This window comes from Panthera pardus, unplaced genomic scaffold (genome assembly GCF_024362965.1).
Source record: "Panthera pardus isolate Hobbes unplaced genomic scaffold, ASM2436296v1 HiC_scaffold_7, whole genome shotgun sequence".
Taxonomy (NCBI): Eukaryota; Metazoa; Chordata; class Mammalia; order Carnivora; family Felidae; genus Panthera; species Panthera pardus.
Window position 1 is genome coordinate 5,719,953 of NW_026527002.1, and position 72,089 is coordinate 5,792,041.

The window sequence follows — 72,089 nt, forward strand, 5'->3', positions numbered from 1 at the left end:
CTGGGTGTTGTATGAAAGGGATGAATCATGGGAATCTACCCCCGAAACCAAGAACGCACCATATACACTGTATGTCAGCTAACTTGACAATAAATTATATTTTAAAAATTAAAATAAATTAAAATAAATTAAAATCCCCCAGCTTGGGGAAGCACCAATTCTGTACCAGCGTCACTGCACACAGAATGCTCAGAAAACCTGAACTTTTCCAACGCTGGAAACTGGAAATTAACTGCCAGCCACTGCCGGGTCTATCTGGTATTTCGAAGGAATACTGGGGGCTATAAATAGAAATTCAAGGAGTAAACTTTTCAAATCCCAAACCTCTGATTGCTTGGTGTTTTTCTCGTCACTTTAAGCAATGAAATATAGGGGTGAAGGTGGGCAGATATCCAAACAAGTACATAATTTTAAAACGTCACAATTAAGAGACGTCCAGGTGGCTCAGTCGGTTAAGCCAACTGTCCAATTTGGGCTCAGGTCGTGATCTCACGGTTCGTTCACTTCTGAGTTCAAGCCCCACGTGAAACTCTCTGATCGGTTTCCCTGTGTCTCTGCCCCTCTTCTGCTCACATGTACATTCATGCTCTCTGTCAGAAATACACTTAACAAATAAACTTAAAAACATAAAATGTCACAATTAAACATGAGCGAGTATCCCCTCTACCAAATCCCGCAAAAAGCAAGTCTGTTACTAGGTATTAATGTAACCTTTGGTAGCTCACTTTATCTAGGGATCTCTGTTGCTCTCTGTGTAAAATGAAGCAAGTAAGCTGATAAAATCCAAGATCTCTTTTAGGTTTGAAATTCTCATCTACCTTTTCTACCTCTACAGGCTGTTCCAGACAGAAAACTCAAATCTAAAGAAGTTCTAAGGTCTTCCAATAATGTTCAACAAAGGTAATTTAAAGACATTAAACCCTTGTAAAAGCACAGCAAACCAATGGCTCTGAGATTTCAAGGTCTAGTTCACTGCTTACTGGAAGAAAATCAGAGCAAAAAATAAAGAAGCGAGGATTATGGCTAAAAACAGAAAAAGAGTGGGTGGCAGAATATATAATTGTATAGAAGTTTGAGAAATATAAAGGCTGGCAAATGAGTTTAATATTAAAATGTCAAAGAAAGAGTCTGGAAGGGATAATTGAAGGTCAAGAGTAAGCCAGAGAACCTTTGGCTGAAGACGCCATAAATATACAGAACAGGAAGAAATACAGGAAATAAAAATCTATTTAAAATGTTTATTTAAACAAATGAAGGCTATAAAGCATGTGCTGACTAAAATAAGGAAGAGGGAAATTAATTCACATTCACCGAATACCTGTTATGTGTCAGGCATTGGGCCAGGTGGTTTACACAGCCTAGTAATTTAAGAGTTCATTGGAGACTTGAAAAAGGAAACCAGGGGAGTCATGAATAATTATTGTTCATTATGCACAAGCCTGGGGGACTCAAAGGAGTCTTGCTTGGTGGTCCTACATTTCGGTAGGACGTCAGCATAGGCTTGTCATCCGTAGTTTGAGGTTTCTCGGGTGAGCGTGATACATAGCCAGGCTTGAAAATCACATCCTTTACCCTGGCAGGTTCACATTCAGTCGGTGAAAACAATACATCACTGTCACTGTGCACAAGAGAGGGGAAGATTGCGGGGCTGTGAGGAGACCGTCCCGAGAGCTGGAAAATGGAAGGGAGAGGGGAGATCAAAGCAGCCCCAGGGGCTGGACCAGACCTGACCTACTGAGGAAGTCTCGCTAAGGTGGTGAGGATTTCAACCAGGATGAGACTAGAGAGGAAGATATTGTCATAATTGACTAATCTTCACTGCTGCTCAGGGTAATATCAGTTCCTGGGAAAGCAGGGCTGGAGAGTGACGAGGTCCTTAGGAGAGTCATTGCCAAGTACAAATCACCATAGACCACAGTTCCCTCCAGGTTTGTATCCAGGATGCTGTGAGGGGTGCGAACAGGTGCCCCAGGCAGGTGACAGTGTTGAGGTCCCACAGCAACTGGGCAGGGCAAGGGCAATTCTTAGATGTGTCACAGGGAGAGGGGATGGAAGTAACACGAATTAAGCAGCTCAACGGGAAGGACCTAAAGTGAGCAAACAGGAAATGAGAGTTTGAACTACAGGGTTTAAAAAGAAGAGAGGATTGAAGTCACACAACAAAGGACAGGTCAAGAGGTCTTGGTGACAGGCTGTGGAGAAGCAAAGGCCCTGTGGAAGCTTCCACAGAGCATTGAAGCCTTGCTGACTGGGGTGTTATGGTAACTGAGCCAGAAATAGGAAGTATTTCTGGAGAGAGGGTTTGGCAAGAAGAAAAGAGTGAGTCAGAAATACTGGGATTTGAAACTACAGAGACGAGTCAAAGCCCCAGGTGGTGTTTGGGGATCCATCCATAAGAGCCGAGAGAGACGCTCAGGTAGGGGGGCAGGGGGACGGAGACGCAGAGAAGCAGCCTTGAGGGGAAGGCCTGCAGGTGGGGGGAGCACACACGGCAAGGAAGAGCAGAATCGGGACTGAGAGGGGGCAGCTCCATGCGGGGAGGGCAGCAGGAACAAAGGAAGGGACAAAAAGCTGTCAGATCAAGCAGCAAGTAGCTAAGTAGGTGAGCGCAGGTGGGTCCTGAGGATGCCCAGGAGCTCATCACCCACATTGACTGCTGGTGGAAGAAACAGCCTCCGTCGGGCCTTAACCTTCCTCTTCAGTGAAAGGGGAGCTACAAAGTGATCTCTTAGGGCCTTTTGTCCTGTGGCATATGCTGTGTGGGACCAGAGTGGTGGGGCAGAAACCAGGCTGTGCAGAATAATAGAGCTCTTTAAATGGAAGGCAGCGGGGGGAACACGGTCTTTTGCAGAATTTTTTTTTTTTATTAAAATTTTTTTTTTTAAGTTTATTTATTTTTGAGACAGAGAGAGACAGAGCATGAACGGGGGAGGGGCAGAGAGAGAGGGAGACACAGAATCGGAAGCAGGCTCCAGGCTCTGAGCCATCAGCCCAGAGCCCGAAGCGGGGCTCGAACTCACGGACCGTGAGATGGTGACCTGAGCCGAAGTCGGACGCTCAACCGACTGAGCCACCCAGGCGCCCCCAGAATTTTTAAGGTGAAAGGAACTTGTACAAGTAGGGTCAAAGGAGGCGGGGGGGGGGGGGGGGGCGGAGGGGGGGGGCAGGGACCACAGGCGCAGAGTACTGACCTGCGTTCCAGGGGGAAAATAGACCATGTGAAAACGGTGGGCACGCTAGAATAAAATCAGCAAAAGAACCCAGCGAGGGGTAGCCTTTCTCCCGGGTAGTCTCTGCGAAGCCTTCTGGTTCTTGCAAATCGAATCGAACCCACTAGAGCCTGGAGAGGCAGGAGAGCCAGGGCCACGGGGGGTCTTGGAAACCGAGAAAGTCCTTTTTGGAGAGGATAAATATGCATTTAAAGATTTCAAGGTTTTGGTTAACTGCTTATGATTTACCATGGACTAGCAAAAACCTACGTGCTCACATCCACATGCTGCATGGACCTCGTACTTTACATAACACTGTTTGCTCCTCACCTCTAATGAAGTCGGCAGGCAGCAGTCTCTCGATATATAAAGTGTGCGTGAGATTTCACGTTCGCAGACCTTAAGGTGAAATGAAGTTTAACTGAGCAATAAAAGCCTAGAATTTCGACGGTGTGCTGGCAGCGACAAAGCTCACAATTTCTTTATTATCGTGCTCTGTTTCACTATAAAATTGTTCAGGGCCAAACGAACCTTAAGTCTATGGGCCCTACAATGCAGCACACATTTAAGGGCAAACAGTGCAGAAAAATCTCAGCAGGTGATCATCCAGATCATTTAATGGGCTGGGGCCTTTAACAACGAACAGTAGATTTCTGCCCCCCCACCCCAAAAAAAGATTTTCTCAGAAAAAGAAGATTGCTTTTTCACAGATGATGATGTCATTAAGAAAATGTTTTGTGTTCAAGAAGGAAAACCTTGGGCTTGACAAAAACTTGTTGAACTGTAGCCCAGAAAATCTGCCTGGATTTGGGTTTAACATTTACTGAGTGTATCTGACATACAGATCAGGACAGATATTGGTAACAGAGCTCAATGCTGTGAGATTCGAGTTTCTGAATTTACTTCTTCCCTTAGGTCACACAGACTTTAGCTGAAGCACAGTTTCCTTCCAAAAGGCAGTAATTGGCCCTTGGCAGGCTCCTTAATTCACTATAAAACAAAGACAATAGGGAGTCTTAATTTTGGAATTCAGGAAAGTTTCTTGGTTGCTAACCCGTGGACAGTTCACAACAACTGGTTTCTGCTTTTTGGATTCTTTTTTTGTTTGTATAGAGCTTGATTGTTTATAAATCATCTCAATATAAAGCATCTCATTATCTCTTTATAATCATCCTGAGATGTAGTCACTATCCTCATTTTCCAGCGCATTTTCTCCGTCACACAACCCCTTGGCTTGTTCGTTCATTAGAGAAGTCTTTGTTTGTTTGTTTGTTTGTTTGTTTTTAGCACCTGCTAAGTACAAGGTGCTTTTCCAGGTTCTAGGGAGAAAATAAAGAGTTTAATTGTTGCTTGTTAACCCTGAAAATATAAATATAAAGTACTTGTGCCACATAAGACTCTTCATTGAACTTATTTGGGCACTTCGATTTTCCATACCTAATATTTGATGTATCCATTAAGGCAGAGTAAGCATATTTAATATTCAAGCCACAATGTTTAACATGTCAGTTCAACAAATACTTGTCACACATATTCCATGGATTCTACACCATGCTAGTCTTTGAGATACATAGATGCGTAAACCTCCTCTCATCATTAAACTCATTGAGACCCAGAGCCCTTAACACCAACCACACCGCAAAATTTCCTGTGGTGCTTTAGAAATACAAGGACCTCTCACTGTATTCCTCCATGTTGATTTTGGAACAGGGCTTGGTATCTATTATTTTTTATGTCTCATGGAAGATTCCAATACCCAGCCAGTGAAAAGGATCGCTAGCCTCACGGAAATTATTTTGCTTACGATCTATTCTTTATTTTTCAAAGCACCATCTACATGAAGCTTCTCATAAAACTAAACCTACACCAGCCCTATCACCCAGCCCTTTTACTCCTTGGGTTACTCAAAACAAATAAATCCACGTGTCCACAAAAGGACATGCACAAGAATGTTTACAACAATTAATAATAGCTCACGTGCCCAAGAAAAGGAAAATGGAAAAAAAAAAACCAACAACCTGATATACTCAAACAATGGAATACCCACTCACGAATACCACTACGGATACACATAACAACATGAATAAAACTCAAAAAACACTACGCTAAATGAAAGAGGGATTACACAAAAACCTGCTACCGAATCATCCTATTTCTCTGAAGTTCTAGAACACGCAAAAGTAATTTATGGTGGAAAATAAAACAGTGATTGCCTTGAAGGGATTGGAAGTTGAGAAAGGCCAAGAAGGACTCTCTAGCATGATAGCAATATTCTATTTATTAACAGAGGTTTGGTTACACTGGGACATGTATTTACCAAAACTCAAAGCATGCTGCCCTTAAGAAAAGGAAAATAAAAACCTCAAAAGAAAAAAATCGTAAACAGATCTTGAGCTCTTAATGGATGTCATGTATGTTGAAGTACCTAGGGGAGGCATGTACTGAAGCAGCTGATAGTGGTGGACGTAAAAATGAGATAGATTGATGGACGGAGATCAGGATGGATAGATTTAATAAAACAAATAGAATAAATTATTAATGTAGAGCCTACGTGATGGATATAAAACTGGCTCAACTTTTTGTACATTTGAAAATTTTTATAATTAAGTATCAGGAAAAATTGTACGTGCATGTCCACAGTGTTTAAGGTGTCTAACATAACTTCGGGCACCTTGTACGTGTTAACCCATGCAATTTGCATAAGTCATGTGACAGAGGCCAGTTGCGCACCGAATCCACTTTGTCATCTCCCTGTTGGTGCAGATCGTTTCCAACCAAGCGTGTGCTTGCCTGTGGTCACATGACTGAGCCTGGCCAATGGACTGGGAGTGGAAGCGATGGCTACCATTAGGAGGCCTGGCCCGTAGGCACCTTTCCCACGTGAGACTGGATGGAAACCTCAGAACCCTGGTGCCTTCTGTTGCAGGTGATGCCCCGACTCACTGAAGGAGCAATGCTGGCCTATCAGAAATATTTGTCTTGGACTTCTTGTGAGCTCAAAATATACTTCTTATTATATGATAGAGATTGGGGTATTAGTACTGCCTTAGTTCGTGCCAATCTAACTTGCGTATCGTTCTACCGCATGGGTACTGATAGTGTCCTTATTTAACACATAAGGACACAGCCCACAGGTAAGACAGCTCAGCGGCCACCCTGGGATTCAAACTCAGGCATTTTGGCTCCAGGGTCTAGACTCCTGAGTATTGCACTAATTCTGCCTCTTCCTTCCTTGGAGTGGAGGTACTGATAAATAAATGTTTCTCCTTCAAGCAAGTGATGTAACTCAGCGACAGAGGATCACCTTTCAAAACACAAATTGGTATTCCCAGAAGCAGACTTGTAATCCTGCTCCTTGTCAGCCGGGCCGGGTGTCCAGTGTCTGGGAGGAAGGTCGAAGAGGGCTCAAACATCAGCAGCGCTGACCTTTGCACATACGCTATTGCCACTGTTGCTCTGAATAATTAGGAAGGGGGAGGGGTCCCCTATCTGTTGTATATAGCTCACTGACATCTTTTTTGACCCGAGCTTCCTCTGGCCCCTAAAAACGCATGTCAAAATCGGGAAGATTGAGCTTCCTCCTTGACCTCCACTTGGTCGTAGCTCATCCGTAGTGATAATAACAGAAAAGAGAGTTGTTCCCCCCAGATCAGTACTTGATATATACCATGTGTATTGATTTACTGAACTCCTGGTAAGGAAGCAGGTGCCCACAGGGCCCAAAATGCAAAATGGGGATGCCAGAAGACAGCCTCTGGTATTTTGCTGGACAGAATTTTGATAGGTTCACCATATTGCATAGAAATAACGATGAAAATACAACACGGATCCTCTCCTATGCACAAAGAGGCAGGACGCGGAAAAAATTTACATATAAACCTATTACATTACTGTGGTGTCTCTGGAACTTGTACTAACCAGCAGCCTCCTAATTACCAGATGCCATGCAGCTTGGAGTTACATTTAGGAAATTGTTGAGGTTGCCAGATTCACATTAAAAAAAAATAACAAGGTACCCAGTCATATCAAATAGCCTTGGGAACCAACACAGAAGCACATGAAATTCAGCCATGCCCTTCCTGTTTTCCTGTTTGTTATGCTTTATCAGGTCACTGAATAGGAAAATAAATCAATGCAGACCTTTACTTTTTTTATGTATAGTCGCAGGCTGCAAGCCAGCAAGCAGTCTGGTGACAGAACTATTGGCGATTGTTTCTGAATATTAGTGGCTAAAAGCCAACAATTTGAAATTTCAAAGTACAATCTTCAAAGATCTCTAGATCTTTCTCAAACTTTACTCCTTCAAGTTAACCTTTAAAAAATTTTCACCGCTGGAGCCTGAGTAAGCCAGTGGCATTTTGTGATGGTGTTGACACAGCTCTCAGTGTCTTCCATTTGTGTTAGATGTCAGGGTTTGCTTTGCAAGCTTTGGTCAGCTGAGTCCTCAGAGACGACCATAATCGCTGACCACAGTCATGGCTCTCAAGGTCTGCTCTCTTGGTCACTGTGACAAAATAGAATTGGATCCTAGACTTTTTGCTCTGCTCTACCACAGAATTCCTGAGGGGTAAATATTTATTTAACCCTCCAACTTCCACATAGTGTCCCCCCAAAACTTCATGTCTACCCACAACACCAGAATACGACCTTATTTGAAAATGGGGCTTTTGCGTCTTCTTCAATTTCTTTCATAAGCTTTCGATAGTTTTCAGCGTATAGATTTTTTTCACTTCTTTGGTTAGATTTATTCCTAGTTATTTTATGGGTTTTGGTGTAATTGTAAATGGGATCGAATCCTTGATTTCTCTTTCTGTTGCTTCATTGTTGGTGTATAGGAAGGCAACCGATTTCTGTGCATTGACTTTATATCCTGCACCTTTGCTGAATTCATGAATCAGTTCTAGCGGTTTTGTGGCAGAATCTTTTGGGTTTTCCATATAGAGTATCATGTCATCTGAGAAGAGTGAAAGTTTGACCCCCTCCTGGCCGATTTGGATGCCTTTTATTTCTTTGTGTTGTCTGATTGCTGAGGCTAAGACTTCCTATATTATGTTGAATAATAGTGGTGAGAGTGGACATCCCTGTCTTGTTCCTGACCTTAGGGGGAAAGCTCTCAGTTTTTCCCCATTGAGGATGATATTAGTGTTGGGTCTTTCATATATGCAGCAACTTCTTACTCAACACATCTCCAGAGGCAAGGGAAACAAAAGCAAAAATGAACTATTGGGACCTCATCAAAATAAAAAGCTTCTGCACAGCGAAGGAAGCAATCAGCAAAACTGAAAGGCAACCGATGGAATGGGAGAAGATATTTGGAAAAGACATGTCAGATAAAGGGTTAGTATCCAAAATCTATAAAGAACTTATCAAACTCAACACCTAAAAAACCAAATAATCCAATGAAGAAATGGCCAAAAGACACGAATAGACACTTCTCCAAAGAAGACATCGAGATGGCCAACGGACACATGAAAAGATGCTCAGCATCACTCATCCTCAGGGAAATACAAATCAAACCCACAATGAGATACTACCTCACACCTGTCAGAATGGCCAACATTAACAACTCAGGCAACAACAGATGTTGGCAAAGATGTGGAGAAAGAGGATCTCTCTTGCACTGCCGGTGGGAATGCAAGCTGGTGCAGCCACTCTGGAAAACAGTATGGAGTTTCCTCAAAAATTAAAAATATAGCTATCCTACAACCCAGCAATTGCACTACTAGGTATTTATTTATGGGTGTGCTGTTTCGAAGGGACACATGCACCCCCATGTTTATAGCAGCACTATCAACAATAGCCAAAGTATGGAAAGAGCCCCAATGTCCATCGATGGATGAATGGAGAAAGAAGAAATGGTATATATATATACAATGGAGTATTACTCAGCAATCAAAAAGAATGAAATCTTGCCATTTGCAACTACGTGGATGGAACTGGAGGGTATTATGCAAAGTGAAATTAGTCAGTCAGAGAAAGACAAAAATCAGGGCTTCACTCATATGAGGACTTTAAGACACAGAACAGATGAACACAAGGGAAGAGAAGCAAAAATAATTTAAAACAGGGAGGGGGACAAAAGATAAGAGACTCTTAAATATGGAGAACAGAGGGTTACTGGAGGGGTTGTGGGAAGGGGGATGGGCTAAATGGGTAAGGAGCACTAAGGAATCTACTGAAATCGTTGTGGCACTAAATGCTAACTAACTTGGATGTAAATTTAAAAAATAAAATTTAAATTAAAAAAAGAAAGAAAATAGGGCTTTTGCAGATGCAGTCAAGATGAGGTGTAAGTGAATTAGAGTAACCCATGAATCCACTGTGCCTGGTGTTTTTACAAGAGGAGAAAACACAGACAAAATGACACACAGGAGGAAGGCCATGTGATTGTCCTCAATTCAAGGAACACCAAGGATCTCCAGCAGCCACCAAAGGCTAGGAAGAGGCAAGGAGGGGGCCTCCCCTAGCGGCTTCTCCAGAGAGAAGCTTTGGCCATTGGTTCTGCCAGTGCCTTGATTTCAAACTTCTTGTCTGCAAACCTGTGAGACAATAGTCTTTGTTGTTTGAAGCTACTCAGTTTGGGCTTCTTTGTTTGCCAGTCCTAGGGTCTCGTACAGAAAACACCTGGTAAAGAGATAACGTTTTCGAAGATTTATTACTAAATATTCGAAACCAAATCCACACAGGTACACGATGGGTTCCTCTTTTTGCTCCCAAGCTACCCTCTAAATGCAAAAAGGAAACGACCGTTTTTGCCGAGGCAATAGCTAGTCGACTGCAGGACATTTGTCGCCCTCCACTGCTGTGTCTTAAGGCATGAAAGCCTTGCCGTGGTAAAGGGTAGGCAGAGAGTATGACCAGGGCCCTGGGACCTCTTCCTCCATGACCAGCAGTGTCTTCTGAGATGGTGCCTGTGACACTGAACCTGAGATCACCCTTGTGGCTTACAATCTTTTTTTTTTTTTAATTTTTAATGTTTATTTATTTTTTGAGAGAGAGAGAGTGAGTGGGAGAGGGGCAGAGAGAGAGGGAGACACAGAATCCGAAGCAGGCTCCAGGCTCTGAGCTGTCAGCACAGAGCCTGATGCGGGGCTCAAATCCACAAGCCGTGAGATCATGACCGGAGCTGAAGTCGGAAGTCAGATGCTTAACCGACTGAGCCACACAGGCGCCCCAGTTTTGTAGCTTTCTGATAGCAGTGACATAAAGGTCATTTGTGCACTATAAGAAGACCTTTTCTTTCACCTACTTGCATTATATACACAGAGCACTCTTGACCTTTAACTGAGCTTAGAGCCAATTTTAAAGGACACAGTCAGTAGAGCGGGCACCAAATTGTCCTCCTACAACACCGGGGATTTGGATTTCCTCCGCATCTGAACCAGGCTCTTGTGAGGCTGGCAGGACATCGCCAGTGCTCAGAAAACTCAAGTATCTTCACTGGCAATTTGATCTGCTCGGGGTGATGTCTCCTTGGGTTCGTCTTGACTGTTGACAGTCGCTCCGACTTTCATGATTCTGGATGATCCTGACAGTTTTGAGGAGGAGTATTCCTTGGGAATTTTCTAGTGTTTCCGGCTCATCACATCATCAAGAGTGCATACTATCAACATGACACATCATTGATTTTGGCCCCAGTCACCCGGCTGAGGTAGTCAGTGTTTGGCACGTTTCTCTACTGCAAAGTTATGCTTTTTCTCCCTTTCCATTCGGTACTTTCTGGAAGGCAGTCACTGTGCCCAGCCTGTACCTAAGGAGTGGAGGCGGGGTTATGTAGTGCCTCCTTGAGGGAAAAATAGCAACATAAATTATGTAGCGTCGGTCTCTTCTCTCCTGCGTATGGATGTAGCATGCGTCCAGTCATGTATTCCAGTATGGAGTCACGGATGTTTGTTCTACCCCTTGAGGTTATAATCTAATACTTTTTTTTTCTTACTCAAACTCTTCCAGCTTTAGTCACGGGAAGACCACCCAGTTAACCATCAGTGTTCTTTTGAGATCCCCTCGGAATTATGGCTTTATATACTCATTTGGAGCGCATCCTCACTTCCCGGCACTTCTCACGTACCAGGCCCTTCTTGTATATTCCCCACCCCGGTCCTAGAATCAGCCTTGGTCACTTGGACTTGAGGATGCTATTAGAAACCGTGGTCTGGGTACGAGGTGTGCTCCTTGCTACCGGGGCTTCCTGTCTTTTGGCCTTTCTCCGTTGCCAGAGTGAGGACATCGATGTCACAGGACAATACAAGTATATCCACATAACGACACTTTTCGATGTGTAACTGTCTCTGTATCTGTATGAACGTAAACATGAGGTTAGACCGCGGTCTCCATCTCATTGCCACATAGGGTATTCTAGCGTCCTCCCCTTGCTTGTCTGTAAGCTCCCACTCCAACTAAAAAAACTGGGCTCACACCATCGGCCCTCCATGCACTTAACTGCTCAACCCCAGTATACATGTGTGGCGCTCTGGGCATTGCTAACTCTTATCCTCTTGGGGAAAAAAACGTTGTCAACCCGAGCGCAGGGCTTACATGCAGTTCCTTTGTCTCCAGTCGTACAGACTCTAGTCATTTCCGACTGGTCAACACCTTTTCCCCCACCCCTTCGGTGAACTTGTTTTTTTTTTTTTTTTTTTTTTGGGACAGAGAGAGACAGAGCATGAACGGGGGAGGGGCAGAGAGAGAGGGAGACACAGAATCTGAAACAGGCTCCAGGCTCCGAGCCATCAGCCCAGAGCCTGACGCGGGGCTCGAACTCACGGACCGCGAGATCGTGACCTGGCTGAAGTCGGACGCTTAACCGACTGCGCCACCCAGGCGCCCCTCAGTGAACTTGTTTTATACGTTTGTCATACAGTTAGAGTCTCTTGTCACGGTTTGCATTCCTTCCTGGGACCCCCCAACCTCCTAAATCATTCTTAAAATTTGTCTGCATTAAGGTTCGCTTGTTGTAACGTAAAGTGCCGAGGGTTTTGACGTATGCGTGTTATCGCACAGCCATCATTACCGTATCAGGGAAATTATTTCACTGCCCTCCAAGTCTCTTGTGCTTTACCCATTTAATCTTCTCTCCTGTCCCTTGAACCCGTAGCAGTTAGCAATCTTCTTATTGCCTCCGTAGTCTTGCCTTTTCCAAAATGTCATATAACTGGAGTCACGTACCGTGCAGCTTTTTAAGAGGGCCTTCTTTAACTTGGAACTATACATTTAAGTTTATCCATATCTTTTTCATGGCTTAATAACTCTTTTTTTATCGCTGAGTATTCCATTATATGTATACACCATAGTTGTTTGTCCATTCACCTGTTGAGGGATACTTTGGTTGCATCTGGTTTTCAAATCACTTGGGTACATATCTAGGACTGCAATTGCTGGCTTGTATGGTAACACCATATTTACCTTCGTAAGAAAGAGGGACTCCTGGCATCAATGTTTTATGATCCTACCAGAAGGTAGCATTAGTTCCATTCTATAGTAACGGTTAATAGTAATAAAATACAAAATATGAATATGGGAATAGTGAACATTAACCAAGGTATACCATATCAGCACCATTCCTCCCCTCCAGAGTATTCCGTGAATTAATACTTTATCTTAACTGGTGTATTTGGGATTAACAACAAATTTACATAGTAAAATACGTGCCGATTGTGACTCCGTCTCAGAGATCGCAAATAAATCAATGTATTTTCATGCTAATAGTCATTAAGAATTCATTTTCTTTTTCAGCGTTTCAAGGAATATTCGTTGGCGCATCTCTGGCATTGAGTGGGATGTGTTTGTGGCAGATATTTCAATGTTGCGCGGTCATGCGACATCAGCCCAGGGGTTTATGCACTGACTTTTAAAACTGATTATAGATAGGGGCACCTGCGTGGTTCAGTCATGATCTCGCTATTCGTGGGTTCAAGCCCCACGTCCGGCTGGCTGCTGTCAGCCTGTCCGTACAGAGCCCACCTTGGACCTTCTGTTCCCCTCTCTCTGCCCCTTCCCCACTTGCGCTCTCTCAAAAGCAAATAAATATTTAAGAACTTGATGAAAGATAACAATATCGTACAATATACCTGAAAGTTGTAGAAGAGTGGATCTTAATTGTTCTCACCGCAGAAAAAGTAACGGTAATTATGCAACATGACGGAGGTGTTAGCTAACCTGGTCATAATGGTGGTAATAATAATATCACAATATAAAAGTGTATCAAATAGACATAGTATATACTTTAAAGCTGTACAATGTTATATGTTAAATATATCTCAATAAAATTGAGAAAGAATTGAGACTTTTGGGGAAAGAAAGCTGGTGATATTTGGAATTTTCTGGAAGTTTTTCTCTCAGCTTGTCTAAAAGGTTTCCAAACTACACTTCAAAGCACCGTGCTAGGCTCTGAGGAAATACAAATTATGTGTACGACTCCAGAGCTGGACTCAAAAGCTTGTAATTGTATGCAGGTGGCTAAGGGAAAGGGATCGGAACACGTTCCAAAGTGTTTCTAGAAGATAGTGTAAGGTAAGTATCATATGAATGAAGCAGAAGAATGCCACAGGAAGAGTAAAGATGAAGAAAGTTCTTCTTGTGGGAGTGATCAATAAGGTTAAGAATCCCACAGTTGAACATTGTAAACAAGTGGCCTTCTATATCTCAAAAAAAGTCACTAAGTGCCAACAGGAATCTTGATCCCATTTGAAAAAGACGCTTCTTAAACCAAGCCTTTGGTTGGTGTAGAGAGGTAACTCTCGGATACCATATGAGTGGCCTGCTATTAAAATTAATTCTTGACAGTGTTTTAACAACTGGACAATGTTACCACTCAGATGATAGTATTTTATGAAATTGTTCTCTGGCTCTCTCATATATCTGTGTATGAATATGTACATATATGGAGAGTTGTTATCGAGAAGTATTTAATAAAAGTCATGTAAATTAATATGAAAATTTACTATCCAATGCAAGATATTTAAAACTATATTTCTGGGAGTCTGGGTGGCTCAGTCGGTTGAGCCTCCCACTCCAGCTCAGGTCATGAGCTCACAGTTCGCAAGTTCGAGCCCCGTGTTGGGCTCTGTGCTAACAGCTCAGAGCCTGGAGCCTGCTTCGGATTCTGTGTCTCTTTCTCTCTCTCTGCCCCTCCCCCGCTCACTTTCTATTTCTCTCTGTCTCTCAAAAATAAATAAATGTTAAAAAAAATTCAAACTATATTTCTTTTTATTTTCTACATAAACAAAACTGTATGTGTGTATGTAGCGTAAAACTGCTTTCCAAATGATGTAAGTTCATGCCATTTCAATCATTTCCAAATCATTTATTGAGTCTTAGAATTTCTTTTCCATGTAGCCCATTATACTGCTGGCTTATCACTGGGTGTCCAGTGTAGACCGAGCTGTAGTGAAGGAATGGCTGGGAGTGAGGGTCCACTCTTGGGTAGCAGTGACTTTCACAGGCCCTGTGTTCCTGCCCACGGTGCCTCCACCAACGCCACCAACCTGCCTCCTCCTTCAGTTCTCCTTCCGGGTTGGCGGTCACCCTCAATGCTTCCGGTACCCTTTCCCCTCTGTGCCTTCACGCCAGCTCATGGCCTCTGCTGGGAATATGCCATCCTTTTAGGCTCTTTGCCAAATGGTATGGAAGAATTTGCAGTTTGTGCCTCTATACCAGGGCCACCGTTTGAGTGTGTGTGTGTGTGTGTGTGTGTGTGTATACAGATAACAGATACCTATGTACGTTGGATAACGAAATAAATGATCTATGCATTTAACTCAGTTACAGTCTTTTGTTTGTGGAGAATAGTGGAAATAGAAGCGTCTGCCCACCCCAACCCCTCTGCCTTATATTTCTGTCTAAACATATATTACAAGTCTTGAATGAAAGTCACTGTAAACTAGAGTCCAAACATTTAGAGTTTTAAAGAGCTGACTATAAGCTCTCCTGGGTTTTCATTCTGTAAAGCTTTAACGAACCTACTCCTATACCTAGTCATGTAATCTAATACCCCACTTGCCACTAATTCAAATAGAATAAACTACAAATAAAATAAATAAATAATGCTGAGAGCACATAATTATGGGCTCTTTGATGCTTTATTTGGCCTATTAAACTTTATATAATTTGCCAAGGGAAATGTAGTCAACATTGTCCCAACAAAGTGCATACATCTATTTGTTTTTTTTAATTTTTAACTCAATGTTAAATTAAAATTATGGGCGCCTGGGTGGCGCAGTCGGTTAAGCGTCCGACTTCAGCCAGGTCACAACCTCGTGGTCCGTGAGTTCGAGCCCCGCGTCAGGCTCTAGGCTGATGGCTCGGAGCCTGGAGCCTGTTTCCGATTCTGTGTCTCCCTCTCTCTCTGCCCCTCCCCCGTTCATGCTCTGTCTCTCTCTGTCCCAAAAATAAATTAAAAAAAACGTTGAAAAAAAAAATTAAAAAAAAAATTAAAATTAAAATTAAAGTAAATCAAAATTAAATTAAAAATTAAATTTTTCAAACAACCTGATTTGATAACGGATTATCAAAGGAGATCTTCTATCTTTCTTTTTTCAGTGCACAGAAAAACCAAGACAAAGAACTGTTAAGTAATGTTCAAAGTCATAAAGTCAGGAAATAAAAGTGATTCCAAAACCACATTTCTCTGGCTCACAAAAACATGACCTTTTAACGTTCACACCATATTGTCGGTAATAACATTTGTATTATTTGGTACAGCATTTAGAAATATGAAATAATATGCAATGATTAATTTAATTTTTATAAACTGTTATGGTGGGGAAACCATCCATACCTAAAAGAAACTTATTTTCTGTTTTCTTATAAAATGTCTACACTCGTTGCTTGTTTGCATCATTAATGAATCCATTACAGTATTATCTCTCAGTATACAGCTGCCTTTTTACTTATGTCCATTTTCTGCTGTTTATGGTCCAGTGGTAGCTGGAGGGAAGGAAATCTAATATGAGTTTCTTAGAAGCCCTGGCATTTATATATTTCTATTCCAGAGGAATAGAATAGAATTGGTGAGTTAACAAGTTTTGGAAGAAAGACGAACTTCTCAGGATGAATCTTTTCATCGTGAAGAGCGGTAGTTTTTTCCCTTCTGCTGTATGGAGAGGTGGGCAGGGAGGTTTTGAGGGGAGGCAGGTAGTGAAATCTGCTTCTGTCCGTGTGTGTTACGGTGATTTTAGAACTAAAGTCCTGCCGAACACAGTGCTGTACAACAATCACCTCGTTATGCTCACTGATTCTGCGGGTGAGGAATCTGGAGACGGGAGGATGGCTCACTCTGCTTCACAAAGACTGGGTTCTCGCCAGGAGTGACTTTACAGCTAGCGACCGGACTCCCAGGGAGGTGTCTTCATTTGTCTGGCAGTTGAAGCCATCCTTTGGCTGGGGCCTCGGCTGGTCTCTTTCACTTATCCATAGCTTCTCCCCGTGGCCTCTCTACAGGGGCTTGTTGGGCTTCCTTATAACATGGCAGCTGGCCCCACGAGCAAGCATCCTGAGAGAGAGGCAGAATTACCTGGGGTTTTATGATTTAATCTCAGAAATCACATGGCGTCGGGGTGCCTTGGGTGGCTCAGTCGGTTAGGCGTCCGACTTCAGCTCAGATCACGATCTCACAGTTCCTGGGTTCGAGCCCCGCATCGGGCTCTGCGATGACAGCTCAGAGCCCGGAGCCCGCTTCGGATTCTGGGTCTCCCTCTCTCTCTGCCCCTCCCCTGCTCGCACTCTGTCTCTGTCTCTTAAAAATGAATAAATGTTAAAAAAATTTTTTTTAAAGAAATTGCATGGCTTCATTTCCACCATATTCTGTGGATTGAGACAGTAACACTGGTTTATTCAGGTTCAAAAGAGGGACACAAACCTCACAGGAGATAAGAAGAATTTCAACATATTCACATTGTATGAAGATTACTTGGAATGAAAGATATACAGCCATGCCATTTTGGAAAATACAGTCTGCCACAATGAGTCAAAGCTTAACATATGCTTTGTTTTATAAGCTGTCTGATTTCCCAACAGTGGAAGTATGACAAGAATCAATGGTCTGGGAGTATTTGCCAGTTAAACTACCCATATCCTGGGCCACTCACTACAGACCAGAAAGTTGATTGTATGCCCATTCTTGATGACTGGATCTTTGCTCCTTCTGTATTCCTATGATCTAGAAAGTGTGGCGTAAGACAGCTAATGCTCATCGACTGCCAATCATTTCCTAACCTGCTCCATGATAGTGGTAAGAAAGGCAGTGACGAAGCCCATTCAAGTGGACGTTGCCTGGAAAACCAGCTGAATCGCAAAAAGGGAAATGCTGAAAATCTTGACCAAAACAATTCAGTAATAAAGACAATGTTGACCTTCAAATTATTTTTTACTATCTGACAAAATATTTGAGGTTGTGTGCACCCACATATGCAGGTGTATTGTTTAAGTCCTTAATTATTGTTGAACTGATAGTTGAATGACATCATCAAGAAAATTTCCACAAGTCAGAAACGAATTTGCCTGTGTATAGATCTCAATGGAAACACCCTCTTTTCCTTAAAAAGCAGGCCTTAGAAACAGACGCTTATGTACTGAGGAACAATTTCAAAATGTAACTTAAAGAAACACAGATTAATTTTTTAATCTGCAAATAAAGTTGGAAGTGCGTCAGTATCCTAGAATAAAGAAAGCATACTGGCAAAGACCCTTGAGAGGGTCATCTTAGTAGTGTGTCCATCTAAGTGGAACTCCAAAATGAAAACAGGCTACAGAAAATATCCAAAAGCTCCGCCCCCCCCCGCCCCGCCAAAAAAAATCTATTCAGTGTTCACCGTGTACTACTCTTCAAATTATTTCAAAACATGAACATTCTCAATTTTCACTGGAATGGAAGTATGCTCGAGCTGGCATACATCACGGTCTTGTGTGGGGTTACAAAGAGGAATGGCATAATTCATAGGTACGGAGACTGAAGATACACTATTCATGTCTTTCCCCCTCATCGCTCCCGGATCATAATCTCTTCCCCATGCCAATGAAATGCCTGTCATCCTCCAAATGATATCTAATTTAGCCCTGAGAGTTCCAGGATACATTTTGGGTATAAATAGCCACCATGTGACCAAGTGTCGCCATTACGCAAGACATAAGGAAGTATAAGATATGGAAGATATGGGGGCGCCTGGGTGGCTCAGTCGGTTAAGCCTCCGACTTCAGCTCAGGTCACGATCTCACGGTCCATGAGTTCGAGCCCCGCATTGGGCTCTGGGCTGATGGCTCAGAGCCTGGAGCCTGCTTCCGATTCTGTGTCTCCCTCTCTCTGACCCTCCCCCGTTCATGCTCTGTCTCTCTCTGTCTCAAAAATGAATAAACGTTAAAAAAAAATTTAAAAAAAAAAGATATGGAAGATATGGAGGGTGTACGAAAACGATGGATTCAGTCATCGTGGTAAGCAATTGTACACTGTGGTTGTTATTAGCCGTGTCATTTTTAGTGTTATTTCTAACATCTGCAAGTACTCCTTTTTTTGCTCACAGATGTCACCTTGTATTATTTATAAAATATTCTCAGTGCTAGAACTCTTCAAAAGTATGACTTAGTCTGTGGCTCGTGCGTTAAATTTTAAGCGTAAGACCATGCGTTACGTTAAATTGCGTTAAATTGTGCGTAAATTTTAAGCGTAAGACCATGTCATGATTCTTAAGATAAAATTAGTAAATTTGAATATTAATTGCTACCCAGAATCAATACTCAAGAATAGAAATGTCTTTAGTGTGGGTTTTCCTCTTGGCTCTACCTCGATCTGGAGGCCCGTTTCCAGAATGGGAGAGAAGTAACACAGCTGTCAGAACTTCATGTCCCCCAACCCTGTGGCAGCCCATGTTCATGACACTACTGTTCTCACTCTCTGCTCATCCCATACTTCCCCTCATTGTCCACCTCCACCCACGAATACCTTTCACATGCACATTCCTTTCAGAGCTGCTGTCCCCAGTTTTCTGTTCTCACCAGATTCTTCCCCCTTTCTTCTTAGGGAGCCACTGAGGAAAGAGCGAAGGTTTGACTGGGTTTCTCTTTCCACAGTTGTGTCTTTACTACCTACTGGATCTCACGTGGCCACAATGTGTCACATGGCTGTGGGAAGCAGCCCACAGGGAATCTCATATAGAGTCGTGCAATTTTCAAATTGGAAGAGACCGTGGGAATAATGGAATCCAGTGTTTCTGCAGTGCGGCCAATTGAGGATAATAGTAATTATATTAACTCACACTTGTTGAGTATGGACTTCAGTTACAGGAGCCCAGTAATTCTATGTGACAGACAGTCTTTTCGTCAATATTTTACAGAGGATACCGTCATGCAGAAAAGATCGCCATCTTGCCCAAGACCGCACAAATCTCAACTGGAACTGGGAGTTAATTCATCCATCTAATTCCCAAGTGTCTGCTAGTGTTCGTCCCCCTGATAGCTTCTTTTGCTCACCAACCTCCCAGAACACCGATCCTAAGAAATTCCATCATCCTGCATGTAATAATCACATTTTCCCCCTTCTTGCCACGTCGTGAGTGGCACTGGCAAACTTGACTTTTCCATCTCATGCAACTAACTTAGAGGCTCATTGAGAGTATGATCTCAGGACATAAAAACACTCAGTATAACAATAAACATGAGGTTTTATAATGATTTGTACTAGCCATAGCAGCACTGTTGTTTTTACATCAAAAGTTAGCTGATACTTTTCTTCAGTAAATAACCCTTAGCCTCGAAAGGCATATTTTAGGTGTGAATTTCCGGTTGAGGTCCATTATGACATTAGAAATACCAAGTTGTATTTGTAACTTCAAGGACATGGAAAATCTACGGCTTCGATGAACTAGAGAGTCATCTGAGACCTCACAGGTGGTCACTAGTCCTTCTTTCCCACATCCGACGTGGAGTTTCTTCCCCTAAATAACAGTTGAGGAAACGTTTCTGATGAAGTTGTAGGCCACCTCCAACAGCAAGGAAAGTATTTCAGTTCTGAAACGTATCCATTTTATGCCCTCCCAAAGCACAGATCTGTATAGATTACAGGTTTATTACACATAATCTAGCCTAGTAGTCTAGTAGTCTGTCCTGCTAAGGTCTCTTCCACCAACCAAAAATTATTTATCAGAGGTCCAGTGGAGGCTATTACGTAGTCACCTGTCTTTGCTCCTGTCCCACCTGTAAAGAGCACGAGGCGAATGAATTGGTTGCAAACCAGCTGTTCTAACTCCTCCCTCGTTCCAATGTCCAGTAGACATTGTTGAAAGTAACTACACTAGACCCTGTAGTTTGGTCTGTGTTTTACATACACCTTTCTGGCACAGCTCATAATTCTCAGTGTCGCATCCTCTGGTATAATTCCAAGACTATATTGTTCCCAAATTATGTGGCTTTCAAAATATAGCCTTCCCTGACTATTTGAAACTCACAAAGTCACTTACAGTATTTACTAGTTGCCATTTTAATGATCTTCAAATACTAGAATACTGCTATTCTAACTATTGTAGTAATTTCAAGTATAACATAGAGACATAGAGAAAATACCTTTAAAAGTATGTCTACGTAAATGGATAGATAAACCTTTTAGAAAAGGTTGCATTCATTGATTTGTGCCCTTGTTGCAATACATTGCAATTATTTCCTTAATGACGTGTTTTCCTTAGACTGTAAGTTATCAAAGGTGTATCTGTTTTGCATACCTATGCAGAATCTGGCATAGTTCCTGACATAAATACAAACATCCTCTCAAGCAACAGCTTTCGCAAAATTTTTTAATATTTGTTTGTTTCGTGTTATCACTAGTTCCCACAAACCTAGCGACTATCCATAGGAATGTATCATGCAGCAAATTAATTACAGAGAGAAGGTATCGTAATGCCTGAAACTTACTGCATACTGAGCTCCAATCCCCAAGGAAATTGAGTTATCAAATCAAAGATAAATACTAGAAAGAAATTGCCTATTTTAAATGAAAGTAGGACTTGCTAGTGTGTTCTCCTCAATTAGCTAGAGGCATACTTTTTTTTTTTTACCTCCCTTTCCCTAAGTGTGTTTCCACTCACACACACACACAAACCTTTGTTTATGCGTGCAAATGCCATGAGGTTTAGAAACAGGTAATTCACGATAGTAGTGCAGCCATACTGTTTTGGAAGCAAGGAAGGAGAGTTTGACTTCTTTTTTTTATTGATGGGACAGTTTCATTCTGAACATTTTCCATAATGAAAAAGCGGTTTTCCATGAGGAAGGCCATGTGTGACACTGATTCTGGAATCTTTTTTTTTTTTTAATTTTTTTTTTAACGTTTATTTATTTTTGAGACAGAGAGAGACAGAGCATGAACAGGGGAGGGGCAGAGAGAGAGAGGGAGACACAGAATCCGAAACAGGCTCCAGGCTCTGAGCTGTCAGCACAGAGCCCGACGCGGGGCTCGAACTCACGGACTGTGAGATCATGACCTGAGCCGAAGTCAGATGCTTAACCGACCAAGCCACCCAGGCGCCCCTGATTCTGGAACCTTGACAGCATTACTGTGGAAAGCCATGAATTCTGAGGGATTGGTAGGATTTGGAATTTAAGATCACGGTTTAGATTCTTACATTCTGTTCCTTTCCATTAAATATCCACGACATTGTCATGGATGGAAAATCAAGGCGATTGTTTTTAGTTTTGAGAAACAGTTAACATTGTTCTGAAGTACAGCATCATCAAAGCCATTAAAGAATAAATGATATATCACAGTAATTGACCACTGTGTTTTGAGCAGGTGCAATTTTTATTTTACCACAAGGCACACAATCTTATATACAATGCATACTTATCACCTTCCAAAATTGCAAGATATAAATAATATACACTGAAGAATATAGGAGTATACTTTTGTTTCAGAGAAGAAAACGGCCTTAAGACAAACAGGTTTATGTCCTTTAGGGGTGGGATTTTCATATTTATGCTGAATCTTCCAAAGAGCTCTTGTTGAGAGAATAAATCTCATTGGATGGACATACAGCCTTGTCATAGTTTTTCCTTTAAAACATCTCATTTAAAGCCAGTGTATTCCTTTTTTTAAAAGTGTATTTATTTTGAGAGAGACAGAGAAAGCACAAGCAGGGGAAGGGCAGAAGGAGAGAGAGAGAATCCTAAGCAGGCTCCTTGCTGTCAGAGCAGAGCCCAACACAGGGCTCAAACCCACAAACCGTGAGATCATGACCTGAGCCAAAATCAAGAATCAGACGCTTCAACGACTGAGCCACCCAAGCGCCCTCCAATGTATTTTTGTCCCAGCCCATTTATCTTATTATGTCCCAATACTAGATGAAACATCTATAAATTTTCTCATAATGGGTCTGCAGACTTAAGAACTTGTATTTCTCGGTAATTCATCACAGAATGGAACAACTTTCTTAGGATTTACGTGAATATTTCCTCATGTTTTTCAAAACTAGCTTTCCAAACTGCTTCTTTTTTAGTATTATGCTTTGAGTTTTGACTTATGTTCTTTGCAAAGGGGAGCCCTTAGATTCTGGAGTATTTCTGAGACATTAATGGTGGTTCCAGTCTCCTTCCAGTTAGAATTCTACGTTTTCACCCTCCTTGCTGCATCCTGCATGGATGTTTCATTTCTATTTTTTTTATGACCCCCTCACTAGATTTGAACTTCCAGAAGTCACCAGGGTGGGAAGATGGAGTTTATGTAGAGTTGACCTCGAGATTAGATACACACAATTCTGGTCTCAAAGAGACACAGCAGACAGCGTGCCCTCCTCGCTGTGATGGGACAGCAGGACACAAACATACATTGTCACACACACACGCATGTGCACACGCACGCACACAAACACACATACACACCAACACACATACACACATGCATACACAAGCACATATACTCACACACACTCACATACACAAACATATATACACATTCACATACATGCACACACACAGGCAGGCATGCAGAGATATACTCACACTTTCACATATGCATGCACACACCGTCAAGCACATGCACACACTTATGCACACAAAGACACACACGCCCATGTAATTCCTCACACACGCATGCACACGTGTACACACATACACACTTCTGACAAGTAAATACTTTTGTGTAAGTGGTATTTTTCCTAATATATATGACTCACTTTTTCATCCTTTAAAGTAGTGCCCTAAAATGACAAGCCACTCTCTCCCTTTTCTAGTTTGCGGAAATTGGTGCCCACAATAATAGAGAAATTTTTACAGCCCTCATGGGCACTTAGAGCTACTTTTTGGGCTGCAAACTTAGACATAAAAACGAGCAGGATAATCTGGCTAAAATTCAGAATCCAATAATGGCCATAGATGCCATAAGGGCACACGGGGTGCTAATTGAAAGAAAACCCATTACTGTAATTTCATTCCATGATTGTGTCTCTATTTTATTTTTGTACCTCTTAAGAATCCTTCAAGAAACCCTCCCGGGTCTTAGTGTTCCATAAAGAGATTTTTATATTTCTCACACCAGTAGGGTTTGTTTCTGGAACTACTCTCTGTATAAATACCCCTCCCATATGATAGCCACGATTTTTAACCATACGGCGAATGCCAATCAATATTTAAGCCCTTCCTACCTACATTTTGTTACAGGAATACAAAGCCACCCGAGAAAATCAAAGAAATTTAAGAAACGCTCAAAGGAGTACTTCGTGTTCATTAGGAACCTTGCCTTTCTGCCTTACGTCATCTATTAGATGCCATGGAAATCTGGAATATACACAAATATCATTGTAGTAAAATTCTGAAGCCATAATATAAAACCCTCAGGGCAAGAATTGTCTCCAAAAGGAGAGAGTATATACACAAGATAGAAAGTACACCATGAACGGAAATGACAGCCGTGATGGTGCCTATGAGCATGTAGGCCGATACATTTGATTTCCCACTAAATTCCAGGGGATGCTGCCCTAGGAACACAGAAGAGATTGGGTGTTATTTCTAACTTATCCATTTCTTCTGCCCAGGCAAATTACAGAAAAAGCCATTACCTCTGAAATCGTAAATTTCAGGGGGAAAGAAAGGAGACTATGTCATCTGGAAGTTTTGGCCAAATTATCCTAAATGTGCTGCCCACGGCATTATCCTCAGCTGGTACACTCTTCACGGAACACAGTGCAAGGTTGTGTCCAAGCACCACGGGGGACATCACGTCCTCGTTCGGCCCACACTTCGGAACGTTTCTACTTCCTGCTGAAGGCCACACGATCCTAGCCCAAGATTAACACGGGCAAAACCCCCTCCCTCCCCGGAGAGAGAGAATTTGGTAGCAGCTATATATTCACGAAGAGACGCTGCATGTAGATTAGATTCTGCCAAGTCAACAACCGGGGAATGAGTACCATATTTCATAATTGATTAATACGTGCGTTGTGAGTACCGTTGAAGGACTAAATGGCACTCACGGGGCTGAAAAAGACGGCACCTGACCAACTCCCAGAAAGAAGCTTATGTTGTCCCCAAATGTCTCAGCATCAGCTCTCACTAACTCAGGGGATTCGTGTTAGTATGCCCTCGGGAGAGTGGCTGGCTGGAAGGCAAGCCCATTTCTTACTCGCATGTATCTACTATTATTTACAGGTGTAGTTATATACATTCTTGGTGGTATTTGAAGACACGCATTGTCATGAAATTATTTAGCTGAATGGCATGCTGAAAAACCGACTGTGGCTTCTAAGAAACTAAACTCGGTTGGAAACCACCTTTGGTCTGTTGAAAGTAACTTCATACGTATCAAGGTAACTTCCCGTTATACGTAAGCAGACACCTCAGGTGTGGGTCTGAGCCCTGCCTCCGCCGGAACCCTCACCGCACAGCAACGTGAAGGGCGTCCACAAAGCATCAAGCGAGCGGGGCACGTGCCCTAGGAACGGTCCTTGTTTGTATTCAGGTGGTCGTCGTCAACGTCAAGCATCTGGATTGGAGGCCCACTGAGCTCTGAAACCGAGGTGTTGTCTTGTCCTGTCTTTTTTCCTCAACAGAGCTTTTGGAACCGCATTGCACGGGAAGGCCGCAGCAGGTGGGGCCCGGACTAAATTTAGGTAACCAGAAGAGAAAAGGCTTATTTCTTTGTTCATCAAAGGAACTCAGAATCAGCCGTGCTTCCCTGCCCTAGAAAGGGGCTGGATTCGCTTACTCAAGTCTTCTCCACCCCATCCCTACAGCCTCGATGCTTCCGCTGACCTGGGTCGCTAACCCAGCCAGCATCGTAGGACTTCAGACCACGAGACTTCTAAAAGTTTGTTAAAGATTCTACCTTTCCATCTCAGACTTCGGTGCTGATCTGAGTTAACCCTAGATCATTAAACTCTTCTCTTCCCGAAGAACTGTAGGAAGACATCTCCACGACTAGTCATACTGGTTTATTTGTCCCATCAACATCCCTCATGTAAGCAGGATCCTGAACGGCGTTTCGGACTCTACTGGTGCTCTGTCGCTCCGTCCTCATGTTAACTGGAAAGCAGAAGTCCCTAAAACACCGCTTGAAGTTTTCATCCAGAAACGCATAGAGAATGGGGTTCAGGCTGCTGTTGGTATAACCCAAGGCGATGCAGAAGTAATAGCTAGAGAGGGCAGCGGTGCTGTGAGAGGCATTCCCCAGGGCCTCCACAAGGATGAAGATGTGAATGGGGGTCCAACAGATGATAAAGACCGCCACCACCACCAGGACCAGCCTGGTGATCCGACGGAGGTTACGATCTTTCTCTCGGGAGCCAGAGAGGAGACGGACGCTCTTCAAGCGCAGGATCATCAGGGTGTAGCAGATGATGATAATGAGGACAGGGATCACGAAGGCGAAGACGAAGACACAGATCTTCATGAAGAGGTCCCACCAGGAGTACTCGTCATCCGGGAACTGCAAGGAGCACTCGATGACATCCACGTCTGGACAAGGTGAACAAAACAAACATAAGCACCAGAAGAACGTCTTTTCTTATGACCGTGGCTGCAGAGTATTCTAAAAGTGAGTGTCAGGGGCGGCTGGGTGGCTCAGTCGGTTGGGCGTCCGACTTCGCTCAGGTCACGATCTCACGGACTGTGAGTTCGAGCCCCACAGGCTCTGTGCTGACAGCTCAGAGCCTGAAGCCCGCTTCCGATTCTGTCTCCCTCTCTCCTTGCCCCTCCCCTGCTCGTGCTCTGTCTCCCCCCCCCTCCCCCACCTCTCTCTCTCTCCTTCAAAACTAAATAAACACTAAAAAAATTTCAAAGTGAGTTTCAATACATTTGGGTGCAAAGGTACAATTATGGTGAGATGATATTACCTGAAGCAGATCACCAAATTGGGAATGAATGCTATATATGTAAACTACCTTATCTTTGTGCTTATTACAATGAAGCCATTTATTGGTGACATCACAATACTATGGAATAAATGAGACAAGCTCGCAATAGGAATTATGCAGTTGTGGAGCCCAGTTTAACGTGGACGACTTTCAGAAGAGCTAAATTGATCATTTATAGCATAAGCCCTTACTTGTATTTCCATTTATTAATAATTCTCCCAGACCCACGGCTCTGGCAATAAAAGCTAGTATCTATTTGTAATAAGTGATGAAATATTTCGAGTCTAGCCATTCAATTTAGCAAAAGTCAACTTGTCTGAAAGCATCAAGTGATTTATAAGAAATCATTATGTGTGTCAGTAAAAATTTATAAAAAAAAAAAATGTGTCCAAAGACGAACCAGGAATTGTGACTTAACGGAATCAATTGATTCAGGGCATTGTTGAAACAAGAGTAAACTTTTGGAAAAGAAAGAGAAGGAGGAAGAAAAGAAAAAGAAAACAGAAGACGGAAGGGGAGAAGAAGGAGGAAGAAAAACCTCATGAACACTGTCATCAAGAAAATGTGTGAGCAAGAAACATTTTTCGTTTTACTAACATTGACTATGTAACAGGTAAAACAAATATTTCAGATGGCCACTTGGAAAATGGAGTTATTTGCTCTGCTTCTCGTGGCTGCACAGCATTCTCTTTGGAATGGCCTTACGATCGGAAAGAGCGGAGACCAGAAAGAACGGAGACCCAGGATAAGCCCTTTGATGATGCTTCCGCGGGGGGCCTGCTCACCCCTCGGGGGCTCCCTTTCTCCCCAAGCGTCAGTGAGTCCACATTTTGTCCTCTTCCGTCTGAGCAGTCATTGAGCACAGAGCAGGCCTTGATCCTTCCTTACCGATGAGTAATCATTAGCAATAAGAGTGTAATTTTCATAATGATAATATTTTCTTCCCACATTGGGCATCTCTACGTCAAAAATGGCAAAAGAATATTTTTAGAGAGGTGAAACAGTTCTATTTATGTTTTCTAAAACGTTTGGATGTGATCTTAATCAAATATCCCTTAGGAAAAACAAAAGGTATCATCTTAGAATTTCAATTGGGCATATTTTAAAATACAAAGAATATAGTTATTTTGGCCAATTATAAAGATGACTTTCTTAGAAATATGTCTTTCATCAACTAGATGCCAGATCAAACCTTTCATTGGTAAATGCAAACTTCCAGAATAACTTGGGATTTTTTGATTCTCTAAAAAAAGTCATTGTTGGGGCGCCTGGGTGGCTCAGTCGGTTAAGCGGCCGACTTCGGCTCAGGTCGTGATCTCGTGGTCCGTGAGTTCAAGCCCCGCGTCGGGCTCTGTGCTGACAGCTCAGAGCCTGGAGCCTGTTTCAGATTCTGTGTCTCCCTCTCTCTGACCCTCCCCCGTTCATGCTCTGTCTCCCTCTGTCTCAAAAATAAACGTTAAAAAAAAAAATTTTTTTTAAAGTCATTGTTTAAACCACTATTACTATGAAGACTATTAGAAAAAAATAAGCATCTCTTTTAATTTTTGCTTTTAGTGTTTATAGGAATACTAACAGTTAAAATCATTTTTTAAAATCATCCCTATTATCATTGAAAAAAGTATTTGTTAAACAACTTTTGACAGGTGACACATTGCAGGTGATTTGTCTATTGAGTCTAGCCTCCTCAAAGGTAGGGAACGTGTCTAATTTTTTGTTTTATTTTTTCCATGCTTAGTTTTTGTGTATTCCAAGATTGTCTCTTTCTTGAGGTTGGCCTCAGCTTAAATGTCACATCAAAGACATTTATACAGAGGCCACAGTCCTCTCCCTTGCAATCTATATTCTGTTTACATATTATACTCACCCTATTTTTAATCATCATATAATGACAGAAGCCAGACAGAAGCCCTCCTGTAATAAATAATATGTTACCTTTCCTGATGTTTTTCTCTCCATCCAGAATGCAAACTACTTTAGGGTAGATACCCAGGGTGTTTTATTCAATATTTAATCCCTGCTAGATAGGGTGGTGAGAACCACAAGATGCTTAAGGAATACAAATTGTTAAATAAGAACATAAAGTGCGGGGTGCCGCAGTGGTTCAGCCGGTTAAGTGACCCACTTGGGCTCGGGTCATGATCTCGCGGTTTGGGAGTTCGATCCCTGCATCGGGCTCTGTGCTGACCGCTCAGAGCCTGGAGCTGCTTCGGATTCTGCGTCTCCCTCTCTCTCTGCCCCTCCCCTGCTCATGTTCTGTCTCTCTCTGTCTCTCAATAACAAATAAACGTTAAAAAAAAATTTTTAAAAGAACATAAGGGGCTGAAGCAGTAAAAATTGTTAAATAAGTGAATAAATGAATATCACGTGGAAACCCTCGAAAATAGGGACTGATTACAGTAGTTATTATGGAAAAGCAATCTGCTAAGACAAGTCAGGCAACATAAGAGCTGATGTTTAATTTGGATACATCTTCTAACTGTGAGTATCAGCTTCCTCTTGAACAAATGATCTTGCACGTAGTAGGAGTTCAATAAATATTTGCCGAATGGGTGAAATAATCAACTACAGCTGCTTTTACAAGACTTTGGGAAATATCCAGTGATAAGAGTTAGAAACATCCTCCGAAAATGTCAATGAATTTAAGTTTATCCCAACAAAGAAAGGAGAATACAGAGGCAATCAACAAGGAAATTCAAGTCCAAGGGCACCATTTTTACAAAATGTTCTCTTTTAGGGAAAAGAATGCATCTTTAGCCTTCATGATGCACATAGGCCAAAAGTGAAGGATACAAAAGTATATTCCATGCAAATGGAAACCAAAAGAGAGCAGAAGTAGCTGTATTTACATCAGACAAAACTGACTTCAACTTAGAAACTGTCTTGAGAGGCAAAGGAAGTCACTATACAATGATACAAGGGCCAAGTCACCAAAGCAGATGCAATAATTGTAAGTATATACGCACCCGACATTGGAGGACCTAAATATATCCACCATCTATTAAGAGAACTGAAGGGAGACATAGATAGTAATAATAGGGGACTTCTATATCCCGCTTTCAACAATAGATAGATCCTCCAGATATAAAATCAAGAAGGAAACAGCAGACCTGAACAGCACTATAAATAAAATGGACTTAACAGACACATACAAAACATTCAAGAGCAACAGAATACACATTAAAATATTAAATATTTAATTAATATTAATATGTAATTATAACATTAATATTATAATACATAATACATTAATATTTAATTAATATTAATTAATTGATATTAATATTTAATTTATTAAAATATTAAATATTTAAATATTAAATATTAATGCACATGAAATATTCTCCAGTATCGATCACACATTATGCCACAAAGCAAGTCTTCACAAATTTAAGAGGACTGAAATCATATTTAGTGTCTTTGCTGACCGTGTCAAAATAGAAATCAAATGGGAGGAAAGCTGGAAAATTAACAAATATGTAGAAACTAAATAACACTCCTGAACCACCAGTGGGTCAAAGAAAAAGTCAAAGTAAAATACAAAACGCTCGAGATGAATGGCAATGCAAATACAACATACCCAAACTAGGGGATGGTGGCAGAGGCAGTTCTTAGAGGAAAGTGCACAGTGATAACCACCCCGCGTGAAGAAAAAAGAAAGATCTCAAATAAACAACCCACCTTTATGTATTAAGGAACTAGAAAAAGAAGAACAGACAAAGCCCAAAGTTGGTGGAAGGAAGGAAATAATGAAGAAAAAAGCAGAAACAAATGCAACAGAGACCAGGAAAACAAAAGACAATACACAGAAACAGACTACAAACAGAAAACGACGAACAAAATCTTTTCGAAAAGATAAACAAAATCAAAGCCTTAGTTAGACTCAGAAAGAGACTAGGCGAAAGGAAAGACATTATAACTGGTAGCACAGAAATACAAGGGATCGTAAGAGACTACTATGAACCATTACGTGTCAACAAATTGGAGAATCTAGAAGAAATGGATACATTTCTAGAAACATACAACCTACCAGGCTGAATCATAAAGAAATAGAAAGTCTGACAGATCAGTAACAAGTAGATTGAGACTACATCAAAAACCTCCTAACAAAGAAAAGCCAAGCGCCAGATGGTTTCACTGGTTACCTTCTACCAAGCATTTAAAAAGGGTACCAATCCAGGGGCTCCTGGGTGGCTCAGTCGGTTAGGCATCTGACCTCAGCTCAGGTCATGATCTCACGGTTCATGAGTTCCAGCCCTGCGTCGGGCACTATGCTGACAGCTCAGGGCCTGGAGCCTGTCTTCGGATTCTGTGTCTCCCTCTCTCTGCCCCTCCTCCACTCGCACTCTTTCTCTCTCTCTCTCTCTCTCTCTCTCAAAAATAAGTAAACATTAAAAAAAAATTTTAAAAAGGATCCCAATCCATTTCAAACTCTTTCAGAAGTTGGAGAGGAGGGCCCACTTTCCAAACTCATTTTACAAGGCCACCACGAACCTGATACCAAAGCCAGACAAGGACACCAAAGACAAAGACACCACAATATCTCTGATGAACAGAAATGCAAACATCCTATAAAACACTAGCAAACCAAAATCTACAGCACATGAAAAAAATCATATGCCAATATCAGGATTTATGCCTGCGATGGAAGCAGGATTTATCCCTGTGAGGATTCCCCAAATCCAACAATGTGACACCACATCAATAGAATGATAGATACAAATCACGATCATGTCGATAGATGCAGAAAAATATCTGACAGAAATTCAACATCCATTCATGATTAAAACTCTCAACATATTAAGTATGGAAGGAACGTAGCTCAACATAATAAAGACCGTGTATGGCAAGCCCACAGCTAACATCAAATACAATGGTGAAGGATTTGAACGCTTTTCCTGTAAGATCAGGAACAAGGCAAAGACGCTCACTCTCACCACTTTTATTCAACATAGTATTGACAGTCCTAGCCAGGGCATTTAGGCAAGAAAGGAAATAAAAGGCATCCAAATCAGAAAGAAAGAAGTAAAATTGTTTGGGGAGGACACAATCTTACGTGGAGAAAACCCTAAAGACTCGATTAAACCACTTTCGGTAAAGTTGCAGAATTCAAAAATCAACATACGAGAAAAATCAGCTGCATTTCGATACACTAACAATAAGCTATCTGAAAAGTAAATACAACAATCCCATTTACGTTACCATCAAAAAAGAATAAAGTACTCACAAATAAATTTGTAAATAAGCCTAAAAGATCTGTATACTGATTACTATAAAACACTGATGAAAGAAATTGAAGACACAAATAAATGCAAAGATATCTTATGTGCGTGAATCGGAAGAACTAACATTGTTAAAATGTCTACACTACAGAAAACAATCTCTGAATTCAGTGCAACCTTTATCAAAACCCAATGGCATTTTTCACAGCCTTAGCCAAAATAATCCTCAAATGCCTACGGAACTACAAAGGACCCTGAATAGTCAAAGCAATCTTGAGCAAGAACAAAGCTGGAGGTATCACGCTGCCTGATGATGAATTATATTACAAAGCCACAGTAATCAAAATAGTCTGGTACTGGCATAAAAAACAGACACATATTCCACTGGAATGGATTAGAGAGCCCCGAAATAAACCCACGCCTATACAGTCAAGTAATCTCCCAATAAGGGTGCCAAAAATAGAAAATGGGGAAAGAATGGGCTCTTCAATAAATGGTGCTGGGAAAATGGGGTATCCCCGTGCAAAAGAATGCACTTGGGGCCTTATACCATACACAAAAATCAACTCAAAGTGGATTAAAGACTTAACTGTAAATAAAACCATAAAACTTTTACAAAAAACGTAGGGGAAAAGCTTCTTGATAGTGGTCTTGGCAATGATTTTTTTTTGGATGCGACACCAAAGCACAAGCAACAGAACCAAAAATCAACAAGCAAGATTGCATCAAACTAATCCAACCTAGAAAAAAAGAAGAAAAAAAAAACCCTCTTCTGCACAGCCAAGGACACAATCAACAAATTGAAAAGGCAGCCTGCGGAATGGAAGAAAATATCTGCAAATCATGTATCTGATAAGGGGCTAATATCTAAAATATATAGGAGATCATACAACTCAATAGTGGAAAAGCAAATAATCTGATTTAAAAATGGGCAAAGAACCTGAATAGACGTCTCCCCCAAAAAAGACATACAAATTGCCCACAGGTATATAAAAAGGTGCTCAACAGCACTAATCAACAGGGCAATGCAAATCAAAATCACCTCAAACCTGTTAGGGTGGCTATTATTTAAAAAAAAAAAAAAGATGTGTCAGCAAAGATGTGCAGAAAAGGGATCCTGTTGGTGGGAATGCAAACTGGTGATACACACACACACACACACACACACACACACACAGCAGAATATTATTCAGTCTTTTAAAAGAAAGAAATCTTGCCAATCGTGGCGACATGGATAGACCCGGTAAACACTGTGCTAAGTGAAATAAGCCAGACAAAGAAATACAAATCCTATATGCTCTCCCTTATATATGGAATCTAAAATAATTAAATTCACAGAAGCAGAGACAAGAATTGTGCTTTCCAAGAGCTTGGGGCAGGAGGAACAGGGGAGACAGTAAGTCAAAGGAAGGGTACAAAGTTTCAGTCATGCAAGTAAGTAAGTTCTGGGAATCTACTATGTAGCACAGGTTCTGTAACTGACAATGTTGAACTACATACCTGACATTTGCTAGGAGGGAGGAGACCTTCGGCTAAATTTTCTTATCACACAAGAAACATAATAAACAAGGCAAGAAGAAACTTCGGGAGGTGACAAAGGTCTGCGGTCTTGAGGGGATAACGGTTTCACAGGTATACAGCTATCTCCAAATGCACTGGGTTGTTTACATTAAATACGTACAGCTCTTTGCACGTCAACCGTAATAAAGTGATTTTTCTACAAAATAGTCTTTCTTTTGCTTTTAGATTTATATTAGAGGGCCGCGGCTTTCTTTTTTGGTATGGGTTCCAACGTCTCCAGGCTGTCGTAATTATAGAGTTAGTTCTAGTATCTAAACTAAAGCTTTTGTGGTGTTTGTTAAGAATATTTTTGTTTCTGCTTGTAGCCATTACAACAACTTGGTTATTTAGTCGTTATATTAGGCAGACTATGATTCCCAAAAGACATGGTTTGCACATGTATGCTATGTAAAATGTTATATTTAACATCTTATGCCCAGCAAGTGAAAATTTTGCTGTACACAAGAGCCTTCGATATTGAATGAATACCCTGTCGGATGTTGGTAAACATAGCAGGGAGGCAGGACCTGTTAAAATCATTACGTCAGGTCAGATGCTAGCTACCATTGATCAAGTGCTTCCCAGACGCAGGCACTGCTTTCCAGCTTTCCATGCACGGACTGGATGGATCTGGAAAACACTCTAATAGGGAGACACTGTTATCTACCCCTATTTTGCAAATGAGGACATTGAGGTACAGGAGTCTGAGTAATGTCTCCAAAGTGATACTGTCCATAAATGGGGAAATCAGGATTCGATTCCGGGCAATTTGCTTTCAGAATCTGTGCTCTTAACCAAAAAAGAGGCCAGGAAGAAACCCAGAACATCAGCTGAGATTTCTTGTCCAGATGAGCCTGGTCTCGTGAAACTGACGCCTGATTTCCTTCAGTGAGCATTGTCCGCAAACACAACACTATAAACTACCAATGCCATTCAGCTCTAATTCACGGCATAGAGACTGTGTAAAGCAGTCCTCTTCGTGATCCAAGAGTCCTGACATGGAGTGTCATCCAGCACTCCAAAATGAGTCCAGAGACAATCTTTCATCACATAAAAATCTGCTTTAGAAAAGAGAAGAAACGAAGAAAGAACGGAGCCCTCCGACGAGACTACGTTAATTTTCTCCCATTTTCTCCTCTATTTCCTGCACGAGTTAATCTTCTCCCGACACTGGTTGGTCCCTTCTTCCACCACATCTGCACACACTCATCCACAGCAGCTCCTTCCTGGAAAACCTACATCTACCTTCATTTTTCTCTTTCAAAAGCCAAACTGAAATCCATTGCTTCTAGGACGTCATTTTCTGACAGTGATTAGAGGAGTGTAGTGGTTAAGTCTGCAAGCATGTCATGAAATATCAAAATCAGTTCTTTATTTGCCATGGGGAAAATCAGCATCTTCTTTGACTATCTAGCCCATTCTTCTAGTCCTGGTGGTGTCTACATGGCCTCCCTTCTTGAATCCAATTATTATGTATCAACACCCTAGGCTCAGAACGGTTTCCTGCAGCTTTATTTCCATTTGGTGTATGCAGGAAGAAACAAAACCCTGTGTGTAATTAATCATATTTTATAATGCTTCTCTGATGAAGTTTGACAGGTCTTAAAATTTACCCAAGTATTATAGCTTAACATCCACCATGACGAAGTTGGAAATTCATTTTATTGTTTAAGAGGGAAAAGATTGTATTTCATCAAAAATGTGGACTGTGCCAGGAGCGCCTGGGGGGCTCGGTCAGTTGAATGTCTGACTTTGGCTCAGGTCATGATCTCACGGTTCGTGAGTTCAAGCCCCACGACAGGCTCTGTGCTGACAGCTCAGAGCCTGGAACGTGCTTTGGATTCTGTGTCTCCCTCTCTCTCTCTCTGCCCCTCCCCCACTCATGCTCTTTCTCTCTCTGTCTCTCAAAAAATAAACATTCAAAAAAAATTTTTTTTAATGTGGACTATGCCACGTAAGCTAGGATTTTAGCACCTGCCCTCTCTTTGATCTGGCAAGCCCCCCACTACACGTATTCAACTATCTGTATTCCCAGGTATCATGAGCCTCTCTAATAAACTAGAACATTTAGAGAACTGCTACAGCAGTAAATAGCATTTATAAAGTCCAAAGTGATGGTTCTGCTCCCTTCTTCCCAAGGAATCTCTAAGCAAAACTTCCCCAGCAGCAATTCTCACCGAGGCTACAGGTCAGAGTCATCTGGGGCCATCAAAAAAATCTTGACCCCCCAGACGGTACCTCAGGTCAATTAACCCAGAGACCCTCCAGAGGTGAGACCCGGGCATGAGTTCAGATGACCCTTGAACAACATGGGTTTGAACTGCACAGGTGCACTTATACACAGATTTTTTTTTTCTAAATACAGTACAGTACTATAATTGTATTTTCTCTACCTTATGATTTTCTTAATAACATTTTCTTTCCTCTAGCTTACTTTATCCTAAGAATATAGCATAGGAACATATACAAAACATGTTAGTTGACTATTTATGTTATCAGTAAGGCTTCTGGGTCAATAGTAGACTATTAGTAGTAGTTAAGTTTTTGGGGAATCAAAAGTCAGACGTAGATTTTTAACTGCATGGGGCTGGTGCCCCCCCAACATGGCTCAAGGATCAACTGTATTTTCTAAAGTACCCAGGTGTTAGAACCACCGTCTTAGAAATACTGGGGAAACATCAAGTATCCTGTTTGCATTGGGTGAGAACTAAAATGTCCAAAATCTAAGTTTTGCTGATGTGTACTATCATCCATCTGTGAACCCGATTTTGAATGGCTTACAGCCAGATGAAGCTATTATGATAGGGACGCGAAGATTAACACCTAAAGAAAAAGAGTAAAGAGCCAGCATAGACGTCTAATGATTTAGGGTCCTCTTTTGGGGAGAAAGACGAGGAGTGAGTAGGTGTATCTTAGAATCGCCAGGATGCAATGTAATTGTATTCTAAAAATCCACATGCCTGTGGCTCCCTGTTTCATCCCCACTCCTCCAGATTCTGATAAGCACTTCCAGAAGAGCAGATAGGCTGGGCATCTGTATCTGGGTAATGTCTTTATCCTATCCTATGTGTAGACACGGACAGCACAAATGGTTGTGTTTCTCATCTTCCGTGGATTTAGGCATAGTATTTCCACTGGCTTTTGGTTTTTCCCCTAGCTGTGTGTCCTACTCACTTGCACATCAGGAGTTTACATCATTAGAAGTGAGGTTTTTGCAAATGAGGTGACAATGATGGTCCTTACCTTCCCTGACTTTGGTCCCTCCAAGGACTATCGCGGATATGCCGACAGATGACGATAAGAGCCAAATACAGATGTTGATGATCTTTGCTTTCATGGGTGTGCGAAAGTCTAAAGCCTTGACGGGGTGGCACACAGCAATGTATCGGTCCACGCTCATCATGGTCAAGGTGAATATGCTGGTAAACATGTTATAGTAGTCAATGGAAATGACAATCTTGCACAGCACGTCCCCAAATGGCCAGGAATTCATCAGATAGACGGTGCTCTGGAAGGGCATGGTTGTAGTAACTAAAGCATCCGCCAACGCCAGGTTAAATATATAAATGTTGGTTGCTGTCTTCATCTTTGTGTATCTAAAAGACAAGAAACAAGGTCATTTCTCTTCATCTCCAGGTCAAATCCATATTAGGCGTCTAATAGGCAAAAGGACTGTTCTAGACATTAGGAGTAGTAGAAGACAATGGGCAAAAGTCTCTGACTTTACCTAGCTTTTATTCTCGTGCTGTGTTCAAAATATAATTAAATTTAAAAAAGGCAAAGGATAGCATACATAAATAGGTGAATACACATATAGATCTTTTGGACAGACTTGTGTATAACACAGGTCTTTATTTTGTGACTGGCAATTCATTTTAACCCTGGAGCTGCTTGGCCTTAAGCATTTTTTACACAATTTATTTCTTCCGTTTCCCTGAATAAAACAAAGATGAAACTTACTCAACTTTTCCTCAGGGTCATTTTGAGAAACCCGTCATTGTGATTATGTCTCTTGAAAATCCAAAATGGTCTTCTTTTTTAAATTTAATTTTAGTTTATTTAAATTTTAGTTAACATACAATACAATAGTGGTTTCGGTTGTAGAATTCAGTGATTCATCACTTACATACAACACCCAGTGCTCATCCCAAGTGCCCTCCCCTCACCCATCTAGCCCATCTCCCACCCACCTCCCTCTGTCAACCCATAGTTTGCTGTCTATCGTTAAGAGTCTCTTGTGGTTTGTTTCCTTCTCTTCCCTTTTTCCCCCTTCCCATGTATGTTTTGTCTCTTAAATTCCACATATGAGTGAAATATATGGTGTCTGTCTTCCTCTGATTGACTTATTTCGTCTAGCATAATACATTCTAGCTCCATCCACATCACTGCAAATGGCAAGATTTCATTCTTTTTGATGGCTGAGTAATATTCTATTATGTATATTATATAGTCTATTTTATATATATATTCTATTTTATATAAATATAAATAAAAATTTATATATATAGTTACATATATTCTATTTTATGTATATATGTATATATATATACATGTATATGTACGTATATATGTACATATGTACATATGTATATATATATACATATACATGTATATATACGTACATATACATGTATATATATGTATACACACACACACACACACACACACACACACACACACACATATACCACATCTTCTTTATCCATTCATCAGTCGATGGACACTTGGGCTCTTTCCATAGTTTGGTTGCTGTTGATAATGTTGCTATAAACATTGGGGTGCACGTACTCCTTCAAATCTGTATTTCTGTATCCTTTGGGTAGATACTGAATTATGCAATTGCTGGATCGTAGGATAGTTCTAGTTTTAGTTTCTTGAGGAACCTCCACACTGTTTTCCAGAGTAGCTGCACCAGTGTGCGTTCCCACCAACAGTACCCTCTTATCCAGTTTTCACTTTGAAAATAACATTCAATTTTGGGATGAGCACTGAGTTATACGTAAGTGATGAATCACTAAATTCTATTCCTGAAATCATTATTACACTATATATTAACTAACTTGGATTTAAATCATAAATAAATGAATAAATAAATAAATAAATAAATAAATAAATTACTTTCCATCTTAATGGAAAACACAACTAAGTCTGTTGATTTTGTTTGCCAGTGTGCCACTAGTTTTTTTGTCTTAAATGCATTGTGTACATAAAGCAGACTGAGTTCTTCTTTATACACATCATGGCACTCAATGTAATCTAGCACAGTAGGTGAGAAATAACTCAGTTTTTCTTTACTCTCATCTTGAGAGATGTTTAAAGCACATCAGTGGCTTCCTCTTCCAACTGAGGGGATGGTAATTTTCAAAGCAGGTCAAGAACGATTGCCTTTAAGCCCAAATGATTCTTTCCATCATAACATGAAGTTTAGAACAATTCCATTTTCAACTGAAACGGAATTAAAAGGATTGTTTTACGTAGAGAACACTCCCTCAGGGATCTACGGGGCAGGAAATGTTCCAAATGCTATCGGCAGGTTTTCAGAGGCCAAATGCTAAGATACGTAGGGGAAATCCATGTTAATTACTTTCCACACACCTCTGATTTGCAGACCTTATCGTAAGTAATTCAGCCATGCCCCGTGTCCTTTCTTAATGTTATGGCTTTGGCTTTCATTGAAGGGCATTTGTAAGGACATGTCTTATGGAGAACTACTGCTTTGGCTACAAAATCAAGCTCGGTGGTTATTATTGATCACTGCCAGGGTGTCTCTCAATACATAAATATCCACATAAGAAATGTCTTTTAACGTGTAGTGACAGAACAGCCGGGGCTCTCCTGGGAGGCAGAGTGGTCTTCTGTGAAGTCAGATCATCCTGCGTCTGGGCTCAATGTAAAACTTTCCTGAGTTTCAGTTCCTGTTACACAAAGATAATAAAATCAAATGGCCATAAAGGCAGTAGATGACCTGGCTCAAAATGTGTGACACACAGGATCATACTTCATTCTCATCGTCCCACCCCCCCTCTCCCCCCCCAATCCTCCCCTGGTCTCTCCTCTTCTTGCTAGGAAATGGCCTGTCAGTGCTTGGATGAAGGCACGGTCAAGACGGCCACAGAGTCAGGAGCGGTTGGTTTCCATTTTCATGCTCTGCCATCTAAGCAGTGCTTTAATCTGGAGAACGAGGAGTTTACTTTAAAATATGTCATATTTTCCCTTTGCAGTTTTCACTCAAATATTACTAAGTGGCCTGTAAGTTCTAGAAAGTGATTAAATGTGTATGACCAATGCTCAGGGCTTAGGTTTTATAAAGGCACAGGTAACTAGGGAAGGTCCACTTGCTGAGACAGAACAAACGTTTCGAGGGAGCAAGACGGAAATAGTATCTGTTCAAATACTGTCTTCTTTAAGATGCGGTTTTATGTTTGAAAAGCGCATCTTACAGGCCGACCTCCTATTCTTTCCATTTTCTCCCCCACAAATCCCTGATATCAACAAAGATTTTAGCAAGCAGTGCCTTTAACTTCTGCTCTCGGATTTGGTGACCTTGATATTCTCCTCTTACTTTATGAAGTTAGACGGACGTCCCCTGCCTTACACAGTTGGGTCGACCTGGGTTCTGGTCCTTATGTTTCCCTCCAACTGTTAGATTTTGGACATGTCACTAAAAACTGGGCTTTGGATTCTCAACTCTAAAATGAGAAATATAATGCTTATCTTAAAGAGCTCCTGAGATAACTACGGAATGCCCCTGCTCCGGAGAATATGTCTAATTTACTCCATGGTCTTCATCTCCTCTCCCTCCTTTACGTATGTGGAAGCCATCAGTTACGACCAGAAGAGAGGAACCTAGTTTTTCGTCAGAGCCATGGTTTAGCTTGAATACAAAAGATAATAGTAAAAATGATGCCTGGGAGCTTATATGCTGGAAGAATATGAATGGAATAAAAAAGGAGTTATGATAAAATATAACATGTCCTTATCAGTAACCGCCAAATTATGGAAAGGACCCAAATGTCCACTGACTGATGAGTGGATAAAGGAGTGGAACACACGATGGAATATTACTCAGCCATCAAAAAGAACGAAACCCTGCCATTTGCACTGACATGGATGGAACCAGGATGCATTATGCTAAGTGAGATAAGTCAGAGAAAGACAGACGCCATATGATTCCACTCATATGTGGAATTTAAGAAACAAAACAGATGAATACAGGCGGAGGAAAAAAACGAGAGGGGGGCAAACCATAAGAGACTCGTAACTATAGAGAACAAACTGAGGGCTGCTGGAGGCGAGGTGGGTGGGGGTTGGGCTAGACGGGTGGTGGGTATTAAAGAGGGCACTTGTTGTGATGAGCAATGAGTGATGTACATAAGCGATGAATCACTAAATGCTGCTCCTGAAACTAACATTATACTATATGCTAACTACCTAGAATGTAAATAAAAAGCTGACACATAAAATATAATGTGCACCTTTAAGCAATCATAAAATGATGAGTGATTTGCTCTTAAGCCTTCCAAAAAGACTTTCAACGAGTAAATGTATGAAATTGCTTAAGCCTTGAGCTTATAAAGAATTCAGATCTGGTCATCAGATCTTAGAAGAAGAGAGATGAGCACCTGTAACAGAAATGCCTACAAATTACACAAAATTTTAACTAGACTCGTCCAAGCAAAAGTCCTTGCTCCCTGAGAAACAAGCTTTTCTCAGACCATTCACGTGGGAGCTACCACTGTCACCCCCGGGGGCCGGAGACACCTACCAGAGACCTAGAGATGGTCCTGTGCCCTCCTGCCATGGACAACCCCGTATCTGCCAGCATGCTGATGTCACCGCATCACTCTGGTTTCCAACTGGTTCATGTTAACGATGACAGTCTCGATACCCACTTATTTCAAACACTCCCTGCATCAGACTCTGCTGTACGTCCCACAGATGCACCCCACTCAGTCCTCACCCCAGCTCCACATGGCAGGTATCAGTATCCCTATTCTACAGCTAAAGCCACTGAGAATCACCAGACTTCCGTGCATTTCTCAAGGTCATATGGTTGTAAAAGGGATTGCAAGGGGCGCCTGGGTGGCTCAGCTGGTTGAGCTGTAGGACTCTTGATGTTGGCTCAGGTCATGATCTCATTTACCACACCGAAAGGGAGAACTGACAGGTATAATTCTGAGTAGTGAATACACTACGAGTTCAATGAGGATTTGCTGACGGTCCTTCAGGCACGTTACCCGACTGGATCCTGTGACAGCACGATAAGACCCTCCTGGTCAAAGGCGGTCTGGTTGAGGACTCGGGGATTGTTTGTATTTCATCAAATGGAGAGAGTAGTTAGTCCTTTCAATCAGATGTCCCTGGGCGGGGCGGGGCGGGGCGGGGGGCGGGTGGAGTAAGCTTTCTTACTATGAGAAGATATGAAATTATGTTCCATTTCCTCCACACTGCTTTACAAAAATTTGCGAGTATTTCAAGTAAAATGGCACCATCTGGGTGGGAAGGTTTTGGCTCGTCTGGAGAAGCTGGAGGGGGGCTGGCAGTGAGTGGTTGCACTTTTTAGCTTACGCCCCACAGGAGCATATGGCACGAAAAGAGCAAAGTCTGTGGGCTGTCCCTGCGACACTTGCCAATGTTACAAACCTGGAGATGACGATAAGGGACACGGGTCGGGCCATGAAGAAAGCCATCGCCTGGCAAAGCGGCACAACGTGTCTCCGGGAGTGAGAAATGCTCCCCAGCACACATTAACTCAAGACCTTCCTACCGTAGTTCCCTACAGAGAATTGAGAGGGGAGGTGCTCTTAGATTGGCAGTCATACACGAACAGGGTTTTTGCTGAGCCGTCAGGAACCAGCGTCACCAGGCGGGGGTTCTGGGAGAGCGGGGCACCTGCCGTGAGAAAAATGAGGCACGAGCGGGAGGAACACTGACCTTGCAACTCAGCAGTCGCAAGACGGTTCCTCGTCCTTCCCATGCGCCTCCTGTGCTCTAACAATATACAGGTAGAAGAGCCCATATTTGGGTTAGCAGCATCCCTTCCTGTGCTCTGACAATATACAGGTAGAAGAGCCCATATTTGGGTTAGCAGCATCCCTTCCTGTTGAGGTACACTGCCCAAGTGCTGTTTGAATTGAAATTTAAATGATGCTTCTTCAATCAGGAGCTCTTTTTTTAGCTTTGCGACAGCATAATACACCCAGGATCTTGATGGGTAATCATCATCCATCTTTAAATACACACACAGGTTTTCCATTTTGTGGATTCCAGGCATTTTTAGCTCTTACCTACAATTGCCCCCCACGCTGACAATACACACACCCTCTCTTCTCTCCTGTTAGAGTCAAGCTTCATCCCCTGTCTTTATCGTTTCATTATTTCAACACATTTGTAAGTGCTCCATACCCAGCAACATACTGGCCATTGAGCGTGACTGAAAGACTCAATATACAGACCGCGCCCCCGGGGAGCTTTTCAACCAGTGGAGTCAAAAATTACCACAGGAACTAGAGGGACAGACGGAAGGGAAGGATCAGTGTGTGGGGAAGAGATCGGGGCACATTTTAAAGAAGAGAAGACCTGGACAGGATCTTGCGCTTCGCTGTTTCTCAGGGGTTCGTGGAGTGCACACCTCACGAGTAAAGGAAGTCGGAGCTGTCATTCCAAAGTTTCTCCAGGAGGCAGAGATTTTATCAGAGAAATCATGTGGTTCTGTGAATTCTGCTTCTTCCAGCAGCTCAAGATTGAAAAACATTCTGGTAAGTGTGGTTAAGTAAGCATCATGAGGGTAAAAAAAATAATAATAATAAAAAAAAACCTTTGAGATGAGCAAATGGGGCATGATTCAGGCGACATGAGTATAGAACATTAGCATGCCCCCCTCTGGACAAAGGCTGTCGGGTACTTTATCGTGTTGGGAGTTTTTCCACAAGCAATACCCATTGTTTGGGTGAGGAAACAGTAAGGAGGATGTAAATGGCTTGCCTCAGACCACAAACGAGTGAGACAGTGGGAAGTAAGAGCTGAGCCTTCTGAGTAGCCATGAAACCACAGCGCCAACAGAATGAAACACACACCCGAGTGGTCATTTTTCTGAATGGATCCCTTTACTACAGCAGACACCTAAGGGCCAACAGAATGCACCTGAAGAATGGCTGTTTGGTCTGGTGAACCAATGGCTCCTGACCCACAGGAAGCTGGCTGCCATATTACAGCCCTGGGGCTGCAGGCACTAGGGTCTCAAGACCCCCAACACACCAGGCTCAGGAGAAGGACATTTCTCTGGAGAGTCCTGTGAAACCAACAGCGGAAGACTAGCACAATGAGAGACGTGTTTTGACACTCTCTTCTCTATGTGGCCAACGAGCATGATTTATTCATTTTCCAGATTTAGAGCATTCCAGATTTTATGTTTAAATGATCACAAATGATGGCTTTACCAATGTGACTTTTCAGAACAGTTAATTTGAAAACACAAGGAGTTTGCCCCGAGAATTCTCCAGATGACTTTCAGTTCATCCCGATGAAATTAACTGGCTACCCGACATGTTTTTGGATTATTTACTATTGAAATTATGGTTCTTTCCTCAGGGGTAACAGCTTATTGATATTTAAGGGAAGGAAGGGAAATTCAGTCACTTGCTCCGATGATCTGACTCTGCAATTGAATATACTCACTATATTCACATAGTCACTATGTGAATTCGCTATGTGAATTCATAGACTCACACGGATTCATGTAGATGGTCACGCCCCTTCAGTTCCCCAGAATTACTCATCCACGTGCAAAGAGCAAAAGCTACAGGAAGTCAGTGGAGCAGACTATGTCCCTGCATCCCACGACTGTCACCACCTCAGTGACCACACTGGCGGTGAGATACAGCTGGAATGGTGGACATGGGTCATGTTGCATGGCCGGCAAGGCTGTCCATGCGGGTGGTGGGAGAATGCAGAGTGGTGATTTCACTACAATAGCTGGTGCCCTGGACCTGCTCATTCTCTGTTGGCATGGCCTTGACTCCCAGAACGAATGGTCTAGTGTATCCAGCTGTGCACTATCATGCCTAACAATGTCCAGTAGAAAACTACAGACCTCAGATGACTGACGTGTACCAATCGTCAGCTCTCTGGATACTTAGAAGTATACAGATATCTCAAATGACTTTTTCCAATTTTATACAGAAAACTGACATAGCTAAAGTAAGCCACAGGATGCTGGTAGAAAGGAGAGAAGACAACCCTCCCGCTCTGTCCTCTACCAGAAGGAAACACCCCCTTCACTAGGTGAAGAGAGTTTAGCACCTGGTGAAGTTAAAGGAGTTAATACTGAGAAAATCGTTCCCATTGTTAAAGAAAATGCTCGCTCAGAACTCTAGCCATTGTTAATCTGAAAGCTTCCCTCCCCACCTTTGGATCAGTTCCTTTGGGATCTCTGAATTCATCACACAGTCATCACATGCTTTCTGCTTTTCTCCTCTTTCATCTAAAGTCTGGCCTGCTGGACCAGGGAAGGAGGTAAGCGTTTAAATAAAAATACGCACACACGTACACACACACACACACATAAGCCTTTTACGATATTATCCCTACTCCTATAATCTACTCTCTTACGTAAATTTTCTTTATCTCAGACATAAGCTGGCATCCCCTCCAAAGAAAGAAACAGAAATTGGCTGATTTTTTGTGGGGGGATAAATAAATCTTTTAATACAGTTTTGAGCCGGCATTATTTGCACCACTCAAACCACATAAGCCAAACCTTAGAGAAAAGGAGAGAAGACTGCCCTGCAGCCATACAATGTTACGATTTTGCACTGAGGACAGAGCCCCCCACCCGCATCCCCCGGGGGCAAGAGGAATTGAGTGCATCTGGAAGTTAATCTGCAGTGAAGAAGGTGCCAGCTAGCTGCACAGTTCCCACCAAGATACTGCTGCTCGAGAGATACAGCCGAGTGATTAATGGAGAGGAGCAAACACCTCCCAGCCAGAAAGAAGTCCCTCCTAAAACCAACTATAAGACTGTCACCACGGAAAATTGTAAAGATTCATAAAGTCAACAGAAACAGGAAGTGATTTTGAAGAGTACAATTGTGCCTGGAGTCTGCTAAACGTTAGGACCTGGATAGCTGATGACCAGCTTGGTTTTCTTTCTTTCTTTTTCTTTTGTATTCGGGGGGAGGGGCAGCTGGTTAGTCTCTGATCTCTGCCGCCGTCCACAAGGATTTGGATTTCGGCTACAATCACGTTCCACAGGGAAGAAACTAATTCCATTTTGCTAATCCATATCACCAATTGCAACGAAACCGATTCTCTCTTTTAAGAGCTTGTCAAGTAATAATTACTCCGAGAATGCAAGATGGGCACTTTTGAAAATGACTTCTGGACCGATCTTTACTAGGCTTACTTGAAAGGAAACGTTTAATGCTGATTCCAAGAGAGGGCTCAGGATAAACTAGAACATATTTTTCAATCAAAGCCTGAGGTAAGGCTGATGTCAGATAGGGGGCAGCACAAGGTTAATTATACCCACAAGTCTCTGCCTTGTCTTCAACGCCTCTCCAGGTGTAGTCTGGCGATATTATCCAAGGTAGGCTACGGTGACATCTGAGAAAATCTGGAATATGTGTACATATAACTACAGCGATGGATGGAAAAGAGGCAGGCACGGCAGTACTCTGACTGTGTCGCCTCACTTCTCATACTTCCCCACTTTGGTGACAGCCACACCCTTTTCTGGGACTGACCCAAGTTCAACCATGGGGCCCACATGAACTCAGGGGTGACCGGAGTCAGCATATGCCACGTAACCTAAGACGGTCTCGGCACAGTGGGACTCCTGTCAGTGGCTTGGGGAGGAAACACTAACTCCCCAAGTTAGTGGGGGAAACTTGCTCCCCCAAGTTATGAGCAAGAAAACAGGTGCCTTTGTAAAAAGAACAACCTGTGTGCCCAGCAAGCTCGGGTGGGTTGGCTGCCTTTGGAGAAGAAATTTGAGTTCAGGAAATAGAACCATATCCAGAATATTTTTGTGGTTCTGGTTGTTGTTGTTGGTTGTTGTTGTTTGGTTGGTTGTTTTGATTTGGTTTCTGTTTTGTTTTGTTTTGTTTTCCCAAGCCCTTACAAATGTCCTTTTAGGACACTTCAACACTGCCCAGGTTAAACTGTAGGGACGCAAAAGTCTTCTACTCTCAGGGCAAAGATAGCAGAGGATTGACACCCTACAGGTCTTTATTGTGGTAGCCATGAAGCAAGGAAAACTGATGAGAAAAGAAAAAGGCAAACCTTAAGACCAAGGAACAAGCAATTTTGATTCCTTCTATTTTTGCCCTAATAATTTTTCCCTTGTTTATCCTTACATTTTACTCAACAAGATGCAGACCTTCGCAAGAGTAAAACTTTTCTTTAAATTCAACAAAAGAGAACGTATATACAAAACTATCATAGAAATTGAAGCTTGAGGAAGGTGTTTTCTTAAGGGGCACAGAGAGGGGACAGGCAGTGTTTAAGCGGAATCGTGTTCCCTCAAGATACACGCAGTCAAGTCCTAACCCCGGTACCTCAGAATGTGACTGTATTTGAAGACAGGGCCTTTAAAGAGGCAAAGTGAGGTAAAATCAAGGTATAATGGGATGTGAGGGTGGGCACTAATCCAATATGGCTGGTGTCTGTATCAGAGGAGATTAGGACACAGATACACAAGACATAAGACCCTGTGAGGACACAGGGAGAAAAGGGCCATCTACACGCCAAGGAGAGAGGTCTCCAAAGAAACCAGCCCGGCCAGCACCTTGACCTCAGACTTTGTCCTCCCTGTGAGAAAACAAGTTCTATTGTTCAAACCACCCAGTCATGGGTGGCACTTCGTCATGAAGGTCCTAGTGCACTAACATAGGGCAGAGCAGCGGCCGCCCTGAGAAGGAAGTTCCACCCGGGGCCAGCAGCCTGCCTCTCCTGACACCTGCCCCACGGGTTCCAGACTTGCTCAGCCAGCCTCACAGTCACGTAGCCCAATTCCTTACAACGAATCTCTTCACATGTACATCTCCTACTGGTTCTGCTGTTCTGGTTGATTCCTGACTAATACAGAGAGCATGCAAAGTGAGGACAGAAGCTCCGAGAAGGCTCTGGAAAATACAACCAATCGAGAAACACGAGAGGAAGAGGGGTCCATGATGCAGACAAGAGAAACCCAGAAGGCGTGGCAGGGAGTCAAGGACAGGGTGCTATCTGAGAACGCGACGGGCATAGGATTGGTCGAGCGTGCCAAATCTCCCCAGAATGGCGTGCCTGGGTGGCTCAGTTGGTTACGTGTCCGACTCTCAATTTCAGTTCAGGTCATGATCTCACCGTTCCTGGGATGGAGCCCCGCAGCTGTCAGCACAGAGCCTGCTTGGGATTCTCTCTCTCCTTTTCTCTCTGCCCCTCCCTGGTGTGCTCGTGCCCTCACTCTCTCTCCCTCTTTCTCCAAATAAACAAACAAACTTAAAAAAAAAAAAAAACTCCACAGAAGTTAGGGGACAGCCAGCCTAAAATGAGCATCGGAAACATGATGATGCTCTAACTTTGGTAAAAGAGCGTCAGGGAGGGAACCCAAGTGCCCTGGGCTGAGGAATGGATGGCAGACAAAGAAATGAGCAAGAGGGATTATCCCTCCAAGAAGCTTACCTACAACACACAGGAAGATGAGAAGCCATTAGCTAAGGGAACCCAGAAAAGTAGGAGGGTCATGGACATTGATTACCTGTAAGATGACAGAGGTTTGAGGATGTCCCTCCCGATGCTTACGAGACCAAATCAGTGAAGAGATTACAGATAGCGTAGGAAGGAGATCCCTGACACAGCAGAGACTCCAGAAGAGCAGGAGGTGAGGAGATTCAGCTCACAGGGGCAGGGAATTACCCTGGACGGAAAGAAGGAAACGTCTCCACTGAGATGGCAAGGAACGAGGGGAGGGCGGCTGCCGAAACACATATGTAGGAAAAGTGCTCCCAGAAGCTGGATTCTAGAGTCACGGTGCACAACTGGGTCAGACCATTCCCCTGACCATGAAGAATTATGGTCGGGGAGAGGGCTTAGGCATTAGTATTGATTAAATTAGGGTTGGGTGTTTGTTTGTCTGTTTGTTTTTAAGTGAGAAATGGGAAAAGGAATTGGCTCTTTCTGGAAATAGGAGAGAGACACAGAAAAACCAGGCAGACTTGGGGTCAGATACACTTGGAAGGCGGCGACCTGGCCTCGGCAAAGATAACAGTGACTTTATTCGGCAGAGTTCAATTAGCTGTGTAGAGGAATCAGGAAGACAAGGTCGTGGCTTGATCCAGGGTGAAGCTCTGGTGGAAGACAGAGGCAGGACAAGAAGGCAAGGCAGTTGAGTGTATTGGCAAGGGAGGTTGGACTGATGCCTCACAAGGTCCGGGTGAGGCCAGAAGAAGAGAGAGTCTGGGAGAAAACGAAGGGCTGCCGGGCAAGAAGGCATCCACAGGTTTCCAGAATGGTACAGCAGGAACTGAGCTGGGCAGTGGACTAAAGCACAGGAAGGACCTGGCTCAGGCTGGCTCCGCAGTTAGCAAGGTGCCACTTCAGTCAGTTTATTTCATCAAGATTAAACGAAGTAACGCACACGAAGTAGACAGCTTTACCGGCCTGGCAGACCCTTAAGTTTTGGTCCTGTCTGCTACGGGGGAGACAGCTGTATGCGTGCAAGTTGTGGGAGGATGGAAGTTTAAGATGTCCCAGGTGAGACCGCCTGGCGAGACCCGGGTGTGGGTGGGCATCGGGGCGTGCCCTGCAGGTGAGGGACACGGGAGAGCACACCTAAGCGCCACGCCCGTGGGCACACCCAAAGTGTCGGCAGGAGCCAAAGACGTAGATCCAGGGCCAAGGTAAGAACCTCCCACCCCAGGGCCACAAACCAGAAAGCCTGGCGAGAAGGGAGGCTGGGGTGCTTCGTTTTAAGGTGCTCACGGTGAGAAGTTACCGTGCCCTCACATGAGGCAGTTAAGGCAGTTGGTACTAAGACATGACGAAAACCTTGAAGCTTTCAATACATTCGGAGGATACTGGGCAACAGTTCAGGTACCCAAGGTGGGAAAGCTATTTGTAAGACGGGTCTAAAAAATAATCCAAGCCTTTTTCCACAACCCTAACTTTCTCCCCAGGTCTGAGCTGGCCATTTCAGACCCGTACCTGTCCTGACATCCAAGCATCTAAATCCCGTCTCTAGAATGATGTCCCAGATGACTGAACCATGACCCTTTCCAATGTATAATGTTTTAAAAGCGTCGTTCTCCAAAGTGATCCTCAATCTTTTCAAACAGTGTCGCTCAGTCCTCAGCACGGAAGAGGAAAGCCGCGTTTGAACCTGCACTCCGCCTGGGCTCTCAGTTCCCATGTGAACACCACAGCGCCCCCCTTTCAAATCTTCAGCTGCTTCTTCGGAGCGAAATAAACCTGAGGCCACCAACTTCTCTTCTGAAGCTTTATTTTTCAATTCTTTGACCCTCTCCCAGTCTGAACTGATTCTAAACACTCCTTAGTCCTCTTAGCTATAGATGCAAGCAAACCAATGTTTCCGTACGTTGGCATTCCAGGACGATAGCATAACCCCTCACCTTTCATACTTCATCTCCAAGTAGTTGGGGCTGGGGTGAGAAGACGAATGGTGTTACGTGAACCAGCTAACTTTTTGTGTATGTTTAGCTGGATGTATTCCCTTCTAGCAAATTTTATTCCTGGATATCTTTTGGAGATATGTGTATACATACACACACACACACACACACACACACACGTACATATAGACAATTACATATCACATGTTACATAAATATATGAATAATTAATAAGTATACTATATTACTATTTATAAAGGTGATTATTAATTATATACAATTACATGTAATTGTTAAATGTATTTATGTTTCATTTCTATTTCTATTTCTTGTCTACTGTTCTCCCACGGAGTTGTCTTTGCACACATTTTAAGATTCTTCATTCCTTTTTATCCTACTCTGCAGGGCTATATAATAGTTGTTAAGCAACTAAGAAGCTCTTCTCAAACTCAAAACTTCAGGTGTTCATTCAAATATCAAGAAGATGTTTTTGTTTTACCGGTGCACTTACATATGACATAAGTACGAACAGAGTTGCTTTTGTTCCTAGCATCTTCGTTTTGTGTAACAATGTTTTCTCACAAAACCACAGCCTCTGAACCAAAGATCTCCTAAAAATTTTAATTGAAATTGAGAACACAGCTGTCTTTTCTTTGCTTTCAGTTGCCATAATCGTCTTTCTAATGGAGAACAGCCCTGAAATTACTAATGACTTGAAAAAACGATGTGCTTTTCAAATCTCCCCTCCCTCTGTAGCCTTTACTTCTCACTGATAGAATTCCTGTAAAATACAATACACAATTATGGAAACCCAGGGTACCAAGGTACAAACGCTAATTGTAGGTGAAATGAGCTTTATAATATTTGGAGGTTTAAATGATGGGTTTTAGGTCCGGAGCACAGATGAAGATAAAAAACCTGAAACTCTGAAGACTAGATACACAGATAAATACATGGGCATTTTATTATGATGATTATATCTCAAGACTCATGCTACTGGAGATAATGTTCTTAAGGTTCATAATAAATAAGGAGCTAAAGTGAGAATTTTTTTTAAAGTAGTTTTTCTTCATCCTTCAGTATCCCTGAAAAGAGTGACTTTGTCCTTTATCTCAAAGGAATGGAAACCCCTTATCCACTCTCCAAGGTGCATTTCCAAAGCATTACATCTTCCAGAAAGTAAAACACACATATTTCAAAGGGCCTCCAGGCCAAAGTTGAGATTTTTTTTTTCTCTTCTTGTTTTCTTTGTTGAAAGAGACCAAAATAAGAATCATTTCACTTACCAGAAAACTAGCCTATATACGTGGGTATTTAGGTATTCATTACTAGAAACCGACTTCCATGTAATTCTATCAAAGAACAATGTAATAGAACCTTCAGCTTCCCTCGGTGGAAAATAAAAAGCAAAGCAATTTTTGAAAACCTCCACAACCCACACTTCAGAGGATAAATATCAGATGGCTTATTTACAAAAATCACTGATATTCTTAATAAATGAGATGACATTTCAGTACTAAAAGGGCTCATGTGTGGATACCAACAACCCTAAATAGTATATTGGCTTTTGCTTCATAAACCGTAACACCAATCTGATGAGTCACAGGAAATTCTGAAGTATCTCCAGTGCATTCGATGGGCCTGAATCTTACCTTAAGAAATATTCACGGAGGACAAAACCAAGCGCTCCAAACTGGGGCAGGCAACCAGGCAAAAAGGCCAGACAAACGAACTTAGCTCCCTTTCCAGGAGACGCTGACCTTGCTGCGCACCCTAGTACTTTCCCTGACCACAGTTTTCAGCAAGGGCTTGGGGGGCAAGAGGACTGTCACTCAAATCCTCAAAACACCGCTGGCGGCCCGATCTGCGCAGTGCGAGCCTCGCAGTCCCCCACCAAAAACTCTTCCAGGAAATCCCTTACTTCAAGGAGGCCACGCTCTGAGAATCTCCGGAGCTCGGCAAGGACGGGTTAGAATCCCCGCCACCCGCTTGGCGCCCCACCTGGCGTCCGGGTGACTGGACCACCCCCACCCACCCCCGGGAGCCTCACTCCCCCCACCCCCACCCCGCCTCCCACTCCAGCCGCGACGGCGCCCAGACCCCGCACTCACCGGATGATCACGAACATGACCAGGGAGTTGCCCACCAAGCCCACGACGAACACCACCGAGTAGACCGCGGTGATGATGACCGGGATGGCAGGAGAGATGTGCGCGGGCTCCAGCGGCGCGCCCTCGGAGCCCCCGCTGCTGTTGCCGTCGCTCTCGGCCCAGCCCGGCGGCCAGCCGCTGCCGTTGGGGGGCAGGCAGGTGCTCGGGGGGCAGGTGGGACCCGGCTCCCCGCGGAAGATCTGGACCGGGGGCTCCATGGTTGGCGGCGAGGAGGGGCGGCACCTGCGGGGCTGCGGGAGCGCGAGAACCGGCTGGACCCGGAGAGGCAAACTTTGCCGCCCACAAGCCAGCGCGGGGAGCCCGGGCCCCGCCGAAGGCCCCCCACCCCGCCCCCGGCGCTCGTCCCGCGCTCGCTCCCGGTCCCCGGCTCCTGAAACCCGCCCCCAACCCTTCCTGGGCACGCCCCCTCCCCCCACCCCCGTCGCGGCGGCACGGTCCCCACCCGGCCGCTCTGGGCCCCCAGGGACCAGAGAGCCCTGGAGCACACAGCCCGCTCTCGCCGGCCCCGCTCCTGGAAGTCGGAAGCCCAAAGCTCACCCCCGGGTCCCGGAGGCGCGCGCGGCGGTCCGGGGCAGGTCCTGGCCGGGGCGGCACGGCGCGCTCCCGGGGCCGGCTCGGCGCTCGCGGTCGCCGCGCACCCGCAGCCCCGCGCTCAGCCCAGCGCCGTCCCCGCGGCTCCCGCGACGCGCGGCGGCTCAGCCGGGAGGACGCGGCCCGGACTCGGCCGGCTCGCCGGCCGGGGGGCGCACCGAGCGCGCGGGGGCGCTCCGCCCCGCCCCCGGCCCCGCCCACTCGGCGGGGGCGGGCCCAGCCCCGGGCCCCCCCCACCCCGAGGCTCGCCCCGGGTCTCAGCGGCTCTTGGATGCCCCTAGGACAGAGCCGCTGTGCCACTGAGCTTTAGTGGTAAGGAAGGGGCTGCCCCCTCAGGGCGAGTACGCATCTGGAGTATTCAGAAGAGTCTCGAACTACTGTCGCCTTCGTTCCCGGGGACAAAAAGTGTACTTCTGAGTATTTGGAGGACCCATCCAAAAAGCAAAGTAATCCAGTTAGGCCAGATCGTAAAATACTGATGACTTAAAAATACATCAATAGAGGGGCGCCTGGGTGGCTCAGTGGGTTGAGCGTCGGCTTCAGCTCAGGTCATGATCTCACGGTCCGTGAGTTTTGAGCCCAGCGTCGGGCCCTGTGCTGAAAGCTCAGAGCCTGGAGCCCGTTTCAGATTCTGTGTCTCCCTCTCTCTCTGCCCCTCCCCCGTTCATGCTCTGTCTCTCTCTGTCTCAAAAATAAATAAACGTTAAAAAAAAATACATCAATAGAATATTTCTGTGCATTCGGTTCCTTCTAGTCTTCTCTGAGATGACACGGACCACACGTGACAGGTGTTACTTACCTGCGGATGAGTAACTCTCCTTACGCAGGCCTCAGTGTTGGTCCAGGAGTTGACAAACTGTCTCTACCTCTTTCATGAATCCCTGCAACCATCACATTCTCCTCACCTTTCCATCACTAGGGTGCCTTCTCTAGGAAACCCCCAAGAACCTGAACCCCCATAGGGAAATTCGGTCATCATCATTTCCGTGCATCACGCTGCCAGTCCAAGGATGGCGGTCGGATTCTGCTGGGGGAAAGAGGCCCTCGGGCCATGGGACCCCGGGGACAGTGAGGAAGAGGAAGGCAGACTAGGGTGGGCTGCAGCAAGGGAGCCAGGACTCAGCTCCGAAGTGAAGGTCCTGAATCAAGAGTGGGGAAGTTCCCCTTTCCCAATGGGATATGGGAGCCAGGACGCCAGGAGACCAGGGTGCCTGAGTTTCTTAAGTAGATTCGTCCTCCAAGGCTGACTGACTTCTGGAGACAAACATGACCCTCCACTCCCCCCAGCTCAGAACACCATAATGGCGTATACAGTCATTCCATTCATCAGCTGACAGCCGAAGAGAGCTGCAACCTGGTTCAAGATACAGTGACCCCTAAAGAGGGATTTGACCACCAGAGTCTCATCACAGCCTCAAAACGCAGAGCTCTTTGAGGAGTGTGCTTCAAAGAAGCACAAGGAAGCTCTCTTTTGCCCAGCAGAATCCCTCCAACCCCGGGCGGGCACCATAGGAGTTTTGAAATTTACCAAATCTTACGTGTTGTGGGGTTTGGTTGCAGATCGTCACTAAAAGATGACACCTGCTTTCACAGAACATCAGAACCGTGGGCTCTCCGTGTGTCTGAGGGTCCGTCTCTGATAGGAAGACGGCAGACGGTCTTTTCCAGATGTCTGGGGGCTCGCTTCTTGCCACAGGGATCCCAGACTACCACCAAAGCAACCCAGGAAGACGTTTTGTTTGAAAAGTAAGCAGTGTCTAAGTAAGAAAGAAATTAAAAGAGGTATGTTAAAGGAAAATTAGCTGGGAAAGGCAGAATTATCTATCTATCTATCTATCCATCTATCTATCTATCTATGTATCTATCTATGACTTCATGCATTAAAGATATATACAACTGTCTCTGTACAACATACTTTTGAAAGGGTATTTACAATACTTAATCTTCCTCTTGCACTCACCACTTGGTTAGTTTTTGCTGTTGTATTTAGCACACAGGGGGCTCACACAACTGGTAACTTTTCTGCGTTGGGCTCAAACACAGGTATTTCTGGCCCTTGTAAACACAGGTATTTCTGGCCCTGTGTAAACAAGCTGATGACACAGGATGACTTCATGTAAGGGAGCAAATGTGGAGCCACTCTTTCCCAAAAGACAAAACAAAACATATAGAGGAGGGGTTACTTGTCAAGGACCAAAAAAAAAAAAAAAAAAAAAAAAGGAAAAGAAAGGTTATTACTTGAAAAGATTTAGGTGATACAATTAATTCCAATGATTTGAACTTTTGACTTCCCCGTGTGTCTCATAAATATACACAGTTATGTGTGTGGAGAGGTTTGCTGGGCCCTTCTAAAATGAAAGCACAACTCATTCTGGGACTTCTAATAAGATGATGTTCTCATTCCGATCATTAATAAGAAACCTCTGGTAGTTGGGACAGTGTTTTGAAGGCAAAGGATTGCTAATTATGGTAAAAGCAGTTTTGTTTCATTTGAATACTCCTATGGTTTTTTTTTTTTTTTTTTGCCCTTTTTTTTACCGAACTAACGGCCCAAATAAAGTGAACCCAAAATGGGCCGAGCATTAAGAAACCTTCAGGCAGCGGCAGTTGCCGGGGGAACGTGGCCGGTGTCTCTGAATACAGTGGGGAAGGCTGCTTATGCGTGCTCAGGTTGTCAGGCGTATGAGATTTTATCATAATGTCGGAGAAGAGCTTAGAAAATAGTGAGGACAAAATAAACTGCTCAAATGCTGTAAACTATTATGCCCTGAGATGCAGCCCGGGCTATTCAACTGACTACCGCTTTCTCCTACCCGCCACTCTGCTCAATGCAAACACTGTGCCTGCAACCACACGGAAAGCCCTTTTAAGGCTGAAAATGGGTTTTCAGGCATTCTTGTGGCTGAATGTCTTGGGTGACCGGTGCTTTGGCATCGGTCTTGGACTGGCAGCGTAGATGCACCAGTGGCAGTCTACCGGTGCAGACTGGGAAGCCCACCGGTACCCTGTGATCAGCTCGCTTTTTCGTGACTCTAACAACGTGCAATGAGTGTGTAGCTGAAGGGTACAGTTACGTTTGCCTAAGACGCCGGGTGTGGCCAGGGCGGCCTATGAAGAGCCAGAATGCTCCGAGTCACTTCGCTCTTCACGCATCGGATATTGTCACGTGTGTCCCCAAGTGGCAGGCGAGAAGGCCGGACTTGAGGGAGTAACAGTAAACAAGACAAAGGCAGTCCTTTCCCGATCGGGTTGCGCAATCTAGTGTGAGAGAATCGAATTTTTTTTTCAAACGTTATGAAAAATTAATAACAACTACCGTGAACCCTGGCAGGGGTTTTATAGGAAACATGTTTAAGGAAACAAGGTAGCCAGCAGCCAAGGCAACAAGTTTGTGCACAATAAAAAAGGGCCCCCCTTCTTCGAGACACTTGACTAACACCTATCTGCAAGCTGCCATTATAAAGATTTAAGCCCCCTTCGTGTCTCTGTCGCGAAGGCATCCCGTGAGTTATTGTAGGCGTACAACCTGCACCTGTGTGTGTTTTGAGGGCCCTCAGCCCAGATGTCAGGGAACCTTAGTTACTACAAAAGCATCAGGGAAGCCCCTCAGGACCAAGTGGTATTGAAGCTGACGCTTAAAGACCGTGGTAGTTCTCCAGGTGAAAAGGGAAAAAGGGACCCTTCCAGGCAGGGAACAGCGTACGTAAAGAACATACACGAGCAGGAGTGGGGCACATTTGTGGAACTAAGGGGAGTCCAAGGAACCCGAGCCTGGGGGCCCAGGGAAGTGTGGCCCAAGATAAAATGGCAGTCAGGGTCAAGATTACACTGAGCCCTGAGAGACAGATGGTGAAGGTTTTGCATCTCGGCGTAAGACGCGTGAAGAATCTCAGGCAGAACAGCACGCTCGGACATGGGATTCTCGAAACCTCGCTTATCTTTCATTTGTAGGCCGTACTGGAAGAGACAAGAGCAGATGTGAGAAGCTCCTGATTGAATCCGCATCATGTACTGTTGCCCCTACAAGTCATCTTAGTGTGATGCATGCCCGCACGGTATATACATGAAGGGTAAACGGAGGACTTTCTCATGGTCCTGGAGCTGAGGCTTAAGCCTGAAACTTCTTACCCTGAACAACTTGATTGACTTGAGTCCACCGCTTTGAAAATTCAGTGCTGGTCCCATGACGGGCGCTAGGATGGGGAGGGACAGAGATTGGGGCAACACAAGGCAATAAAGGGCGCCTTATGGCATGTTTGCAGTGTTCGCAGGAGGTGCAGGGGTGCGGCGGTGAGGGTAGGGTGGAGGATGGAGGGAGACCTAAGTGAAGAATGCACAGTCTGAGGGGTTATGAGTGGATCGCAAGGTCGTGGTGGTGGCTGATGGGTTTGAGGAGGGAGCGTTTGGAGAGAAAGCAGCCGTAAAACTATTGTGATGGTCGAGGTGAGAGAGGATCCGACCCTACAGCAAGGTAATTGCTGAGCAAATAGGGAACATGATGGTTTTGAGAACCATTTAGGAAATTAAATTGGCAAGACTTGTAGTTTGAATGAATATAGAAGTTAGGGAGGAGGAAGAGCCTAGAACTACTTTAGGCTTATGCTTGGGTGACCAAGTGGAGGACGACACCATTAACTGAAATAGGAAATACAGAAGAAGTCACAGCAAGCTTGGAGGAGAAGGCAATGAGCCCGGAGTTGGCAAAGCTGCGTTTGAGGCCCCAGGGAGGCATTTGCGTATGTGGTGCAGGGGGGAGTCTCTAACGCTGGGGAGAGTCAGTGCTGGAGAGGTGGAGGGCCGTTAGAACCAAGGAGGGAATAAGGGTGCCAAGGGTAACATGGCAAGGAAGTCGAGCTGATGAGACAATGCCGAGAAGCCACACCCTTTCACAGGGATCTCACAAAGAGGACTGATAAAATGGGCATGAATGAAGGAGGAGAAAGAGAAGCAGAGTCAGGGAGATCTAGGGAAGGGAGCACTTCAAGGAGAGGTGATGAGTGTCCGCACGACAGAGAATGTGACATAAGATACCTGCCAAAGAAAAAAAGTCACTGGGGACCTGGCATGATGTGTCATTAAAATTGCGCTTGCTGTCTGTGCATTAGAACGGAAGGGAACAGACAATAAGACATAACGACGGTCTGAGGAGCCACTTGATGTTAGGGTCCTCTGTTGAAGGAACGCTTAGTCTGGAGAAGAGGACTATGTCACCTGGCTCGTGGAAAATGCACCTGCCTCTGCCCTGCCCACGGCCGTTCCTCACTTGGTATCTCACTGTGGACACAGAAAGACCCACCTGCCGGGCCAGCCACCAGGAGGGAGAACTGTGCACACTGCACGGTGAGGGCTGCCCTCTCTGTATTGGACGAGGTCCCAGGCTGCCATCTTGTGTGGTCTTTAGGAGTCAAGGACCCAGCTCTGAGGCACGAGAATACCAGCCTTCCTGTCTCCCAGAACCATGTGGATAACCTCTGTTTGCCCCATACCTCCACTCTCTGTCTTCCTCACCCTGCTCTGTATCCGGAAAGTACTGGTCAAGTCCAGGTATGGAAGGTACCCCGGTAAGAGATCACAGGGTGGGTGGAAACTGAAGTCCTAGCAAGAAGTCCTCCTTCTTTTTGCCGCTTCAGCCAAAAGGTAGAAGAACCCCCCCCCACCTCCTGCTTCTCCCACTGAAGTACTCAATTCATCTTCCTCTCGGTTCCCTCAGCTCTTTCCACACCTTATAGATACCTTTTCGTTGGGAGGGCACTTGTGGTGGTGAGCACAGGGTGACGTGTGGAAGTGTTAAGTGACTGTATCGTACAGCCGAAATTAATACAACACTGTATGTTAACCAACTGGAATTCAAACAAAAACAAAAAATAAATAAACAAATTCTCTCGGTTCTTAAGTTTAAGGTAACTCGTAGGACCCACATGCCCCAATTCATACAGGGCCTTTGCTGGTCACAGGCACCCTGCTGCAAGGAGCTGGGCAGAGGCACCCCGTCACACTTGACCCACCCTCACTCAGAGAGAAGGAGTTGGTTGCCTCTCTTTCAGCTCATTTTGGAAGATGACACTTTTGTGTTTGATGATCTGTCTTCCCTCAGGCTCTCGTGGAACCGAAAAGATACTGTCTGGCCCAGCCTTGACTTTCTTGGGAAGAGCTCACCTTCTGAGTTGTCTTAGAATGGAAGAGCCAGTGCATTAATGCCAAAAACACCATCAACACGGAGGCACCCCAAGCAAGAGATTTCCTCTCCCTTTTAACCATCAACATTGGACATGTTTCCATTGAGGTTAAAACATCGTCCGGCTCCACACCCTGTAGGTCCCGACCAAACGGGGGGTTGGCCAAAGGGTGTCCTCAATGGCTGTTGTGGAGAGACGTGGCCAACTGATCCAACGCTGACAGGCCATTAGGGCCACACGTGTTGAAGCCACATTGTGGCTCAGCTGATTAGACGCTATGTGAATTATCTGGAGAAATTAGAACATTTTTATGTGGTTCCCAGTAACATCATATCTCATATAGTTTTGCCTCAAGCTTCTTACAGAAACATGTTAGAACTTGAGGGATTCTTTCTTTTTTCTTCCTTTGGTCGGTGTGTTTTCTGTCAAACTAATAGGATTGCCGATCTCCAGCACCGCCCAATTAACACCTTACATTAATTGTCACCTGGGGCGCCTGGGTGGCTCAGTCGGTTAAGCGGCCGACTTCGGCTCAGGTCATGATCTCGTGGTCCGTGAGTTCGAGCCCCGCGTCGGGCTCTGTGCTGACGGCTCGGAGCCTGGAGCCTGTTTCGGATTCTGTGTCTCCCTCTCTCTGACCCTCCCCTGTTCATGCTCTGTCTCTCCCTGTCTCAAAAATAAATAAAACATTAAAAAAAAAATTGTCACCAGGCCTGCTATTCTGGGAATTATGCTCAGTGTTTGCATGCTCCTCATTTGGCTTAGAAGGCACACAGTAAAAAGGGAATCCTCGCAGGGGACCCTTTTCATGGATATCTCCTGAACTGTCTCTTCATCTCTGATGCAATCTACACCAAATGGGTCTAGAGAAGAGGAGGGTGTCCCTCCACTTCCACCTTTACTGCCCCCTCTCTACTTGAAAACCCTCGTCTGGAGTATAGCTGAAGGCACTTCAGATCTTAAACTTCCGAGAGCTGAATCGGAAGAGCCGTTTTAAAAACATGAGCACATTACTGGTGTGGTTCATGGTTCGTACAATTATCGTATGATTTCACTTTATGCATAAAAACATGAGTTTCAAGGGAGAGCAAGGTCAGGAGATTTTCATTTAGAGATAATCATAACTACTGATGCACAACGTAGCAAGCAAGGACATGTAGAGCAGGTTTACAAAAGCCTGTCAATTGAGGAATTGGCCAACAACTAGTTTGAAAGATAACTGGTTTCCCAAGAACTGAGGAAATCGTTGATCCCAGAATAGCCACTTTCTGCCTTCCCCTTGAATGGCTCAGGAGAAGCTGAACAGACACCCCAGAGGGTAGCCAGGGCATGCCACGAACACAAACCCTCCTCCTCCCCACTCATCCGGATCACTCAACCCCACCAAACTCACTACCATATGCAAAGAGTGGAAAGTATTTTGATTGAATAAATATTTGTAATAATATTAGTACTCACATTCCCAATAGTGTCTGGCATCTATAAAAACATATATTGACTGCGAGAATTAAGGATAGTGGCAGGTTTGGGGCACCTGGGTGGCTCAGTCAGTTAAGCGTCGGACTTCGGCTCAGGTCATGATCTCGCAGTCCACGAGTTTAAGCCCCTCATTGGGCTCTGTGCTGCCGGCTCAGAGCCTGGAACCTGCTTTGGATTCTGTGTCTCCCTCTCTCTCTGCCCCTCCCCTACTCGTGCTCTCTCTCTCTCTCAAAAATAAATAAACATTAAAAAATTTAAAATAAATAATGGCAGGTTACATGTTACATTTCACAGTGAAGAAACAAAAGTGGTTGGATAGGCTTGAGACCAGAAAACGGGTTGATACAATCTCAGCATGTGTTTGAACGGTAGCGTTAACTCAAGACAACAGTTACAGTTGATTTACCTCCTATAATAGCATTTTCTCTCCCTTTTTCTTACATACTTCTTAAAGGAAAATTATGAGCAAAGTGATAGAACTCAAAGGTTAATCAATTTGGAAAAAACAAGCCGGTAGCTTCCTTTGAATCTTAGGCAGCGTGTGTACATTTATTAAGATCATGGGGCACCTGGGTGGCTCAGTCGGTTGAGTGTCCTACTTCAGCTCAGGTCACGATCTCGCGGTCCATGAGTTGGAGCCCCGCGTCGGCTCTGGGCTGATGGCTCAGAGCCTGAAGCCTGCTTCCGATTCTGTGTCTCCCTCTCTCTCTGCCCCTCCCTCGTTCATGCTCTGTCTCTCTCTGTCTCAAAAATAAATAAACATTAAAAAAAAATCAATAAACTCACTGAGCTTAACAGAATTTAGAAGTTCATGACTCCAAAAGGTTCAGACGCAGCATTAGCTTTGTAATTGAAGGCAGTGCTTGCCAAAAATGTCACATATTTTGCAAAGAGTTTTACAATTATTCAGTTAGCGCTCAGAGTCTAGAAACAAAATCCCCTGAGTGGGGAAGCCACAATAACTCATGACATCTAATAATACCATCCCTGACTGAATCCTTTGTCTTTTAAGAAAAAGATCTCCATTTTCTAGTATTTTTTACAGCACATGCCATTCAATTCAAAGGCTGCGGACTACACTCAAAGAGTGATATTTAACAAGAAGATCAAAGCCTAGTTCTACAAACTACCAAAAAGAAGGTACAGAATATTTGAATACCCTAAGAAAGAAAGGGATAATTGCAATACTATTTCAGGTGACACAGCAGTGAATTTTGTCTTTTATTCCTGATTTCTTCTTCTCCGTTCCCTCGACCCCCGTTTAACAGAAAGTGAAAACAAAAACATTTGAACAGCAGAGGGAGTAGGTGCTATAAAATAGCACTTTGGGTAAAAAGATAAAAGTAAATAAAAATAGAATTCCCATACAAAAATTTTCAACAATACTGCAAGATTGGAACCTAGTTTTTGCTTCAAAGGACCTATTTTTTGCGGATTTCAAAATCTTTGCAGTATATCAAAGCATCTCCTTGTACTGATGGCAATAACCGTGTCATAAATTTGCACGAAGCTTTGATTTGGTCTAAGTACTTCACACGATGATATTTCATCGGGTTGTGATAACTTCCGTGTACTTTATGCAGAATAACCCTGTCCCTGTTTTATAATCAAAACACAAGCTCTGAGCGTTTAAGTCACATAACTGTGATCATTTAGTAAGCAGAGGAACCAGAAATAGAATCGTTCTTTTGAATCCCACCCAGTGATCTTTTCACCTTCTCAGGATGCACAAAAATTTTGGTTGGAATGAAAGCAGAGATGAGTCGTAGGAGTAAAATTAAAATGTGAGAGGAATGGCAAGTCTTTGCCTTGACATCGAAGCGTGAACTGTGGCCTCGTTGTCTATTGTGCAAGAGGTAGTTAGTTATGTATTGTGAAACAGGCAAATGGTTACGACTGAAATTACTTTGAAAAATTTCATCAATGTTAGTATGTTAAACTCCCCTAAAAAAGAAGTATATTTAGACAACTAAAGGAAGTGGAAGGAAAGACTGGTCAATTCCACAGTAAAGTCAATGAAAGACACTGACTACGTGAATACTGCAAATACGTTTATTTGAAGAAAAGTAATTGATACAACAGGATTACATCACACACGTGGAAGTAATATAGTTAAACATATAGTGCGATGTATCAAGTTTAGGTGGTAAGTAAGAAAATGTCATTTATCGGGGTGCCTGGGTGGCTCAGTCCGTTAAGTGACTGGCCCTTGATTTTGGCTCAGGTCATGATCTCAAGGCACATGAGTTCAAGCCTTGTGTCAGGCTCCGTGCTGCCAGTGAGGAGCCTGCCTGGGATTCTCTCTCTCTCTCTCTCTCTCTCTCTCTCTCTCTCTCTATCCCTTCTGCACCCCTTCTCTCTCTCAAAATAAATAAATAAATGTTTAAAAAGCAGAAAATATCATTTATAGTTTAAGATAGACAAAGATCTCTTTTTATTGTCTTACAAAGATTGTTACTTGCTTTGGTAATATGAACCAAATGTCCAAACTACTTACAAAGGTATTGAGAAGTTTTGCTCCTGCCCATGTTATCTCTTTCTCCCCTCTTCTATACCCATGCATACAGGTAAGCTACTTTTTGAGTTTTCTTTGTGTTCTTTTTTTTCTTGTATTCCTTTATGCAAATGCAATTAAATGGCCTTCTCTCCATTTTTACACCGAAAATATTCATCGTCCTGCACCATGTGATTTTCATGTAGCATACACACGGAAGACATTTCTCTATCAAGACATTCTTATTCTTATTCTTATTCTTCTCAAGATCGCTTACCTTCTTCGGAGCATTCCAGTTTGGGTACAGCAACAAGGCCTTCACACATATAAACTTGGATTCGTTTCATCTCCTGCTTCCAGAAACAATACTGCGAGTGTGTTTGTATGCCTGTGCATGTATGCAGGTAGGTTATGTTCCCAGAGGTTGCACGATTTGATCAGAAGGTAGACAGAGTTATACTGCAAACAGCTGTTGACATTTTCGGAATATTTGATCAGCTGTTAAAAACTGACACTTCTAAAAGGTACATTACTTCAACTGACAGTCAAATACATTATAAATGAGGGTGGTACATACTTCAAAATGAAGCATTCCCTATTACGTAGTTATGTTGCACTATGATACATGCTTTGGAGGTTATGGCTGTTGCATCAGTGGGGGGGGACTGTATAATGGGTCACCACTGCCTAGCTATTCCCAACTTCATGTTCAGTTGCATCACATTTTTATTTTTATTTATTTTTTATTTTTTTTATTTTTCTAGTAGCATCACATTTTTAGCTGAAATCAACAATGATAGGAATAGTTACACCTCAGAACCTGGCAAATGTTACAAATGAGGGTTTGGTAGTTACAAATGAGAGCTGGCTGTTAAACATTAACTTGCCTACCTCTTATTGATGACTTTAATCTGATTGCAATCCATAACAGTTTTGTAGACCTTACTTTGGTAAACTGAGATGAAATAATTTAACTTATATCTGATTCTCACCTGCCACTGAATTCATTTATTTTTGAGACTCCCTACCTTTCATGGCCATATAATTATTTGAATAAGCTCAATAAGGATCTTGTGGCTTCACTTTATGTATAAAAACATGAGTTTCAAGGGACAGCAAGAAGGCCAGGAGCTTTTAATTCAGGATAACCGTAACTAATTATGCACAACTTAGCAAGCAAGGATATGAGGGCAAATTTACCAAGACACTGTCCATTGAGGAATTGACCAGCTGTTACTTTGGAAGATAACTGGTTTCCCAGGAACTGAGGGGCTCTTTGATCTCTGAACAGGTGCTTTCTGCCTTACCATTGGATGCCCCAAGAAAGGCTATGCAGACACCCCAGAGTGTGAACAAGGCATGAACAAAGTGAGAATTTCAACAAAGAGATAAAAAATATTAAAACATACCAAACAAAAACTACAAAGCTAAAGAATACAGGAATTAAACTGAAAACTGCAATATAGAGGATAAATATCAGACTAGATCTAATGAAGAAAGGGTCAGCCAACATGAAGACAGGGCAGTGGAATTCATCCAATTAAAAGAGCAAAAATTAAAAAAGAATAAAGATAAAGGGATACTATGAAGTGGTCAAATACACATTATAAGGGTGCTAGAAGGCAAAAAGAGAGAAAAAGGGCAGAAAGCTTATTCAAAGAAATAATGACAGCATCCAGCTAAAGAAATTCCAGAAAGTTTTAAACAAGATGACTCTGGAGACACTCACACCAAAACACATTATAATTAAATTGTCAAAAATTAAAGGCAAGGAGAGAATCTTAAAAGCAGCAAGAGAAAACACAACTTTTACAAACAAGGGAAGGCCCCTAAGACTAGAAGATTTTTTAGCAGAGACTTTGCAGACCAGCAGAAGTGGGATAATGTATTCAAAGCGCTGAAAGGAAAAATCAAAAACCAAAACCCAAAAACCAAAAAACCTGCCATCCAAGAATGCTCCACCTGGCAAAGTTGTCCTTCAGTTGCTGAAGGGATTGTCTTTTTTTTTTTTTTTTTTTTAATTTTTTTTTTCAACGTTTTTTATTTATTTTTGGGACAGAGAGAGACAGAGCATGAACGGGGGAGGGGCAGAGAGAGAGGGAGACACAGAATCGGAAACAGGCTCCAGGCTCCGAGCCATCAGCCCAGAGCCTGACGCGGGGCTCGAACCCACGGACCGCGAGATCGTGACCTGGCTGAAGTCGGACGCTTAACCGACTGCGCCACCCAGGCGCCCCTGAAGGGATTGTCTTTTAAATTAAGACAAATTAAAATTAAAATTAAAATTAAATTAAGCTAAAAGGAATAGTCTTTTAGCTTCAAAGAAAGCTAAAAGAATTCATTAGCATCACAAAAAACTGTTAAAGGTAGTTCTTCGTGCTGAAATGCAAGGACATATTATGAAAACATATTATGAAAGTATAAATCTCACTTATGATAAAGCTAAATATATAGTTAAATTCAGAGCCCTCTAATATTGTACTGGAGGTAGGTAAATGGTCTATAACTCTAGTGTGAAGGTTAAAGGACAAAACTTAAAAATATCTACAACGAGAGTAATTTGTTTCTGGTAAACTCTGTGGTAAACAGTATGGAGGTTCTTCAAGAGATTAAAAATAGAACTTCCGTATGATCCAGAAATCCCAGTTCTGGGTATATATCCAAAGAAACAAAACCATCATCTTGAAGAGATACAGTACATCTGATAAGTTCAAAGCAGCATTACTTGCAATAGGCAAAGAATAGAAATAACTTTTAGTGTCCATTAGTGGGTAAAGGAATACAGAAAATGTGAAATATTATTCAGCCTTAAGAAAGAAGGAAGCCCTGCCATTTATGACAGTGTGGAAGCATGGTGCTAAGTGAAATAAGCCAGACATAAAAGCCAAACACTCTATAGTGACACTAAAGCGTAAAGTTTAGAAGAAAAAAAAAGTTGACTTCATGGAAACAGAGAGTAGAAAAGCAGTTGCCAAATGCTGAGAGATGGGGAAGTAGGGAGTTTTGGCAACAGGTACACATTTTCAGTTATGAGATGAATGAGATCTGAGGATGGAACGTGAAGACTATACGGTTAACTGAAATTTACAACTGCAACTTGCAAAGAGAGAACTTAAATGTTTTTACACACAAAGAGGTGATGGATGTGTTAAATCGATGTGGTGGGGTCCTTGCACAATGTATGCGTATACCCAATTTTTTTAAATTTTTTTTAACGTTGATTTATTTTTGAAAGAGAGAGAGGCAGAGCGTGAACGGGGGAGGGGCAGAGAGAGAGGAAGACACAGAATCGGAAGCAGGCTCCAGGCTCCGAGCTGTCAGCACAGAGCCCGACTCAGGGCTTGAACCCACGAGCCACGAAATCATGACCTGAGCCAAATTTGAACACTCAACCGACTGATCCACCCGGGCACCCCAATACCCAATTTTTTTAATGCTTATTTTTGAGAGAGAGAGAGAGAGTGTGTGTGTGTGTGTGTGTGTGGGTGGGTGAGGGAGAGCAGAGAGAGAGGGAGACAGAATCCAAAGCCAGATCCAGGCTCTGAGCTACCGGCACAGAGCCCGATGCAAGGCTCAAACTCAGCAACTGTGAGATCATGACCTGAGCCAAAGTCAGACACTTAACCCCCACTGAGCCACCAGGCACCCTGTCTATGTATATCAAATTATCCAACTGTATTTTAAATAGCTTAAAATTTTACTTGCCAATTCTACCTTAATAGAAAATAATTAAATTTAAAACTATAGTCTCCTTGCATCCAAAGGATTGCCAAAAGAATCCCAGAAAACATGCAATGTAGGATTCACTTTTGTCTCCTCCTCTTTGCCCAACTTAAATGGATCTGCCTAGTTATATTATGAATAAAATTTAAGGAATGAACAAGTATTATGTAAAATGACTTTGCTCCAGAAACTTATTTTATTTTTTAGTGACACATATCAAGGTGGAATTTAAAGAAATTTTACTCCTTACCTCAATAATTGTTACGTATTGCCATCATTAAAATGTGAAACGTTGAATAAGGGTTGTCTGAACTTTTTCTTCTTTCTTCCTTTTTCTCCTTGTTGGAATATAGTGTAATTTGTTTCTGTGACTTAGTGGAAGGTGAATGTGAATGTTCCTCGAACTTTTGAAACTTTTTTGAAAATTTTTAAATTTCTCCAATTTAAAAATACAGGCTTTTAAAAGTCAATCAGAGGTACTTAACTAACCCTGTGGTTTTCGTCTTTTATATTCTGATTTCTTCACCATCATCCTGATGTATTATGTGAAAGGTGAATTAAATTTCCTTGCCACAAGTGTGTTTCTTTCTTTTTCTCCTTGTGTTTTTGTAATTTCTGTTTCATGGATGTTACTGCCATATTTCTGATGCGCTGTTATTCATTGCTATTTATCACTACTCTGCTTTCCTTGCAAATTTAACATACTAACGTTAATGTAGTTCTTTCTGTCCTGTATTTCATGTTGTCTGACATTAACATCCAGGAAAGAAGAAGTTAAGCAGTTGGCCTGCAATTCATGTCTCTTCAGTTATAGGATTTGGAGGACTCCCCTGTGTCATATGGAGTCAGATGGCCATCTAAGTACTTGTAACCGTGCCATAATAGATGCTGTAGAAAATAAACTAATGGAAACAGCTAGGGTAAACACCCTTGTTTATTAAATGCTTTCAGCACCATGTTCCTGGCCTAGGATTGTTTGTGGCAAATAAGTGCAGAATCTTTGGATGCCTGAGCCATGGCTTCCTAGAAAATGAGACACAAATTGGGTACATCGGAAAGGGAAGGTGTTTTGGAACTTAAATGCTCCCTCCTATGCGCGTAAGGTGATCACATGCCTCCTTAGAGATTTTATCTTTTGAGCAGACCACAGAGTATGTCCGGGATAAGAAGGAGGGATCTGGAGAGTGTGCTAATCTCCTGGACACCTCGATGCTACAACTGTGATATTTGATGGCTCATCTCTTTAAAATCACTAGTCTATTTGACACGGGGTCAATTGTCGGATTCATGTAACTGATTTGACGATTGAAGCCTATGTGTTAGCACATCACTACCCCTGATTTCTTTTTTTCCTTTGCATTTGTCCAGTGTAATGTTTCATCATTTTATTTGTAACTCTTCCGAATCACTTCAGTTTAGGAATGTCCCTTACACATCACACAGACCTGAGGTTTGACTTTTAATTCAATTTGAAAATCTTTTGTACATTTATAGGTAAATTCAGCTCATGTATGTTTATTCACTTCACAGATATGTTTGGCCTTAATTATCTCAGATTATTTTGTGTTAAATTTTTTGCTTTCTGTAGTTTTTTTCTTATAACTTTTCATAGTATAGGCTTCTTTCTTTTTCTTGTCTTTGTTCATTTGCTGTTGTTGTTGTTGAGGTCATTTTGTTTATTTTTTATTTTTTTAATATAATTTATTGTCAAATCGGCTTACGTACAACATCCGGTGCTCATCCCAACAAGTGCCCTCCCCAGTGCCCATCACCCATTTCACCTCTCTCCTACCCCTCCCCCATCCACCCTCAGTTTGTTCTCTGCATGAATTGACCCAAGGGATACAGGAGTGCTGATGCATAGGGGCATGTGTATCCCAATGTTTATAGCAGCACTTTCAACAATAGCCAAATGGAAAGAGCCTAATTGTCCATCGACTGATGAATGGATAAAGAAGATGTGGTTTATATATACAATGGAATACTACTTGGCAATGAGAAAGAATGAAATCCTGCCATCTGCAGCAATGTTGGTGGAATTGGAAGGTATTATGTGAGCAAAATGAGTCAGTCAGAGAAGAACAGATAACATGTTTTGACTCATATGTGGATCTTGAGAAATGTTTCCTTGTTTTTTATGTGTAATTCTTCTATTATTTAGAGTGGATTATGTGTTTGTATTAGTCAGCTAGAGATGCCATAACAATATACCACAGACTAGGGAGTGTAAACAACAGAAATTTAGTTTCTCACAGTTCTGGAGGCTGGGCATGCAGGGTCAAGGTACAGCAGGGTTGGGTTCTGGGAAGAACTCTCTTGGTTCACAGATGGCTGCCATATTGCTATGTCCTCACATGACCTTTTCTGTGAGCATGTGTACAGAGAGAGAAAGCTCTGGTGCCTTTTCCTCTTCCTATAAGGACACCAGTCCTATTGGAATTGGGTCCCACACTTATGACCTCATTCAACTTTTTTCTGTTTAAAAACCCCATCTTCAAATACAATCACATTGAGGATTATGGCTTCTACACATAAATTTGTGGGGACACAGTTCAATCCATAACAATGTTTCTAAAAACCAAGTGGTTGTGTTTATGATTACGATTTTATAAAATTTTATTCTATAAGCTTTAAATATTCAAAGAAATTTGTCTTTGTCATTACATATGAAAGGCAGTTTGACTACATATAATATTCTTGCTTCACGCTTTCTTTCCTTGAATATTTTGTAAATATTATTTCACTGTCTATTTGAAAGGAGATTGGGAGGAAATAACATACAGAGAAGAAAAGTAAAAATGTTTAATTAACTGAAGAAGAGAAACAAAACAATCTTATGGGATAGTTTAAAGATATAAACCAGAAAACGTTTTCTGAAACATCAGGAAGCTCCAGCAATCGGACTAGAGATGCTTCCCCCCTTCACCTCTTCATGTGCTCCTTTTCTCCGACCTTCTTTGCACACACATACACAGGGGTCTGCCTTGTGAAAGGGCTGGCCCAGCACACATGGAAGTTGAGTGGCAGGTCCTAGGTCCCCCAGATCCGGGTGCTTGCAGCAAGCTAGCTGTAACTGGTTGAGCATCCCGCAAAACTCAACAGGTCCCATTTTCTATGGCTCCTTCTTGCATAAATACTTTATCATGAAGATGGAAGAAGCCAGGCAGTGGAGTCCATTCCTCAACTCCCCACCATAGTTGAATCATACAAAGTGGGTCTCAAACAAAAATGGAAGTGAGTTACATCCCTCTAAAGGTATTTGTTGAAAAAGAAGAAAATCTCGAATCGATAGTCCAAACACGCACCTTTGGAATTAGAAAAAGAAGAGCAAACTAAACCCAAAATTAGCAGAAGGAAAGAAATAATAAAGATTAGGGATAAAATAAGTGAAATAGATATTTTAAAAACCATAGAGAAAATCAAGAAAGTTGGTTCTTCGAAAAGATGAAAACTGGCAAACCTTGAACCTGTCAGACCAAGAAAAGAAAATTCAAAACACCTAATTAGAAATAAAAGAGAGCATATCATTAATGGTCTTATAGAAATGAAAAAGATTGAAGAGAGTACTAGTAAAAGTGTATTACAACAAATAAGATAACTTAAATGATATGAATAAATGCATAAAAAGGCACATTTGACCAAAACTGACTCAAGACAAAATAGAACATTAGTATATATCTATAACATAGAAAATGAATTAGTAAGTTAAAAACGTCCTCAAAGGAAAGCCCACACCCAGATGGCTTTGCTGGTGAATTCTATGAAACGTTTAACAAAGAAGAAACACCAATTCTTAACAAAATCTTTCAAAAATACTTGAGGAGGGAAAAGCAAACCATTCTATAAGGCCAGTAGTAACTAAAGCAAAGTTGATGAGGACATCACAAGAAAAGAAAACCACAGTCAGTATCCCCTATGAACGTAGAGGCAAAAATCTTCAAAAAAAAACCCTAACAGAATCCAGCAACATATAAAAAAGAATTGTGTACTACAACCATGTGGGATTTATCGCAAGAATACAAGGTTGTTTTAACATTCAAAAACCAGCCAATGTAATTCACCACGTAAGTAGAGAAAGTACAAAGTTATATGATTATTTCATAAGATGTAGAAAAACATTTGACAAAACCCAACACCCTGTCATGACAAAAACGTCCGACAGAGTAAGAATAGAGGAACCTCCTCAACTGATACCATTCTTCAATGGAAAGCTGATTGCTTGCACCAAATTTAATAGTGAAAGATGGAGTGCTTTCCCTGTAAGATCGGGAACAGAAAATGGAGACCCATGCTTACCACTTCCAGATAATATGGTATCAGAGGTAGTGGTCAAAGCCCTAAGCATAGAAATGAAGTAAAATATTTCCAGACTGGAAGAGGTAAGATGATCTCTATTTGAAGATGATATCAAGTACACAGAAAACTCCATAACATCCACGAAAAAAAGAAATGCTGGAACTAATAAATGAGTTCAGCAAAGTTGTGGGATACACGCGCGATATAAATACTATTGAATAATCATAAAATAAAATTGAGAAAGCAATTCCATGTACAAATTGTCGGATTGTTTGCTCTAGTTCTGTGAAAAACGCTGTGGTATCTTGATAGGAATGGCATTATATCTGTAGATTGCTTTGGGTAGGATGGACACTTTAACACTCTGTGTTCTCCCAATCCATGAGTATGAACTACCTTCCCATCTCTTTGTGTGACCTTCAATTTCTTTCATCAATGTTTGATAGTTTTTTCCGAGTACAGGTTTTTCACGTCCTTGGGCAAGTTTATTCCTGGCATGGGATTATTTTTGGTGCAATTATAAATAAGATTCTTTTGTGAATTTCTCTTAAGGCTGCTTCATTATTAGTGTGTACAAATGCTACCGATTTCTGTACGTTGGTTTTGTATACTATGATCTTACTGAATTTATTTATCAGTTCTAGTAGATTTTTTGGTGGAGTATTTAGGGTATTCTATCGGTAGTATTATGTCATCGGCAATTAGTGAAAGTTCTACTTCTTCCTTAATGATTTGTATGCCTTTTATTCCTTCTTCTTGTCCGATTGTTTGATTGTGGCTAGGACTTCCAGTACTATGTTGAATAAAAATGGTGAGAGCGGACATCCTTGTCTTGTTCCTGACCTTAAGGGAAAGGATGTCAGTTTTTCCCCATTGAGGATGATGTTAGATGTGGGGTTTTCATATATGGCCTTTATTGTGTTCACGTGTGTTCCCTCTAAACCTACTTGGTTGATGATTTTTATCATGAGTGGATGCTGTACTTTGCCAAATGTTTTTCTGAACCTATTGAAATGATCACATGGTTTTTATCCTTTCTCTTGTTGATGTGCTGAATCACACTGATTGATTTGCAAATATTGAATGACTCTTGCACCCCAGGAATAAATTCCATTTGACTGTGGCGAGTGATTTTTTTAATGTATTGTTGGATTTGGCTTGCTAATATTTCCTTGAGGATTTTTGCATCTGTATCCACTTACAATGGCATCAAAAAGAATAAAGATTTGAGAATAAATTT

General features: G+C 42.8%; 1 protein-coding gene across 2 annotated transcripts; it reads right to left on the reverse strand.

Annotated features, from left to right (window-relative positions):
* Positions 1-24,262: 24,262 nt before the first annotated feature.
* On the reverse strand, positions 24,263-52,763 carry OPRK1 (opioid receptor kappa 1). 2 transcript variants are annotated; one of them, XM_053896212.1, is made up of 4 exons: positions 52,628-52,763; positions 52,031-52,320; positions 36,553-36,905; positions 24,263-26,132 (listed from the first exon to the last, which is right to left on the reverse strand). In XM_053896212.1, exons 2-4 carry the CDS (start codon positions 52,285-52,287, stop codon positions 25,600-25,602), a joined length of 1,143 nt encoding a protein of 380 aa, XP_053752187.1. In that variant the 5' UTR covers positions 52,288-52,320; positions 52,628-52,763; the 3' UTR covers positions 24,263-25,599. The 2 variants fall into 2 exon arrangements, with proteins under 2 accessions (XP_053752187.1, XP_019290799.1); XM_019435254.2 differs by lacking the exons at positions 52,031-52,320; positions 52,628-52,763 and adding an exon at positions 42,244-42,354.
* Positions 52,764-72,089: the final 19,326 nt, after the last annotated feature.

Excerpts from the sequence above, each read along its gene's own strand:
- OPRK1 (XM_053896212.1), bottom strand. The coding sequence starts at position 52,287 with ATGGAGCCCCCGGTCCAGATCTTCCGCGGGGAGCCGGGTCCCACCTGC. Across the intron at positions 36,906-52,030 it reads GTCATGTTCGTGATCATCCG|ATACACAAAGATGAAGACAG; the intron begins GTGAGTGCGGGG and ends CTTGTCTTTTAG. Across the intron at positions 26,133-36,552 it reads AGGGACCAAAGTCAGGGAAG|ACGTGGATGTCATCGAGTGC; the intron begins GTAAGGACCATC and ends CACCTTGTCCAG.